The sequence below is a fragment of the Lolium rigidum genome, chromosome 7 (genome assembly GCF_022539505.1).
Source record: "Lolium rigidum isolate FL_2022 chromosome 7, APGP_CSIRO_Lrig_0.1, whole genome shotgun sequence".
In the NCBI taxonomy this organism is placed as follows: Eukaryota; Viridiplantae; Streptophyta; class Magnoliopsida; order Poales; family Poaceae; genus Lolium; species Lolium rigidum.
Genome location: NC_061514.1, coordinates 296,624,848 through 296,696,936, shown reverse-complemented (window position 1 = coordinate 296,696,936; position 72,089 = coordinate 296,624,848). Strand labels below are relative to the sequence as shown.

At 44.6% G+C, this 72,089-nt stretch overlaps 3 protein-coding genes across 3 annotated transcripts; all 3 read left to right on the top strand.

The window, feature by feature from the left end:
• Positions 1–17,231: 17,231 nt before the first annotated feature.
• Positions 17,232–34,831, top strand: LOC124673030 (disease resistance protein RGA5-like). The gene is made up of 3 exons (XM_047209164.1): positions 17,232–18,086; positions 20,790–22,783; positions 34,674–34,831. Exons 1-3 carry the CDS (start codon positions 17,257–17,259, stop codon positions 34,829–34,831), a joined length of 2,982 nt encoding a protein of 993 aa, XP_047065120.1. The 5' UTR covers positions 17,232–17,256.
• Positions 34,832–41,731: 6,900 nt separating this feature from the next.
• LOC124673028 lies at positions 41,732–60,229 on the top strand. The gene is made up of 22 exons (XM_047209163.1): positions 41,732–42,567; positions 43,752–43,867; positions 44,909–45,117; positions 47,403–47,522; positions 48,612–48,740; positions 48,860–48,985; positions 50,247–50,302; positions 50,385–50,484; positions 51,097–51,214; positions 51,306–51,515; positions 51,821–52,145; positions 52,880–52,973; positions 54,605–54,713; positions 54,807–55,075; positions 55,592–55,719; positions 56,885–57,119; positions 57,512–57,700; positions 58,299–58,582; positions 58,660–58,867; positions 58,964–59,203; positions 59,457–59,539; positions 59,622–60,229. The coding sequence occupies exons 1-22, from the start codon at positions 41,732–41,734 to the stop codon at positions 59,779–59,781; spliced, it is 4,344 nt and encodes a 1,447-aa protein (XP_047065119.1). The 3' UTR covers positions 59,782–60,229.
• Positions 60,230–62,275: 2,046 nt separating this feature from the next.
• On the top strand, positions 62,276–66,547 carry LOC124679153 (probable amidase At4g34880). Its single transcript, XM_047214963.1, has 5 exons — positions 62,276–62,800; positions 62,899–63,113; positions 65,532–65,771; positions 65,910–66,108; positions 66,191–66,547. Exons 1-5 carry the CDS (start codon positions 62,276–62,278, stop codon positions 66,545–66,547), a joined length of 1,536 nt encoding a protein of 511 aa, XP_047070919.1.
• Positions 66,548–72,089: the final 5,542 nt, after the last annotated feature.

Below are 72,089 nucleotides of genomic sequence, written 5' to 3'. Positions count from 1 at the left end.
AGATCATTCTGAAACGTGACACGTCTTGATCCAGCCGTGATTTCCCAAGGTAATACGGCCTCCTGTCCATAGACAAGCTGGTACGGCGAAGTCTTTATAGCTCCATGGCACGACATGCGGTAGGCCCATAATGCTTCTGATAACTTCTCATGCCAATCCCTAGGGTTCTCGTCAATCTTTCTCTTGATCGGCTTGATTAAGCTCGATTGGACGCTTCGGCTTGCCCATTAGCTCGAGCATAGTACGGAGATGATCGGATCAGTTTAATCCCCATGTCATCGCGAATTTCCTGAATTCTTTAGAAACAAAGACCGAACCTCCATCGGTCGTGATGGTTTGGGGAATCCCAAACCTATGGATCACGTGTTCTTTCACAAACTGAATCACATCTTCTGATTTCACCTTCTTCATAGGGACGGCTTCCACCCACTTAGTGAAATAGTCTGTGATGGCCAAGATCCATTCATGTTTTTTACTCGACGCGGGATGGATTTTGCCGATCATATCCATGCCCCACCCTCGGAACGGCCAAGGCTTGATGATAGGGTTCATTACTGATGCTGGTACCATCTGAATCTTCCCAAACATCTGGCATACTTGGCACCCCTTGTAGTAATTGAAGCAGTCTTCAAGCATGGTGGGCCAATAAAACCCTGAGCGCCTGACTAACCACTTCATCTTGTGAGCCGACTGATGAGTTCCACAGGCGCCTTCGTGCACTTCATGTAAGAGCCGATTAGACTCAGTTGGTCCCAGGCACTTGAGTAGTAACCCTTCCAACGTCCTGTAGAACATATCGTCTCCTATGAGGACGTATTTCATGGCTTTGTATCTTATCCGTTTAGGTGCCCCCCGAGCCGAATCTTTTAAGTAATTTAAGATCTCGGCTCTCCAATCATCCTGTTCCAGGAATTGCACCTGGACTTCCGATCCTTCAGGTATATCTATGTAGCCGGACGCCATTTGTGCGAGATTGTTGGCCTCGGTGTTCTGGGCTCTTGGGACCCAATTAAAGTTGATGTACCGAAACTGTGTCATCAACTCACGGCATTCCATCCAATATGGGAAAAGCGATTCACTCTCGCACTTGTATTCATCCGTGAGTTGGTTAATCACCAACTTGGAGTCTCCAAAAGCTCTCATTGCTCTCGCTCCGGCTTCTAATAGCAATTCCATCCCCTTACGTACTTGCCTCATATTACTGCCACGTTGTTAGTGCAAGGGGTAGATAATCTGATGGAGAAAGAGTACTCTGCCCCCGAGGCGACACGAGCAGAATGCCGATGCCACAACCATCGTCGCAAGCCGATCCATCGAAGAACATAGCCCATGCACGTATGGATAGTGCTGCTATATTGGTACTGATTCGCTCAGCTATAAGATCGGCCAACGCTTGCCCTTTGACTGCTTTCGCAGGCTGGTACCGGAGGTCAAACTCCGACAACGCAAACATCCACTTACCCAGTCGGCCCTTCAACACAGGGGCCGACAGCATGTGCTTGACAACGTCTGACTTGCAAATGACGAAGATTTCTGCCGTCAAAAGGATGTGATGCAGCTTGGTGCAGGTAAAGAACAGGCAGAGGCACAGTTTCTCGACCTCAGGATACCTCGTTTCCGCGTCTAACATCCTTCTGCTGAGGTAAAAAACGACCTTTTCAACGCCCTCGTAGAGTTGCACCACCACCGAGGCGATGGACGTGTCAGCTACTGACAAGTAGATGTAGAACGGCCTGTCTTGCTGGGGCGGAACTAGCACAGGCGGCGTCGTCAGATACCGTTTAATTTCATCAAACGCCTGCTGCTGTTCTGCCCCCAGTGAAACTCGTCATCAGACTTAGTCTTCACCAACGCCATGAACGGCTCTATCCGTCCTGACAGGTTAGAGATGAATCGGCGGACGAAGTTGATCTTGCCGATAAGACGCTGGAGTTCCTTCTTCGTGGTGGGCGGCTGCATCCTGCATGGTACGCACTGCCTCCTGACTTTTCAGGCTGATCTCAATTCCTCGCTCATGAACCATAAATCCTAGGAACTGACCGGCCGTCACACCAAAGGCGCACTTCTTTGGGTTCATTCTCAGTCCGAACTTCCGAGTTCGGTCTAGGACGCGTCGCAGATCTCCCGAGTGTCCCTCCATGGAGACGGACTTGACTACCACGTCATCGATGTAGATTTCCACTAACTTGCCGATCAGATCGTGAAATATATAATTCATGGCTCTTTGATATGTTGCACCAGCATTCTTCAACCCGAAGGTCATGACCACATATTCAAACAAGCCCAATGCCCCTGGTACTCTGAATGCAGTCTTGTGTATATCTTCTGGAGCCATGAAGATCTGATTATAGCCGGCGTTGCCATCCATGAAGCTTAAAACCTTGTGGCCGGCAGCTGCATTGATCAATGTCTCCGCCACAGGCATTGGATACTCATCTTTTGGAGTGGCTCTGTTAAGATCTCGGAAATCGATAGCCACACGCCACCGGCCGTCCTTCTTTTCTACAGGAACGATACTGGAAATCCATTCAGCATACCTGCACGGCCTGATGAACCCGGCGGCCAACATCTTCTCGATCTCTTTCTTGACCTCTTCCAGGATTTCGGCCTTCATCTGACGAGCTCGTTGTTGGAACGGCCGAAATCCTTTCTTAAGGGGGAGCCGATGTTCAATGATGCTCCTGTCTAAACCAGGCATTTCTGTGTAGTCCCATGCAAAGCAGTCCGGGTATTCTTTCAATAGAGCAATCATTTGACTCCTGAGTTGTGGGTCTAACTTCCTGCTGATAAAAGTTGGCCGAGGCTTGTCCCCAGGGCCGATATCGACTTCCTCTAGCTCGTCAGCCGAGGTGAACCCGTACCCCAGCTTTCCGTCACCTGTGAGGTCGACGCCAAATACCGGGAAAGCCGGTGGTGCGGATAAAACGGTCCGATCGCTAGAATCGGCCTCCATCTTGATCATCACCAGGACCTTGTGGCAGTGTCGGAGCCGGTTGCGTGGATCGGCTCCCTCTTCACTCTCGCTATGAGAGCAGCTGCCCTCATTGCTACCCCTACCAGGGCGGTACCCAAGTTCTACCATGTTGATGCTGATGTCATGGGAGCGGGTTCTGTGGAACGAGCCGATGAGTTCGGCTTCGAGGGTTGCCTCGATCTCGTCATGTTTCTTCTTGAGCTCATCAGGCAGATCCTCGTACTTGACCGGAGTGCTTTCCGCCATCTCGGATGCAGACGGCGATGTGGTGGATGTCGAAGGTTGTCCCACCGGGCGTGCCGAGAATGTGTTGACGTCGAAACCCCCCGGCGGGCGGAGACGGGCAACACGGTAGAGCCGGGAACAACTAGGGCTGCGGCTGGCCCCGGTCCCTCGGAGCGACGGCCCGCAAAGCCTCCCGGTCACACGTCCGATGCTATCGCAAGGGCGTGCCACCTGACCTATACCTGGTCGGGAAGGTGTGGATGATGCCTCGCTTAGTTTCTGCATGGCATACACGTAAACATTAAATACGAGCCTCGATCGGCTCTCGAGTTATCCTGTGAATCGGCTCAAAGAGCCGATCCACCCATGATTCGAACAAGGTGTCCGAATATATGGTGGTCCTGCTTGATCAAGATAAAGCTAATGAGATCTACGACGATTTAGGGTTTTCACCGCATAATCGGATCATCCTACTCACGATTGGGCCTCGCGCTCGCGCACGGTGACCGTAAGCCGATCCTAGACAGGGCCTAAAAACCAACACGAGGTTGATCCCCGGAACATCCTTTCTAGGGCTAGCAAACGTCACCCTACACGCCGCTGGATCCTCCAACCCTTTGTAGGGCCTAACTATTGCGGATGTTAAACTAATCCTTGATGAACAAGGAGCAACCGTAACGGATCAGATCTACTAAACTATGATCAAGCGGGGTGCCGCCCTACACATGAGATAGGTGTAAGGGCGGCTAGATGTGCAAGGGTTGCATAACGAAAGCATGTAATTCGAAGAACAATGCTAACCCTAACACATCTAAGATAACTACGTTGCTCGCCATCAAAAAGGCTTCAGCACGAGCAACGCATGAACAACGTGGGCAAGCTTGTGCTGCCTATATCGCAAGATGCGATCTAGGCAGCATGGTGCTTACTCGGAGAAACCCTCGAGACGAAGGAGTTGGCGATGCGCCGAGATTTGTTTGTGTTGAACGTTGGTTGTTGTTTATTCCATAAACCCTAGATACATATTTATAGTCCAGCGGACTTTCTAACGTGGGAGATCCCCACCGTATACGAGACAAACTCTAACTTTTAATCTAGATACAATCTACTGAAATTAAAGATACACGGGCAATCTAGCCCAAATTCTCCGTGCAAGGCCGCTTCACATATTCCTCCCATATATATTCTTTAAATCCATCTTGATCGCAACCCACCTCTGACTTGGTCAAATTCCGGTGATAACAGATGTGAACGTCGGCTTTGTTAGGAGCGCAATGGATTTTTCCCAGTGCATCAGCCGACGCATCCCATTGCCCATACATCGTGTCGGAGCCGGTCGCGCGGAACGGCTTCTTCCTTGTCTTCGCTGTGAGAGCAGTTGTCCTCATCTCCGTCCTTACCAGGGTGGTGCCCGAATCCTATCATGTTGACGTCGAACGAGAATCTTGGCTGGCATTCTCCCGGGTGGGTGAACTTCACCATGTTAACGACGGGTGCCGATGAGTTCGGCACTTCTGGTGCTGCCAACGCGAACGGCAGCGGTGGACGGGAGTGGAGTGGCATCTCTCCTTGGTACGTCCCCAGAGCCGGTACTGACGGAGATTACCGATGGCCCATGATTTCCTGGATCACGCGAAGAGCGACACGCTCCAAAGTGTTCACCAGGCTCTCAGAATGGCGGTGCAGCGAATGAGCCACCATGAAGTTGATCTCCTGACGCAGCGACCTGGTGCGTTCTTCGGACGGGGTGGACAGGTCCACTCCATCGAGCGCGCCTTCAGGTGAGAACCCTTTCCACCCGATGCCATGGGAGCGGGTTACGTGGAAAGAGCCGATGAGGTCGGCTTCGAGGACTGCCTTGATCTCGTCGTGCTTCTTCTTGAGCTCGTCAGTCAGGTCCTCATACTTGACCGGAGTGCTTTCCGCCATCTCGGATGTAGATGGCGATGCGGTGGATGTCGAAGATGGTCCCATCGGGCGTGCCAGAATGTGTTGCGGTCAGAAACCCACCGTCGAGCAACGACTGGCAACACCGTAGAGCCGGGAACAACTAGGGCTGCGGCTGGCCCCAGTCCCTCAGAGCGACGGCCCGCAAAGCCTTTCTGGTCACACGCCCGATGCTGTCGCAAGGGCGTGCCACCTGACCTATACCTGGTCAGGAAGGTGTTGGATGATGCCTCGCTTAGTTTCCTGCATGGCACACACGTAAACGTTAAATACGAGCCTCGATCGGCTCTCGGGTTATCTCGTGAATCGGCTCAAAGAGCCGATCCACCCATGATTCGTACAAGGTGTCCGAATATATGGTGGTCCTGCTTGATCAAGATAAAGCTAATGTGATCTACGACGATTTAGGGTTTTCACCGCATAATCGGATCATCCTACTCACGATTGGGCCTCGCGCTCGTGTACGGTGATCGTAAGCCGATCCTAGACAGGGCCTAAAAACCAACACGAGGTTGATCCTCGGAACATCCTGTCTAGGGCTAGCAAACTACACCCTACACGCCGCTGGATCCTCCAACCCTTTGTAAGGCCTAACTATTGCGGATATTAAACTAATCCTTGAGGAACAAGGAGCAACCGTAACGGATCGGATCTACTAAACCATGATCAAGCGGGGTGCCGCCCCTACACCTAAGATAGGTGTAAGGGCGGCTAGATGCGTAAGGGTTGCACTACGACAGCATATGATACTAAGAACAATGCTAACCCTAACACATCTAAGATAACTACGTTGCTCGCCATCAAAAGGCTTCAGCACGAGCAACGCATGAACAACGGGGATAGGCTTCTGCTGCCTAGATCGCAAGATGCGATCTAGGCAGCATGGTGCTTACCGGAGAAACCCTCGAGACGAAGGAGTTGGCGATGCGCCGAGATTTGTTGTGTTGAACGTTGGTTGTTGTTTATTCCATAAACCCTAGATACATATTTATAGTCCAGGGGACTTTCTAATGTGGGCGTGCACCTAACCGTGCACGGGTAAAACTCTAACTTCTAATTTAAGATACGATCTAATATAATACAGATACACGGGCAACTTAGCCCAACTTGGTATAAAAGGCCGATTCATGTACTTCTTCCATGTATATTCTTCAAATCCATCTTCAATCGCGGCCCACCTCTGATCTGGTCAAATTCTGGTGATAACAATTATGATATAAAATAGTGATGCAAATTGGACGTATCACCAACGTGGAACCTGCACAACACAACCAAAGTACTTTGCCCCAACGAAATAGTGAGGTTGTCAATCTCACCGGCTTGCTGTAACAAAGGATTAGATGTATAGTGTGGATGATGATTGTTTGCAGAAAACAGTAAAACAAGTATTGCAGTAGATTGTATTCGATGTAAAGAATGGACCGGGGTCCACAGTTCACTAGAGGTGTCTCTCCCATAAGATAAATAGCATGTTGGGTGAACAAATTACAGTCGGGCAATTGACAAATAGAGAGGGCATGACCATGCACATACATGATATGATGAGTATAGTGAGATTTAATTGGGCATTACGACAAAGTAAATAGACCGCTATCAAGCATGCATCTATGCCTAAAAAGTCCACCTTCAGGTTATCATCCGAACCCCTTCCAGTATTAAGTTGTAAACAACAGACAATTGCATTAAGTATGGTGCGTAATGTAATCAATAACTACATCCTTAGACATAGCATCAATGTTTTATCCCTAGTGGCAACAAGCACATCCACAACCTTAGAACTTTCTGTCACTGTCCCAGATTTAATGGAGGCATGAACCCACTATCGAGCATAAATACTCCCTCTTGGAGTTAAGAGAAAAAACTTGGCCAGAGCCTCTACTAATAACAGAGAGCATGCAAGATCATAAACAACACATAGGTAATAGATTGATAATCAACATAACATAGTATTCTCTATCCATCGGATCCCGACAAACACAACATATAGAATTACAGATAGATGATCTTGATCATGTTAGGCAGCTCACAAGATCCGACAATGAAGCACATGAGGAGAAGACAACCATCTAGCTACTGCTATAGACCCATAGTCCAGGGGTGAATTACTCACTCATCACTCCGGAGGCGACCATGGCGGTGAAGAGTCCTCCGGGAGATGATTCCCCTCTCCGGCAGGGTGCCGGAGGCGATCTCCAGAATCCCCCGAGATGGGATTGGCGGCGGCGGCGTCTCTGGAAGGTTTTCCGTATCGTGGCTCTCGGTACTGGGGGTTTCACGACGAAGGATTTAAGTAGGCGGAAGGGCAACGCGGGGGGCCACACGAGGGCCCCACACGCCAGGGCCGCGCGGCCAGCTCCTGGGCCGCGCCACCCTGCTGTGTCGGCGCCTCGTGGCCCCACTTCCTTTCCCCCTCGGTCTTCTGGAAGCTTCGTGCAAAAATAGGACCCTGGGCGTTGATTTCGTCCAATTCCGAGAATATTTTCTTAATAGGATTTCTGAAACCAAAAACAGCAGAAAACAGCAACTGGCTCTTCGGCATCTCGTTAATAGGTTAGTGCCGTAAAATGCATAAATACGACATATAATGTGTATAAAACATGTAGATATCATCAATAATGTGGCATGGAACATAAGAAATTATCGATACGTCGGAGACGTATCAGCATCCCCAAGCTTAGTTCTCGCTCGTCCCGAGCAGGTAAACGATAACAAAGATAATTTCTGAAGTGACATGCCATCATAACCTTGATCATACTATTGTAAGCATATGTTATGAATGCAGCGATCAAAACAATGGTAATGACATGAGTAAACAACTGAATCATAAAGCAAAGACTTTTCATGAATAGTACTTCAAGACAAGCATCAATAAGTCTTGCATAAGAGTTAACTCATAAAGCAATAAATCAAAGTAAAGGTATTGAAGCAACACAAAAGAAGATTAAGTTTCAGCGGTTGCTTTCAACTTATAACATGTATATCTCATGGATATTGTCAATGTAAAGTAGTATAACAAGTGCAATATGCAAGTATGTAGGAATCAATGCACAGTTCACACAAGTGTTTGCTTCTTAAGGTGGAGAGAAATAGGTGAACTGACTCAACATAAAAGTAAAAGAAAGGTCCTTCAAAGAGGAAAGCATCGATTGCTATATTTGTGCTAGAGCTTTGGTTTTGAAAACATGAAACAATTTTGTCAACGGTAGTAATAAAGCATATGTATCATGTAAATTATATCTTACAAGTTGCAAGCCTCATGCATAGTATACTAATAGTGCCCGCACCTTGTCCTAATTAGCTCGGATCACCAGGATTATCATCGCAATACACATGTTTTAACCAAGTGTCACAAAGGGGTACCTCTATGCCGCCTGTACAAAGGTCTAAGGAGAAAGCTCGCATTTGGATTTCTCGCTTTTGATTATTCTCAACTTAGACATCCATACCGGGACAACATAGACAACAGATAATGGACTCCTCTTTAATGCATAAGCATGTAGCAACAATTAATGTTCTCATATGAGATTGAGGATATATGTCCAAAACTGAAACTTCCACCATGATTCTTGGCTTTAGTTAGCGGCTCAATGTTCTTCTCTAACAATATGCATGCTCTAACCATTTAAATGAGTGGTAAATCTCCCTTACTTCAGACAAGACGGACATGCATAGCAACTCACATGATATTCAACAAAGAGTAGTTGATGGCGTCCCCAGGAACATGGTTATCGCACAACAAGCAACTTAATAAGAGATAAAGTGCATAAGTACATATTCAATACCACAATGGTTTTTAAGGCTATTTTGTCCCATGAGCTATATATTGCAAAGGAGAATGATGGAAATTTAAAGATAGCACTCAATCAATTTACTTTGGAATGGCGGAGAAATACCATGTAGTAGGTAGGTATGGTGGACACAAATGGCATAGTGGTTGGCTCAAAGATTTTGGATGCATGAGAAGTATTCCCTCTCGATACAAGGTTTAGGCTAGCAAGGTTATTTGAAACAAACACAAGGATGAACCGGTGCAGCAAAACTCACATAAAATACATATTGTAAACATTATAAGACTCTACACCGTCTTCCTTGTTGTTCAAAACTCAATACTAGAAATTATCTAGACTTAGAGAGACCAAATATGCAAACCAAATTTTAGCAAGCTCTATGTATTTCTTCATTAATGGGTGCAAAGTATATGATGCAAGAGCTTAAACATGAGCACAACAATTTCCAAGTATCAAATTATTCAAGACATTTTTAGAATTACTACATGTAGCATTTCCCAATTCCAACCATATAACAATTTAACGAAGAAGATTCAACCTTCGCCATGAATACTATGAGTAAGCCTAAGGACATATTTGTCCATATGCAACAGAGGAGCGTGTCTCTCTCCCACACAATGAATGCTAGGATCCATTTTATTCAAACAAAAACAACAACAAAAACAAACCGACGCTCCAAGCAAAGTACATAAGATGTGATGGAATAAAAATATAGTTTCAGGGGAGGAACTCGATAATGTTGTCGATGAAGAAGGGGATGCCTTGGGCATCCCCAAGCTTAGACGCTTGAGTCTTCTTAATATATGCAGGGTGAACCACCGGGGCATCCCCAAGCTTAGAGCTTTCACTCTCCTTGATCATATTGCATCATCTCCCTCTCTTGATCCTTGAAAACTTCCTCCACACCAAACTCGAAACAACTCATTAGAGGGTTATTGCAAAATAAAAATTTATATGTTCAGAGGTGACATAATCATTCTTAATACTTCTGGACATTGCATAAAGCTACTGGACATTAATGGATCAAAGAAATTCATCCAACATAGGAAAAGAGGCAATGCGAAATAAAAGGCAGAATCTGTCAAAACAGAACAGTTCGTAAAGACGAATTTTAAAATGGCACCATACTTGCTCAAATGAAAATGCCCAAATTGAATGAAAGTTGCGTACATATCTGAGGATCACGCACGTAAATTGGCATATTTTTCTGAGCTACCTACAGAGAGGCAGGTCGAAATTCGTGACAGCAAAGAAATCTGTTTCTCGCGCAGTAATCCAAATCTAGTATGAACCTTACTATCAAAGACTTTACTTGGCACAACAATGCATAAAACTAAGATAAGGAGAGGTTGCTACAGTAGTAAACAACTTCCAAGATTCAAATATAAAATAAAAGTACTATAGTAAAAACATGGGTTGTCTCCCATAAGCGCTTTTCTTTAACGCCTTTCAGCTAGGCGCAGAAAGTGTATATCAAGTGTTGTCAAGAGATGAAGTATCAATATCATAACCAGGGGTGTTGGGAGTTTTCTCAACCATGCATTGTATATTATCTATGTAAGTTTCAGAGGCTCCCTTTTCATTAGTCTTAGGCTTGCTATTCTCATCAAACAAATTTTCAGGAACAAGCCAAGCATAATTATTTTCTAGTGCCTCGCACATTCCTAAGAGTTTGCACGGTATTGAGGTTTTAATATCCCCCTCATAATTAACTTGATTAGTATACTTTTGTCTATCTTTTTCCATTTTTTCAAGGGTACTGGCAAAATTGGTATAAGAGCCTAGCATATTATATTTAGTGAAGACTTGTTACTCCCCCAAATTCTTTAAGAAGGGTTTCTAATACAAAATCTTTCTTTTCCCCTTCTTCCATATCACCAAGCGTGAGAAACATGTGTTGGATTATAGGATTAAGATTAACAAATTTAGTTTCCAACATGTGAACTAAAGAGGCAACAACAATTTCATAAGTAGGAGCAAGTTCTACCAAGTGTCTATCTTCAAAATCTTCAGTTGTACTAACATGAGTGAAAAAAATTTCTATATTATTTTTCCCAATTATAGACCCACGTCCTACCGGTATGTCTTTTAGAGTGTACTTAGGAGGAAACATGATGAAATAAGTAAAGCAAATGCAAGTAACTAATTTTTTTGTGGTTTTGATATAGGGTGCAAGACAGTAAATAAAGTAAAACTAGCAACTAATTTTTTTGTGTTTTGATATAATGCAGCAAACAAAGTAGTAAATAAAGTAAAGCAAGACAAAAACAAAGTAAAGAGATTGGATTGTGGAGACTCCCCTTGCAGCGTGTCTTGATCTCCCCGGCAACGGCGCCAGAAAAAGAGCTTGATGGCGTGTAACTCACACGTTCGTTGGGAACCCCAAGAGGAAAGTAGGATGCGCACAGCAGCAAGTTTTCCCTCAGAAAGAAACCAAGGTTTATCGAACCAGGAGGAGCCAAGAAGCACGTTGAAGGTTGATGGCGGCGGGATGTAGTGCGGCGCAACACCAGGGATTCCGGCGCCAACGTGGAACCTGCACAACACAACCAAAGTACTTTGCCCCAACGAAACAGCTGAGGTTGTCAATCTCACCGGCTTGCTGTAACAAAGGATTAGATGTATAGTGTGGATGATGATTGTTTGCAGAAAACAGTAAAACAAGTATTGCAGTAGATTGTATTCGATGTAAAGAATGGACCGGGGTCCACAGTTCACTAGAGGTGTCTCTCCCATAAGATAAATAGCATGTTGGGTGAACAAATTACAGTCGGGCAATTGACAAATAGAGAGGGCATGACCATGCACATACATGATATGATGAGTATAGTGAGATTTAATTGGGCATTACGACAAAGTACATAGACCGCTATCCAAGCATGCATCTATGCCTAAAAAGTCCACCTTCGAGGTTATCATCCGAACCCCTTCCAGTATTAAGTTGTAAACAATAGACAATTGCATTAAGTATGGTGCGTAATGTAATCAATAACTACATCCTTAGACATAGCATCAATGTTTTATCCCTAGTGGCAACAGCACATCCACAACCTTAGAACTTTCTGTCACTGTCCCAGATTTAATGGAGGCATGAACCCACTATCGAGCATAAATACTCCCTCTTGGAGTTAAGAGCAAAAACTTGGCCAGAGCCTCTACTAATAACGGAGAGCATGCAAGATCATAAACAACACATAGGTAATAGATTGATAATCAACATAACATAGTATTCTCTATCCATCGGATCCCGACAAACACAACATATAGAATTACGGATAGATGATCTTGATCATGTTAGGCAGCTCACAAGATCCGACAATGAAGCACATGAGGAGAAGACAACCATCTAGCTACTGCTATGGAACCATAGTCCAGGGGTGAACTACTCACTCATCACTCTGGAGGCGACCATGGCGGTGAAGAGTCCTCCGGGAGATGATTCCCCTCTCCGGCAGGGTGCCGGAGGCGATCTCCAGAATCCCCCGAGATGGGATTGGCGGCGGCGGCGTCTCTGGAAGGTTTTCCGTATCGTGGCTCTCGGTACTGGGGGTTTCGCGACGAAGGCTTTAAGTAGGCGGAAGGGCAACGCGGGGGGCCACACGAGGGCCCCACACGCCAGGGCCGCGCGGCCAGCTCCTGGGCCGCGCCGCCCTGCTGTGGCGGCGCCTCGTGGCCCCACTTCCTTTCCCCCTCGGTCTTCTGGAAGCTTCGTGCAAAAATAGGACCCTGGGTATTGATTTCGTCCAATTCCGAGAATATTTCCTTACTAGGATTTCTGAAACCAAAAACAGCAGAAAACAGCAACTGGCTCTTCGGCATCTCATTAATAGGTTAGTGCCTGAAAATGCATAAATACGACATATAATGTGTATAAAACATGTAGATATCATCAATAATGTGGCATGGAACATAAGAAATTATCGATACATCGGAGACGTATCACAAGGTCTTCGACGAGACGCATTGCCGTCGGGACTACCACGTCGATATCACCAACGAGGACGACGACTGAAGAGTGTTGTTTCTTCGCAGCGAATATATGCACGAAGATCTATGGTTGTTCTTCCTTGGAAGAACCAACAGGGGCACCCTCACCAGCTGGATTTTTCAGTTTGGGTGACTGGGTGTGCCCTCGAGTTTTTTTCTTGGCAGCGAACACACCAAACCTTCGATGCCCGGCCTAATTAGGTTTAGTTTTTTTTACAATGTTTTATATTTATGTCAACCATGGTTCAAACTATGTATTAGTTTGTGAAAAACCATGTTCCAAACTATATCTTCATGTAAACCGCATTCCAAATTATGTATTAGTTTGTGGAATATTTCTTCTCTTTATTAAATAAAAATGCAAAAAAACAAAAAACGAGTATTTTAATGTTTTTTTAAGCATATAGTATTTTAATGTTTGGGGGCAGCGTTTGGGGGACGCGGCTGGGGAGCGACGTCCCCAAACGCGGCACTAACGAAACACGTCCCCCAAACGCTCAATCCGGCGCCGTTTGGGGTACGGTTTGGGGGACGCGACTAGAGATGCTCTTACATTTCATGTTCAGAGAGGCTGACATCGGTTACCCATCAGTCAGCATCGTCCCTCAACGTTAACAAGGTAAAATTAAATAGGAGGGATCAAAAAAATGCAAGTGGATGTAATATCACGGGTACTTTTTTTTTTTGAATATATCTCACGTTTTTTGTACATATAGGCTGGCACATCGGGGATACATCGGCCACCAGCTTTCCTCAACATTTATAAGGTAAAATTAAATGGAAGGGGTCGAAAAAGGTAAGTAGCCCGCAATATCAGGGTAAAAATATATCACACGTGTCTTGTACACGAAGGCTAACATCAGGAACCAAACAACGTCATTGAGCGTTAACAAGGTAAAATTAAACGGAAGGGATCGAAAAAAGAAAAGTTAGCTCGCAATATCACGAGTAAAAGGTAATCTAGATATCTCATGTTTCTTGCTCAGAGAAGCTGACATAAGGGACCCATCAGACAAAGCCCTAAATAGCCTCATTGTGGAACGTCAACAAGATAGAAATATAGGCCGAAGATATCTCAAGTTCCTTGATACAACTTTAGAAGAGAGTTGTTAGAAGCAAATAATGTTCAGCGGTAAAATGATATACATGCCAAGAACCGTCTTGTTTACACCAAAGTAAGATATTGTTTTATGCTTGTCTTGCAACACTAGCGTGATTTATGGGTTATGTTGACAACTCTGATGGCCTATAAATGATCTACCATAAGAAAAATCTCGGATTTTGTCTATTGAGTTGGTTGACGTCTGTAACATCAATGGTATAACAATTAATATTTTGGCTTTGTCAAGTTACATAATCGACGTTTATTCTAGGTGACAGTGTGGATATGATCAGGAGTGTGTTTCGCTATTCAGGGAGTACCGGTGAAGTCATTCACCCTAATGCTTTGTATGATTTTATCGTAATAACTACAATGAAATGTTTGTCATCAGAGGTCCCGGTTGGACAACTGATCCATAGAGTATGCCGTGGGCTGCCAATGGTGTTACTTGACGCATCACTCATACGAGTTTGTGTATCTATATTACTGCATATGACACATGTGTGCTTAATCTTATCCTTGTATCCCATTTGAGTATTGCACAACCGCAGGTGAAGCCGAAGCTCTGGCCTATCTCCATCCATGGACAAACAACAAAAAGATAATGTTTGGTCTGGTAAACAACAAACTAAACAAAGTCTCAAACTATTTTCAAGTGATCGTACACCAAAATCATTCTTCACAACAAAAAGATAAACCTAGGTCCCTAAGTAAAATACGACAATACTATAACCTATAATCCAGATTGAAGGTATCACTAGCGGCATGTTACACCATGTATGCTACATCGTCGGTAATGCATTTATCAGCGGCATGACCAGACAAGATCACGGCGCTGATAATATCCGTCAAACGGATATCTTCTCATGACCACTCATTTTCACTCTCCTAACCACCCCTGGTTTGCTTCCACTTCGATCGGCCAAGCGCCATCGCTGAACTGCCGCGCATCGTTCTATCACGTGTGAACCCCATGCCATCTGTGACGATGCCCTTCCCAGCCGGTCGAGATGCCCCGTCGTTCGCTCACCCCTGTGCCACTACGCAAGGCCCCGTCCACGTCTCCGGCCCTCGGCGAGTCCCCTAAATCAGCACCACCACGCGGATACGTTGACGGCGTGGTTTCAAAGACGAAAAAGTAGCGGGGCAGACAATGTTGCTTGTAACTGATGAATTGTTCAGTGATATTGGTGAATTGTGATGGATTGATGAATTGTGACAATCTCCAAAATTTTCTTGCAATTTATGATTGTGTATATGCATGTGTGTGTTGTGTGGTGCTGGCGACCATAGCCAAGGCGACCTTGTGTGATTGCACGCGAGCCATTCGTGGGTTGTGTTTCATTTTGCAAATGAGTGTCAATCTTTTGGCGTGAACTTATGATGATTTTATTTATGAATTACATATATTTATGATGCTCGATACAATTTTTGTATGTTGATAGATGAAGCAATGGTACACCGTGAGAAGAGGAAAGGTTCCTGGAGTCTATGACTCATGGGAAAAGTATGAGGAACAAGTGATGGGGTACAGCAACAAGTTTAAAGGGTTTAAGACTAGATAGGAGGCAATATTACTTGGAGTCTTTAAGGCCAGGGGAGGAAAAAACATGAAGTTTGCAATGCTTCTCCGACTAGGTGTAATAGAAGCAACAATGAAGTTCGCAATAATCCAGCACATATCGGGTCTAGTAGACCGAAGGACTTCACCATCTTGATCCAATTCATCATGATTGTGTTTTTATTCTTCTTCATCCATATTAGCTGACGGCTTTCCTCGTATCTTTAGATTAGATGGAACAATTAGTATTAGAAGTCTTAATGCTTTTATTTGATGTATTTCTTGTAATAGAACACTAATTAAATTGTTTTCTGCTCAAATTAGCTATTTTAAGATGCATAGTTTCAAGTTGAGAGAATGAACTTGTATTAGAAATTTAAAAATGCTGGGACGAAACCGAAATTCACTGCCACTATTGCAGTGACCGACACGTTTGTTTTTACCCTGCAAACTATAGTAGAGGTATTTCCCAAAGATGTAACTAGCGTATGTGCCACCGGTAATAAGTATCGGCAGCATGGCAACTACGCATGCCTCAAGTATTTCCATTACCGGCGGTGTGGTATCTAGCTAGCATGCCGCCGATAACAAGTACTAGCAGCAACATACCAGCGACATGTCAATTACATGTCGTTAATAAGGCTGATTTTGCAACGCTGCCGACAACATTACCCATCATAAGACGCTAGTTTCGGACATGAATTCGGTGCATCTGTCCCACCAGTGTGCTCTCCTTTTGAAAAATTAAAAATTTGTAATTTTGAGTTTCAAAAAATCTAAAATTTATTTTAGGAACATATATATATGGTGTGTATATCCGTGCAAAGTTTCGGTAGAAAACTCGTAATGTTTTGGCCCTTGAAAAAAAACAAATTTATGAAAAAAATACACGTATATAGTGGCTATATGCTGTCAAAAAATTGTCTTTTTGTATCTCCCAAAATAGAACATATGTTTAAATGAAACTTTAGGCTTGAAATCTCTATTTATATTTTTTTTCCTAGATTTTTTGAGACCGAGAAGTACTATTTTCAATTTTTTCAAAAAGCGAGCTCACTTGTGGTCAAGAGCACCGATGGGTTTTCGGTGAAGTTTCTTCCTAATTTCTCTACCTTCCTCTCGTAGCCGCAACGAACTAGGAAATTACTACCTACGTGCAATGACCTCTTAAAATCTGTATGCACGGTAACTGTTGGCCGGTTGAGCTGCAAGCTGAATAAATCACAGAGGGTGAGAGGGGTAGCTAGAAAAAGTCACAACAATTCCAACTTGCGTCTTACGATTTGACGAAAATTGCAAAACAAATTAGTACTACTTCACTGTAATAGAGGAAGTATATGATTGTATTAATTAGCTTGTAGACTCATGTTAGTACTATGAGTGTTGCACGAAGAGCCAACCCCCATGTGTTAAGCCGGCCTTGATCTATATGCATGTGATTGCACGAATCAACGCACGTCATACCATGTGTATTCAACGCCTTGATCATAGTACTATATGTAGGTAATGAGAGCACGTTACTGCATGCCCTGGCCGACGACTTTGAGATGCATGATTGTCAACTTGCTAGTCCGGCCGGCAGAATTCTATTAAAGAGCAGCCCTTGGGCACTCCAACGAACAGCAAATCAACCAAGCTAGCAACCAACTAAAATATTCCACAAGCAATAGCCATGGATCTGGCAACGGGTGCCATGGGCACCCTTCTCCCGAAGCTTGCCGAGCTCCTCAACGAGGAGTACAAGCTGCAGAAGGGGGTCAAGGAAGGCGTCAAGTCCCTTGAGAAGGAGATGCAGAGCATGCACGCTGCCCTCCGCAAGGTGGCCAGGGTGCCGCGGGACCAGCTCGACGAGCAGGTCAAACTCTGGGCAGGGGAGGTGAGGGAGCTCTCCTTCGACATGGAGGACGTCGTCGACAAGTTCCTGGTGCGTGTCGATGATGGCACCGAGCCCGCCACCAAGTCAAACAAGCTCAAGAGGCTCACGGAGAAGATGGCCGGCTTGTTCACTAAGGGGAAGGCTCGCCATGAGATCGCCGACGCCATCAAGGAGATCAATAAGCAAGTCCAAGAGGTTGCTAGCAGGCGTGATAGGTACAACATCAACAATATTGTCGATAAGCCTGCACCTGTGATGACCATCGATCCTCGCCTTCAGGCTCTGTACACAGAAGTGACTGAGCTTGTGGGTATTGCTGGAAGAAGAGATCAAGAGGTAATGAAGTTGCTCATGGACGACGGAGATGGCATGTCAACGAAAAAGCTGAAGACTGTCTCTGTTGTCGGATTCGGAGGACTGGGCAAGACCACTCTTGTCAAAACGGTGTTTGACAAGATCAAGGGAGATTATGCTTCAAGTGCTTTCGTAACCGTCGGTCGAAATGCCGACGCCAAGAAGGTTTTCATGGACATCCTTCTTGATCTTGACAAGTACGGAAGTCAGCCCACCGGATTGGATGAAAGGCAGCTCATTGACAAACTCCGGAAGCGTCTCGAGAACAAAAGGTAAGCCCATGTCAAACTGTCACTAACTTATTGATGACATTTCAGTTTATAAATAGATAAATCTAAATCTAGGACAACTAATATGAAACGGAGTAAGTAGTTTAATAATGAGTAAATTGCGAAGTTATGAAAAAAGTGAAGGTTTTACTGTAACCTTCATTTTATACCTCCATGTAGCGACCATGTGATGACTTTTAGAAATTCCATAATTTTCCGTTTTAAAATTTGGATAGATTTGACCTCATTTATTATTTATACCAAACTGAAAAGGCAGAATCCACTTGTTTGGACGAAGGGCCAGGTAACTTGGCATCTAAGTATAACTACGTCAGTTTTGCTTGATAAGGGATGCTAACTATACCATATACCATACTGCTCTTACAACATCTGAGTCTAAATCGTCACAGATGTAAATTTAGGTTTCTATTCATTCCATATACCATACTGCTCTTACAACATCTGAGTCTAAATCCTCACGGATGCAAATTTAAGTCCTCAAGAAAGAAAAAACAGAATCCAGTTGTTCTGGTACTCATGCAATTTATCTTGAGGACTGGAGTTTAATCTTAACAAAAAATTAAAAAATTCTAATATTGATGCTTAATGGTTGTGTGCATTCCTAGTTGGTGCAGACCTAGGGTAGTGAAATTCTCCCCATCTTATTTATCAACGGAAAACACATCTCCCTCCTCTCATCCCAGTCATCCCCTCCCTCCTCCTGGGTTGCCAGCATAGAGGCTGCTCTGGAGGGCAACAACCCCGGCACAAGACATCCCTCCTCAGGCTCAGATGGAATCTAGGTATAACTACGTCAGTTTCGAACCCCTATGCCTGGCTTTTTTTTCATCTCTCACAAGATTTATCCGGATGGAGCGGAAAACCGGTTTAACGCTTAAACCTGGCTCAGACGACAGTTTCGGACTACGTAGGCACAGACGGTACAATCCGCTGGCTCTAGTTCTGGGTTTTTTTTTCACACAACCCCACAAGGAGACCGTGGTTGCCTCGCGGGAGAGGAGGGGCGGCCACCCTCATAGAAAATTTTAGCTTGACCTTTTCCAAAAGTAGGACATATTGAGGGCCAAAAATTTGAGAAAACAAAAATTAATCAACGTTTCTCAAAAACATCGGCAACTCATTCCCTGAAAAAAGAAACAAAAAAATATGCATCTCCAAAATGGTTCACAAGCAACACATACAACAATATGTCTGGCGATCATTCATCATCTTTATATACCTATAGGCGCAGGGATACGATAATTAATACTCCCTTTGAGACGTAGATAGAGTGAGTGGGGGTTCAGCGGGGGGGGGGGGGTAGGTGGAGTAGAGTGAGTAGAGAGGTCAGCGGAAAAGGGAAAAAGCTAGAGAAAAGGGGGAGATGAGAGAAGTGATGGCATATATTAAGAGGAGAAAGAAAATGAGAAGGAAGAAGCAAAGTGGGAATGCACATGGTAGTTTCAATCTGCCACCACATTAGTGGTGTGTCATTCTAATAAACACAGGACTGGTACATAGGCTCCACAGGTGCACCCACAGGCGGCCCCATTGATGATACTGGTGGCGTTGAACATTTGGAAGACACGCCAGCTAACTCACACTATTGGTGGCGTGTAGAAATGTTGTCACGCCACCTGTATGTAGGCCTAGAAGGGACTTCTTGAGCGGCCCTACCGAGTACCGATGCTATTGGTGGTGTTACACATCATGTAGAAGAGCGACATGCCACCGGTATGTGGGGCCCATAAGTGGGCCTGAATTAGAAATATTGGTGGCACGTCCTACCTAGTATTCCACGCCACTGATGCAAGAATACTGGTGGCGTGGCCATATATAGACACACCGATAATATTTTCCGCCGGGGTGTGCAGCTGGGTCTACATACCATTTCCATTGCGCTTATGAATACACTACACAAGTACTGAAATACTGTGTACTGAAATACTGGTTGTGTTGACTGAAATCAAACACCACAACTTATACCAGTGATGCGGCAATATTTAGAAACACTATCAACGTAATGCCATTTGTAAGCCTTTTCCTACCAGTGTAAGGATTTTTGTATTCAAATAATTTCATAGAAATTTCGAGGATGTAAAGCATAAGTTTATTTTTTCTATGTAGGTCATTAGATATGTAGAATCAAATATTATTTATGATTCCTAAATATTTCTTATTGGTCTATTTGGAGGAAATGTTCCATCCACAATGACCTCTTGGTTTGTTTCTATTTTCATGTGGTTTCAAATGCTCTTGCTTCAGATCCTGTAGTTTTCCAATCCTATCAGAGGGGAAATGACACTCAATTTTTTTCCCTATTCAAATGCGTTTGTATTGTTTAGAAAAAATATAAAAAAACTGAAACTCAATTTTTGACAATGTGTTGGTGTGGATTAATGAATAAATGGTCAGAATCTTCTACTGTACTTTGGTGTTGCATGCCTTATCTCTCAATCTCCCTGATCGATCTTACCACCATTGCATGGTTAGAAAACGTGTACCTTTTGCATTAAAGGCATATGCTTTGCGGAATCGTATGGATCCATAGAAAATGTTTGCTTAAAACATTTTGATAGAAATATGATCTCTAATGCATCAATTTATCTGTACTTTTTCCTATGCGTCTTAGTTATTCTTAGTTTTTTCATGTTAAGCTTATCATGCATGTGTACACGCATTGTGTTAATTTCATAATTTGAATAGGTACCTCATTGTGATTGATGATATATGGGATAAAGAATTGTGGACCATTATCAACTTGGCATTCTGTAGCAGTAACAACTTTGGCGATCGGCTAATCACAACAACTCGTATAGTGAGTGTAGCTAAATTATGCAGCTCATCTACCCATGATTCAGTTTATCAAATGACACCTCTTAGTGATGATGATTCCAAAAGGCTCTTCTATAAAAGGATATTTTCCCACGAGAGTGAATGTCCCCATGAATTTGAAAAAGTGTCCATAGATATATTGAAGAAATGTGGAGGAGTGCCATTAGCAATAATTACTCTAGCAAGTCTTTTGGCTAGTGATGGGAAGGTAAAACCAGAGGACGAATGGCATGTTTTGCTTGAGTCCATCGGTCGTGGACTTAAAGAAGACCCCAATGTAGAACAAATGTTGAAGATACTATCCTTTAGCTATTATGATCTGCCTTCTCATCTGAAAACATGTTTATTATATCTAAGCATGTTTCCAGAGGACTGCAAAATCAGAAAAGATCAGTTGATATGGATGTGGATTGCCGAGAGTTTTATCCAACCTGGAAAAGAAAAAATTAGTCTCTTTGAGATGGGAGAAACTTATTTCAACGAGCTCGTGAACAGAAATATGATCCAGCCGGTATACTTTGAGTTCGCGGTAGGCCAGGTAGATGCTTGCCGTGTGCATGATATGGTTCTCGATTTAATTTCTTCCTTGTCAAGGGAGGAAAACTTTGTTACTATATTGAATGGTACTGCTGACAGCATGTATTCTGAGCGGAAATATCGCAGGATGTCCCTCCAATATGCTAGTAAAGAAGAGCTTCAAACCACACCTCCCAAATCTGTGAGTGTATTACAAGTGAGGTCCGTTGCTGCATTTGAACCTGCTATTGATCTAATGCCACCATTCTCGAGCTTTGGTGTTTTACGTGTCTTGGACTTGACTGGATGTAATCTTGGAGATCACGGTAATCTTCACCTTCGGGAGCTGGGAAGTTTACTTCACCTGAGGTACCTAGGTCTAGCTAAAACAGGAATTTCTGAACTCCCGGAAGAAATTGGAAAGTTGCAGTTTTTGCAGGTGCTAGATCTGAGAGTATATAATATAGAAGGGCTTCCATGCAGTCTTATTAAGCTTGGAAAATTGATGTGCCTACTACTTCTTCCACATAATTGCAAGAAGTTTCCAGATGGGTTGGGAAACCTGTCATCGCTGGAAGTGCTGAGTAAGATCCATGGTGACTCTGTAAGCACCGTGAATGAGCTCGGCCGCATGGTAAATTTGAGGAACCTTGATATTGAGTTTGATAATGTTACTTTGGACTTGGAGGAAGCTTTTGTGGAGTCACTAGGTAAACTGTCCAACATCCAGAGTATACAAATTGGCACTGTTCATTATAATCCTATATCAATGCATATGTTGGGCGAACGTTGGGTGCCCGCTCGAAGTCTCCGTGAATTTTCCACAGGAGGATACATCAAATTCTCAACACTGCCAGCATGGATAAAAAATAATCCCTCACGTATGTCGCACCTTTCCAAGTTAAACATCCGTGTCGGGGATTTGAAGCAGGAGGAGCTGGAATCACTTGGAAGTTTACCGTCTCTTGATGAGCTCATCTTATGTACCCACCACCCAAGGCTGCTAGTCATCCGTGCTAATGGGTTCCGCCAGCTATTACACTTCAAAGTTTTTTCCGAGACGCCCAGCCACATTGTGTTCCAACCAGAAGCTATGCCGAAGGTTCAGATGGTTGATATCTATATCAGTTTGCGGGTCGCCAAAGATGAAGCAGCTGCTAACGGTGGTGATTGGTTTGATGTGCGCATGGGGAATCTGTCATCCCTCAGGGATGTGAAAGTCAAAGTCACAAGTTCTGGAGTGACGGTCGGGGAGGGCAAGCAAGCGGAGGCTGCGCTGGAGAACTCACTCCGTGCCCATCCTAACCGGCCCATCATTTTTGTCTCCATGCGTCCGCCCATACCACAAGGTACGTTTCTAAAAATCTTCGCTGCTAATTTCCTTGCTTTTCAACGATTTTATGCATGCATATATTCATATACACATTACTGATTGACCTTTTTCTCTTTCCTTCTTCTGAAGACGTTCAAGATGACAACGTCTACATGTTGACTGCCAAAACCCACCGGCGGGCAGCGGCCTTGTCAACACTGTAGAGCCGGGGGGAGCCTAGAGCTGCGGCTGGCTGAGACCCCTCCGAGCGACGGCCCGCAATGCTCTTCCTGGTCACACGCGGCGTTGCGAAGTGCAAGGGCGTGCCACCCGACCTATACCCGGTCGTGAAGGTGATGAGATTGCCTCGCTTAGTTTCCTGCAGGGCATACATGTAAACGTTAAATACGAGCCTCGATCGGCTCTCGAGTTATCCCGTGAATCGGCTCAAAGAGCCGATCCACCCATGATCCGTACGGGGTGTACGAATACTTGGTGGTCCTGCTTGATCAAGATGAAGCTAATGAGATCTACGACGATTTAGGGTTTTCACCACATAATCGGATCATCCTACTCCAGGTTGGGCCGGATGGCCACGCACGGTGCTCGTAAGCCGATCCTAAACAAGGCCAAAAAACCAACATGAAGTTGATCCTAGGAACATCCCGTTTAGGACTTGCGAACGCCACCCTACGTGCCACAGGATCCTCCCCCTTTGTAAGGCCAAACTATTGCAGATATTAAACTAATCCTTGTAGAACAAGGAGCAATCGTAACGGATCAGATCTACTAAATAATGATCAAGCGGGGTGCCGCCCCCACACCTGAGATAGGCGTGAGGACGGCTAGATATGCAAGGGTTGCACTACGTAAGCATGCTTAAACGAAGAACAATGCTAACCCTAACACATCTAATGATAACTACGTTGCTCGCCATCAAAAGCGCTTCGATACGAGCAACGCATGAACAACGTGGGGCTTGTGCTGCCTAGATCGCAAGATGCGATCTAGGCAGCATGTCGCTTACCCGATAGAAACCCTCGAGACGAAGGAGTTGGCGATGCGCCGAGATTGGTTTGTTTTTGGGGTTGAACGTGAGTTGTTGTTTATTCCATAAACCCTAGGTACATATTTATAGTCCAGCGGACTTTCTAATGTGGGCGTGCACCAAACCGTGCACGAGATAAAATCTAACTTCTAAACCGGTATACAATCTATTATATTAAGATACACGGGCTAACTAGCCCAAATTCTCCGTGCCAGGCCGCTTCATACTTCTTCCATATGTAATCTCCCAAGCCCATCTCGATCGCGGCCCACCTCCTGATTTAGCCAAAATCTGGTGATAACACATGCCCCCCTGGTTTTGGTAATGATAATTTCAAAACCACTCTGTTTTTTTTCCAGAGGGGTCGTGTCACAGCAGAACGGAACTGTCGCAGCACGCCTTATCATGACGACTTGCCTTCCCAACTTCTCTGCACGATTTGACAGTTTTGGCACCATGTCCTCGAGAACTGCTCGGGAATTAAAACCCCCACCTCCTTTTATTTAGCCACAACGAACAGTTCTCTTCTTTACCCCTTCCGCAGTAGTGCTCCAAAAAACCCTCCCCCGCAACCATGTCCTCTTCCTCTTCCTCTTCTTCTTCGTCGGATCCTTCCCACGTGTCTTCTCCCATCCGAGAGTCGACGCCCTCGTGGGGTACACAAGCGGCGTATGACATCCTTGCCCCGACGAAGTGGGACAAAGAGGACCATGACTCCTCCGTCTGGTCCGAGGATGATAAATCCCAAACCGACGGGGAGAGCGACCTCCGCTTCCTTGCTGACGAAGAAGTAGTGGAGGAGAGCGAAGACGACCGTCTCTCTTGGGCGGACTTCACCACCTCCGAGGAGGTGAAGGAAGAGGGAGAGGAGGAGGAGGATGAAGACAGCTCCTCCGACGAGCCGCCGGCCAAACGCCGCCACCTCTGGCCCGGGAACTTCAGCAACGTCGACAGTGACGACGACGCCGACGAAGAGGACGAAGACGACGAGGGTCCTATCGGCGGCCGCTGGAGCAGCGACGACGAGCCGGCGGGGAGTAGCACCGGCGGTGGCGACGACGGTGACGACGACGACGACGAGGGCAGCGAGCGGCCCCTAGATAGGGTCTTAGCATAGGACTAGCGATAGCGGACGGGGCAATGTATCCCCCTGGTCTTCTCTTTTGAGGGCAATCAGCTCTTCTCTCGTAAGAAATCTGGCTCATCAATGAAGAAATTCCCCAACTCGATTTTGCCGATTCCATTTATGATAATTTAGCCGATTGTCTCCCCTCCCGATTCTCGCCGATTGCCACACTAGACCATGCCCAACAAGCCGATGGCACCGCACCAGCCTCCCACACTAGATTTCGAGATAGATCCATCTAGACCCAAACTCCTTGCCACACAAGTCCAAGCCTTATTCGCGCGAATCCACAGATCTCATTCAAGATGACATGTTGGACCTAGCGGCAAAACTCCTGAAATAATGTCAGGTCTCCTCTTCTTTATTCTCTCCGAATTCTGCTCGTTCAGCTCCGACAGCTTCCCTCTACAATAAACACCGTCTTTTGAGCCGACACGAAGAGCGGGCCCATTTTGACAGAGTTGGTTAGACCTCGAGGGCGAGCTGCCCCCCGAGCCTTAGCCACGGCGAGGGTAAAGGATGGATCATCATCATTGAGATTTCGGGGCGGGCCCAACCCTGTCCAAAAGAGTTATCCCGCAGGGCCACCAGCCGATCACCTCCCTTCCGTTGAGGGTCCATACAGCCGATCCGAGCAAGCTATGATAAATTTGCAACATAGGCACCGTTCCTCGGGTAACTTGCGGTGCAGAGTTCGGCCGATCCCAACGAGATCGGCTCCCCGAGCGGAGACCTTCAAAGTGAGCTGCCCCCGGGCCTTCAAGGTGAGAATAGCGACGAGCTGATTACGTCAATCATCCTTGGTTTCTAACTCACAACGCCGTATCAACCGATTTAGAACAAATCGGCTCCTTTAGAATGAGGGAATTCCGGGACGAGCCGCCCTCCCCGAGCTTCTTTAGTCCAAACCTTGCGCCTTGCCGATCGGATCAGCTCATCATCTTCGGCAGGCTGAAGCAACTTCCGGTGAGAACGTTTTCGTGTTTCGACGTTCTCCGGACTCTTGGAGGGAACTACCCCTCTCGCTCTTAAGTTGATGCCTGCTGCATCGGCTATGCCTGAAATTTTTCGAACCTTTTTTTTTTTTTATTTTTCCGGCCGACTTGTATATCGGCCCCCCATGTTCCAATACCCATCAACAGAAGATGAAATGGTTCTGTTGCACACCCTCATATTTTATATACCTGGGTGCCCCCCCAGCCGATTCTCGTCAAGAGAATTGATGGTATCGGCTCGTTGGATAACATGTTGAACCCGGGCGGAATGGTGGGTGAGGATATTCCCGGCCGATCATCGGAATCGGCCTCCACGTTGTTTGCTCGGTGAAGGTCTTGTAATGCTCCTTCACGGATCCTTGGGGCCGATCACAAGGATCAGCCTCGCCGACTTGCACATTGCTTGGCTTACACTACATGGTCGAGGCCGGTGGATAAAACTAGCTTAACCCTTCCCTTCGTCACATCGATGCGCTCGCAGTCGTCTAATTTGATGCCCGAAAGGGGTTCTTGGCCTCGTCGCTTCCCATGCGTTCATGCCGGCCGTTGAAACTTCGGCCGAGTCGTCGGCTTGGACGACCTCTACCTCATCCCCATCCCACCGTATTATGCATTGGTGCATCGTGGAGGGAATGCAGCGGTTGGCGTGGATCCAATCTCTTCCTAGCAAAACAAGCATAACCGCTCGTGCTATCAACGATAAAGAACGCCGTGGGGATGGTTTTTCTTCCTACGGTCGGATCCACATTCAGAACTCCTTGTGCTTCGGATGCTTGGCCGTTGAAGTCGCTCAACGTTACGTTGGTCTTGATCGGATCCGAACTCGAGCGTCCCGGCCCGACGTAGCATAGAATACGGCATGATGTTAATCGCCGCTCCGGTGTCCACCAAGCATCCCGTTTACAGGCCTCCCATCAATATACCCTCGTAAGTACGGGGCCTTCGGATGCTCGTAGCTCCTGTCTCGTGGCTTCTCAAAGATAACCGGCCGTGGGCCGCGATCAAGTTGTGCCACGGAGGTCTCGTCTAACCCCGGGGCATTGAACTCCGAAGGGAGGATAAACACCATATTTGTGCCAGCCGATGTTTCATCATCGGCTTTTCTTCGTTCGGGCGCCACTCTTTTCTTCGTGGCCGACCTTCCTCGTCCAAGGTTCGCAGAATTTTGGCGGCCGGACCGGGCCGTGCCCTCCTTAGCGTGCGCAGATATAATCTTTCGGCTTCTTTCAACCCTTGCGGACGCTGGACTCTTTGCTTCGGGAATGGCTGAGCCCATCGTGGTACCATCCGGATCGACGATATTTGTATTCTTCACTATCGTCCTCTAGCTCCTCGAGATCTTCCATCTGAGGGGACTCGGCACGCTTGTCCCGATGCGGGAAAGGCCCTAGCCGGCTGAACGCAGACACGTTAGCGGCACCCTTCTTTCTTTGTTTGCATTCGGGCGGTCCTCGATTGTTGGCAATCGGCTCATCCCTGAGTCCCAGCAATGTTTGAAAAACGGGCAGTCCCAGTGCTTATCCATGTCACTCCGTCCCCTTGGCCTCCCTTCGGCGTGACGGCCGTACCTTTTGTTGCTTCTACCATGTTGGCGGTACCTTCCGACCTCGGCATCAGACCGGACATTCCTCTCATCGTCGGCGTCGTAGCGCCGACGTCGGTCTTGGTGTTGCTCGTATTTGCTGAGAGGGTGCTTGGAGTGTGGGCGTTGATACCGCATGCTTTTTATTCCCTCCCTTGCCAGGTACCGCATGTCCTCGCCTCGGGGTTGGCCGCGCGGATCGGCCCCTTTTCATCCTTGCCACGGGAGTGGCTGCTTTCTGTTTCCCCTTTGTCATGGCGGCTTGCAGATCCTGCCACATTGACACCAAAGGAACACTTTGTCCGATCTATGGGGTGGCTGAGATCCACCGTGTCGACGCCGGGCCCCGGCGTGGGTTCCTACCAAGCCCGATACCGTGCGGCCGGGTCTTCTCGGCGGAGCCGATGAGTTCGGCTCCAAGGGTTGCCTTGATCCCGTCATGTTCCCTTCTCGAGCTCCTTGGGTAGATCCCCATGCTTCAGCAGACTTGGTGCGCTCCTCCAACGGGGTGGAGAGATCCCTCTCCTCAAGCGCGCCTTCGGGCGTGGAGCCCCTCCCCCGACGCCATGGGAGTGGGTTCGGTGGGAGGAGCCGAAGAGTGCGGCTTCGAGGATGGCTTTGATCTCGTCGCATGTGACCGGCGTGCCGTCCGCCATCTCGTATGTAGATGGCGATGTGGTTGATGTAGACGATCGTCCCACCGGGCGTGCCGAAATGTGTTGACCGCCAAAACCCACCGGCGGGCAGCGGCCTTGTCAACACCGTAGAGCCGGGGGAGCCTAGAGCTGCGGCTGGCCGAGACCCCTCCGAGCGACGGCCCGCAATGCTCTTCTCGGTCACACGCGGCGTTGCGAAGTGCAAGGGCGTGCCACCCGACCTATACCTCGGTCGTGAAGGTGATGAGATTGCCTCGCTTAGTTTCTCGCAGGGCATACATGTAAACGTTAAATACGAGCCTCGATCGGCTCTCGAGTTATCCCGTGAATCGGCTCAAAGAGCCGATCCACCCATGATCCGTACGGGGTGTACGAATACTTGGTGGTCCCGCTTGATCAAGATGAAGCTAATGAGATCTACGACGATTTAGGGTTTTCACCACATAATCGGATCATCCTACTCCGAGGTTGGGCCGGATGGCCACGCACGGTGCTCGTAAGCCGATCCTAAACAAGGCCAAAAAACCAACATGAAGTTGATCCTAGGAACATCCCGTTTAGGACTTGCGAACGCCACCCTACGTGCCACAGGATCCTCCCCCTTTGTAAGGCCGGACTATTGCAGATATTAAACTAATCCTTGTAGAACAAGGAGCAATCGTAACGGATCAGATCTACTAAATAATGATCAAGCGGGGTGCCGCCCCCACACCTGAGATAGGCGTGAGGACGGCTAGATATGCAAGGGTTGCACTACGTAAGCATGCTTAAACGAAGAACAATGCTAACCCTAACACATCTAATGATAACTACGTTGCTCGCCATCAAAAGCGCTTCAAGTACGAGCAACGCATGAACAACGTGGGGCTTGTGCTGCCTAGATCGCAAGATGCGATCTAGGCAGCATGTCGCTTACCCGATAGAAACCCTCGAGACGAAGGAGTTGGCGATGCGCCGAGATTGGTTTGTTTTTGGGGTTGAACGTGAGTTGTTGTTTATTCCATAAACCCTAGGTACATATTTATAGTCCAGCGGACTTTCTAATGTGGGCGTGCACCAAACCGTGCACGAGATAAAATCTAACTTCTAAACCGGTATACAATCTATTATATTAAGATACACGGGCTAACTAGCCCAAATTCTCCGTGCCAGGCCGCTTCATACTTCTTCCATATGTAATCTCCCAAGCCCATCTCGATCGCGGCCCACCTCCTGATTTAGCCAAAATCTGGTGATAACACTACATCGTATAGGAATTAAAAAAAAACCTGTGAGTTCATACATTTCTCCCATTTACAGGTTTCAAACACAATATGTATATATATATATATATATATATATATATATATATATACACGTTCTGTATTTTCTTCTCTTCTTATTCATGTAGCCTTGCTATTTCCCTTTTTTGTGACACATTATTCTCCAGGCTGTCATTGCTTACTGGAGACGCACATCAGCAGAGCACGTGTATTTCGCCAGCTGCAACATTTATCAGAACTTGTTACTTGTTGAGATTATGTCTCGGCTTGAACCCAAAAAAAAAAACGAAAAAGAAACAATTGTTTGTGTGTATGATCTTTAGTTACTCATGAATCTAGACTTCCTTTTCATTTTTTTTAAAAAAACTAATAGTATGGTCTCTTATTTTGCTTAATATTTTTCAAAAATTAATCCAAAAAAAGTTCGTTCATGTAGTTTCTAGTCTACCAGTGTGCTATTTCAAGAAAAAAAGAAAAAATAGGTGTTGTTTGGATTCTATGGTATTACTAGCTCTACATATTTAGGTGGGATTACTGTTTTTATTTGAGTTAGGTAGTTGGGTGGATTTTCTGGGGTATGTGGTAGGTGGGGGAACTCCGCCTATGATATTAATGTTAAGTTCACACTTGATATTTTTGCATAGCCGGTCCCAAGCCCGGAAAAAGGAGGAGGGTCCAGCCAATAACCATAACTAGTAATCGTGCACGTGCAATGCATGTCTAAAAAATGTAGCACATATATCTTTATGTTGCATTTAGCTCTGAGTGACAATGTAGTAGGCTTCATGGCCGACGGTGTAATATGCCCACGAAATAACTGATCTAATCACATGACATCAAGTATAATTCGCAAAAAAAAAGTTAGTTGCAAAGAAAGTACAGTTCAACACGAGTATGAATGTTGTACTTACAATCCTTTGAAGTTTCAGTTTCTTATGCCCTCTTCATTCATTTTCAAGCCGACTAAAATAACAAATAATATTATCTGCCACGTTAGTTTTAAGTGACTTAAATATTTGTCGTTGGTTGAACATTGTCGCTTGGGCTTGCCTCCATTTTTATTTGATCTGTTGGGCTGTATCGTGGGTTTCTTGTAAAACACAATACTAATATTGTGTCGTAAAGTGCATGTGTACCCATTTGCATGAACGCTCTCGCTCCTTTTCTTATGTAATCAATCTCAACGAGCTTTCATTGAGGGTAGGCGTATAAGTAAAAATATAATTACTGCTAAGAAATTACTCATTCTTTCCCTCTTTTCTCTTGAAAAAATCAAGCTTTCATATTTAAAATAGATCTTGCAAAAGCTTTTGATAGAATGGAGTGGAATATCATTGTTATTGATCTTACTCATAAAGTGCTACGCGGTCATTTTATAAATTTAATCCATGCATGTGATTCCTCGCGATTTTTTTCGGTTATTATTAATGGCTAGCCTTTTGCAAACTTTCGCGGCGATAGGGGTATCAGACAGAGGTGTCCCTTATCCTCTTATCTGTTTGTTCTTGCAATAAATGAATTTTCTATAGCGCTTCAAGAAGCTATGTCCACTAATTCTTTTGCATGCATAACCCTAACGAAAAATTGTCCCTCTATCCATTCTTTTTTTTTGTGGACAAGCTACAACGCATGAAGCAACTTGCATGAAGAACATTTTGCATAAATTTTGTATGCATTCAGGTCAAACACCGAAATGGAAAAAATGTGGAATTATTTGGAGAAAAAATGTCCCATTTTAACCATCCATGCAGTCAAGCAGATATTTTTAATGCCAAATATTGACAACAACTTTGTCCATCTTGGCCACCCTCTTATTTTACCTGGCAAGGATAAAACTGCAGCATAAAATTTTTTGTTTGAAAAATTCAAATCCAAACTTGGTACATACAAAGCAGATAAGTTATCATGTGCAGAAAGATTGGAACTCGTCATGTATGTTTTACTATATGTCCAATATCCTTTTTACCAAAAAAATTTAATTTTTGCTAAGCTCATTGATATCATTCACAATTTCTGGTAGAATGGTATTAGTGTGAGGAAACAAATTCAGTAAGTTTGTGTTCAAGATCTTGGAAGGACATTTGTGGGTCTAAGAATAAAGGAAGGATAGTCATTCAAAATCTTGAAGCCATGAACCAAGCTCTTATTCTTATGGAAGCTTGGAGAATCTCTGATCAACCAAATGAGTTTCTCCATATTTTAAAATCCAAATATTTTCCAGAATCAATCCATTTGGTGCCCAAAACCAAATGTTCCAAAATCAGCTTTTTGGTCTCCATCATTAAGATCCTACCCATTCCTAAAGATCATTCCTTCTTTGCGATCAGTCAAGGCCAAATACCAATTCGGAGTAGTCCATGGTGTCAAGGATGGGTTCACATTGCTCTCATCATCCGACAAGCAAACTTTGTTAGAATACACCTGAAATTATTTGGAACCGTGAACTCATAATCCATGTGATGCTCTCATAATCCATGTGAGACACCTCTGGCTTCCCAGTCAACAAGTTTGGAACCATAAACTTATTGACATGGTCTTTCAGCAACCGTTGACGAATACAATCAAGCAAACTCCAATCATACAGTCTACCGAGCAACAACATTCTATCCTAGAAATTAACTCAACCAGGTAAATGTAACACTAAAAGCACATATTGTGCTTGTCTTCAAAAATTGCAGGAGCTCGGAAAACCGATGTCAATACAATTTCAACCTGCTACTATTTAACTCTTCAACCATATTTGGAAGAACAAGCAAATAACACCGAGAGTTCAAACTTTTTGGGTGGACATTTTTTAGGAGAGCTATGCCAACAGGAGCTCGGGCATGTAAGGACTATAATCACATAGCAAGCTTTATGCTAGATGTGGGGTCGAAGAAAATGTATACATTTATTTTTTACATGCCCTTTCTCTAGAGCGGCTTATTTGTTCAACGTTAACGCAGCTTGTTTTTTTTCTGAAAATTTGGTAGTTAATATCAATTCATTCACAAAAACCATTATGAATTTTTTAAGTATGAACCATCCCCGTCCCCTGCCAAGTATTTCAACGTTTATGTTGTGCATTTGAAAATCTTGGAACGATAATCTATTTGGCAAGAAACGAGGAATGCCTTATCAAATTCACCGATGGCTCAAGCGACCAGACATAATTTAGAGTTGGTCGATGCAATTGATTTTGCTTCTTTAGAGGTCAAGCCTACTATCTCGTCTTCACAGGGCAAATAACAACTGTCTGAAGCCAGTCTGCCCCAACCAAGAGCGACTATCAAATATGAAATATGATATGCTGATAAAGGAATCCGAAATTTTCTCTGATGTAGCCTAGAAAACAAAACAAAAATCCAGGTCTCCAGGCAGCTGTCGTGACTGGTATTGGTATTTGCTGTCAATTGCAAGAACATGGAAATTCCTCGGTGGTCGTCGGTACTCTAAGCTGAAGCTACAACACTCCATCTTGCGGCAAATGTCGCCAATGTCCTCAACTTACATGAGGTGACTTTTCTAACAAATAATCTCCTTGGCTACTGCTGCAGCTTCAACATATGCATGCTGGTTGCAGATTCCTTGGAAGATAACAATACATTGCAAATTATATCCAGATGACACATACTCTCCATCCAACAATTTTTCATATCAAAAGGGGTCTTCATGGAGTTACACACAACTGCCCACATTAGGAGATTAGACAAGATGTGTATAGCTCTATCTTCACAACAATTATATGCTGGCTATTTTGATAACTCGGGCTAAAGAGGAGGGTCAAGTTGGAAGCCTTATTCCACACTTAGTCGACGGAGGGGTATCTTTTTTGCAGTACGCTGACGATACTATCTTATTTATGGAACATGATTTAGCTAAGGCTGTTAATATGAAACTCATTCTTTGTATCTTTGAACAATTATCTGGTCTTAAAATTAATTTCCATAAAAGTGAGTTGTTTTGTTTTGGTAAAGCTACACAATTGGAACATCAATATAAAAATATCTTTGTGTGTACATCTGGGACTTTACCTTTCCGATATCTAGGGATTCCTATTCATTACCGGCGACTTCGCAATTCTGAATGGAATCCGATGGAGAATCGTTTTGCCTCAAAGTTAGGATGCTGGAAGGGCAAGATGTTGTCTTATGGGGATCGCCTGGTGCTTGTAAATTCTGTACTTACAAGCTTACCAATGTTTATGCTATCATTTCTAGAAATTCCTAAAGGCGTGCGTAAGAGACTTGATTATTATCGTTCCCGCTTTTTTGGCAAGAGGAGGATGATAAGAAGAAATATAGATTATCTAGATGGAATATAGTATGTAGACCTAAGGATCAAGGGGGTTTGGGAATTGAGGTGCTTGAACTGAAAAACCTGTGCCTATTAAGTAAATGGCTTTTTAAATTGTTACATGAAGAAGGGATGTGGCAACAACTACTTCATAATAAGTATATCAAAAACAAAACATTGGCTCAGGTAGAGGTTAAACCTACAGATTCACCGTTTTGGAAGGGACTTATGCGGGTTAAGCTAGAGTTTTTTAAGAGAGGGAGGTTCAAGGTTGGTAATGGGACGACGGTACGGTTTTGGGAGGATACTTGGCTTGGCGACTACCCTCTAGCTGTACAATATCCGTCGTTATATAATATTGTCCAACGGAAGAATGAGTTGGTTTCTACGGTATTGGCACACCCACCGCTGAATATTGGTTTTAGAAGAACTCTCAATGTGTATAAATACAATTTATGGTTACACTTATGCCAGCGGCTTATGTCTATTAACTTATCTTATGAACCTAACATTTTTGTTTGGAACCTAAATGAATCTGGTTTATTTTCTGTTAAATCCATGTACCTTGATCTTATGAATGGTCATACTAGATTTTTGCGGAAATATCTTTGGAAGATTAAGGTTCCTCTAGAAATTAAGATTTTTATGTGGTTTCTAAGTAATAGAGTGTTGCTCACTAAGGATAATTTGGCGAAGAGAAAATTGACAGGTAGTCAACAATGTTGTTTTTGCAACACTAATGAAACTGTTGACCATCTGTTTCTTCATTGTCCTTTTGCAAAAATTGTGTGGCGCATGATATTTTTTACATATAATATTCCACCCCTTCCAATATAACTAATATGTTTGGTAATTGGCTAAATGGAGTGAATAAGAAGGATAAACTGTATATTCGAATGGGTGTTTCGGCAATTTGTTGGTCGATTTGGACTAGTCGGAATGATATTATCTTTAATAAACAAAAGGGAACAAATTTTTTGCAGGTTATTCTTCGTGCGGCGCATTGGTTACAACAATGGGCATACTTGCTCCCGGCGGACCAGCGGAATACCATGGTTACTGGATGCAGCCGGCTCCTGGAGGTCACTCAGGACTGCTATTTCCGAGCTACTCGGATGGCGACACATTAGCAGAATTCTAGATGGATAGTTCTTTGTCTACCATTCATCTATTTTTGTTCCGTTTCGATACCTTTTTAGATTGCTTGGTCTGCGAGACTATCTTTATGTAATAAGTACTTGACGTTGATGTTTTATTTAATAAATGGCTGTGTGCATCGATTGATGCAGAGGCCGGGGCTATGCTCCCATATCTAAAAAAAAAAGCTCTATCTTCACTAGTATGTTATAAATTTCTTTGTTCTCCCATTGCAACCGCACGGGTATTTAGATAGTACAAACAATGTCACATGATGTGCAAGTATGTTAAATTTATTGTGTAATACCGAGAAATGGGATAATAATGTACAAGAAGTATTTTGTTCCCCGTTTGCCATGCTTCATGCCATATCCTGTACGTAAAAGAGCTGCTACTCCATACAAAAAATATCAAGAGAGAGCTCACAGGAGTCGATCCTATAGTTAGTTAGTTAGTTATTAGGTAATGGATCGAACAGAATGGCGATCGGACTACGGACGGAGTATTTGCCGTTGCGGGAGACCCACCGCAGGCTTCCCTCCGCCGTGCCATTGGCGGCGGCATCGGCACCTCTCGTCAACTTCACGGTGAACTCACTCCTCCGTACCATAACCCCGAAGCCCAGCACGTTCGGCACCACCTCGACGGCGACGCCCATGGGTGCGACAACCTCCGCCGTGTACACCGACAAAGGGTCCCCGATGTTGGTCACCGTGCGCCTCACGACCACCGACGGCGCGGCCGGCGTGAGCGTCACCATGATCGAAGGGTAGTTGAGGTCCTTGCCCTCGATCTTCCCCGCCGTGGCGCAGCTCACGTTCATCATCGGCTGCGCGATGATGTCCTTGACGAAGTTCTCCTCGTACCCAAGCCCGCACACGTAGGGGATGTAGTCCGCCGGCGCGAGGTCGTACACGAGGCCCGGGTCCAGCGCGCGCGCCGGGTTCACCAGCCCGGCGCCCATGGCGAAGCAGTTCGGCCGGCCCGTTGTCTCGTCCACGATCGGCGTGCCGTCCGGGTGCGTCACGTCCGCCGTCGTCATCAGCGCCGACTTGATCGCCGACGGCGACCACTCCGGCCGCGCCTTCTTCAGCATGGCCACGATCCCGGACAGGTGCGGCGTGGACATGGACGTGCCGCTGTGCATCCCGAATGTCCTCGTGGGAGTCGCCGCGCTGGCATTGCTCCCCGCGCCGGAGACGGAGGCGACGATGTTGGTGCCGGGCCCGGTGATGTCCGGCTTGAGCACGCCGACGCTGGACATGTTGCAGGGCCCTCTCGAGGAGTACTCGGCGATGGCCGGCAGGGAGGAGCGGTTGAGCTGGGCGCCGAGGAAGGTGAGGCTGGCGGTGGGGCTGGCCGTGGAGTTTATGTACGCCATGATGACCTGCCCGTCGGCGTGCGGGACCCGCGACGCGGCGATGGTGAGGCTGTCCACCGGCGTGGTGGCGGCGCCCCGCTTCAGGCTGGACCAGCTGACCATCCCGGCGCCGCCGGCCTTCTCGACCATGTCGGCGCGCGTGATCGGGTCCTCGCTGCGGTCGCACGCCACGATCTTCCCGCGGACGTCGACGCCGTTCAGCGCGCCGTCGGCGAACATCCCGGAGACGAAGACGAGGGGCCTGTTCTCCACGGGGTTGTACTGGTTCAGGTTCTCCCCGTCGAGCACCACCCCGTTGCCGAGCTGGATCCTGGAGACGATTCGCCGGCCCATGGTGCTGGCGGCGACGGTGAGCTGCCACGGCGCGCAGTTGGTGACGCTGCGCTCGAGCGGGCCGGCGTTGCCGGCGCTGGTGCTGAAGAAAACGCCGGACATGACGGCGGAGAGGCTGCCGACCGCGATGAGGTCCTTGTAGAAGGGCTTCTGCGTGTCGTCGCTAGCGGAGATGGAGATGACGTCGACGCCGTCCTGGAACGCGACCTTTTCCGTGACGGTGAGGATCTCCGTGGCCGAGCAGGTGTCGCCGACGCACACCTCGTAGAACGCCAGGTGCGCGCGTGGCGCCATGCCGGACGCCACCGCGCCGGGTGCGTCGGCCGGCGACAGCTTCACGTCCCTCACGAACGCGCCCACGGCAGTGCCGGATGTGTGTGTGCCGTGGGACTGCGGGCCCCTGGACCGCCCGCCGATGAGCTTCTTGTTGCAGGGCGCGCCCCCGAAGTGGCACCCGCCGCGCCACTTGGCGGGCGGCGGCGCCATGCCGTCGTCGAGGAAGGACACGTGCCGCGGGTCGATACCGTTATCGAGGATCCCCACGATGACGCCCTCCCCCATGCTACCGCCGACGCTCCACGCGCCCGTCCCCGGCGGAGACACCCGGAGCAGCTCGGGCGTGTACGTGGTCATGAGGCGGTAGGTTGCGTCGGGGAGCGCCTCGACGCACCAGGGAAGCTTGGCGAGCTCGGCGACCTCGGCGTTTGTGAGGCGGGCCGCGAAGCCGCTGACGACGTGCTGGAAGGAGAAGACGAGCCGCGGGCGGGCGGCGGAGAGCGCGTCGACGAGGAGCGAGTCGGCCGTGGTGTTGAGGATGGAGGCCAGCAGCGAGGCGTGCCACTCGAGCAGCTTGTCGCCGTTCTCCTTGGGCCCGTTGGTGCGGCACACGATCACCAGGTACGTCTTCAGGGAGCCGGAGGGCGCGTCGTCGACCTCGGCCGCCGCCGCGGGAGCCGTGGAGACATGGGGAGGCGCACTAACGAGGGGAGCGAGCAGGTCGTCGGCTCCGTCGGCCGCGGTGGCGGCGAACAGAATGAGGACGGCGGCGAGGACGATGGCGTGCATGGTGCCGGCCGGCGGTCGGAAGCTTGGCGGTCGATGTGGTGGCGCCCCGTTGGTTTTAATGACGACCGGCGGCCATGCACCCACGCGACCGATGGAGGCGAAGCACGAGCTATGTTTAGAGGGAGAGTTAATTAACGTGCGGCCTAATTTTGGTAGCTCCCTGGCCCAGCCCAGTACCATCGTGCAGGGCTCATAGCTAGCCGTGCATCTGAGCTCTATGAACACCCACCAAGCTAGTTTTTTTTTCTTGCACTAACTAGTTTGAATCTATATTCTTTGGGTATCCTAGAATGCAAACACCCACTTCTCTTCTTCTTGATAGGGCATGAAACATATTTCATGCCGTATCTAATAATATTGAAGATGTTTTCTTTTGTTACAAGATTAAGCAAACCTAAGAAATAGTGATTTGGGACAAAACAAATAGGACTTTCTTGGAGGGAAGAAATACTTTCAACCTGCAAGAGGAATAATGTTTGTAGTCGTCGCTAGATGGTCTAATCATCAATTTATTTTTTATTACTTTTGTGCTATTTGTACTACTATGGATAATTATCAATATACCTATGGATATTTCGCAAAAAAATCAATCTTCATTATTCGGATATGCACATCAAAATATGATGTGTAGTGCAACGACCACTCAAGTCCGGCAAGAAATACATCAAAGCCTTCAATACGACGCCTCGAATATTTTTATTTTCCTTTAACAATGTCACTAATCAATAGGGTTTCTTTTTTCCTTTCTGCATTCTTACATTCTTTTGCTTTAGAATCGTTTGGCATGACCAATATTATTTGTGCAATCAAATGCATGTTTTCTTTTGAGAATTGCAATCAAATGCATGCTGGACGTGGTGCATAGGTCTTTTCTTTTGCCAAAGTTGTTAGGGTTTGTGCATGTAATTTTTTTGGCCTACACATACAACCCAAGATCTATCTATGGATATGCAAGAACGAGTTAGATCTAGATATGAAGTCACTAAGTAGTTTGCGTAAGGCTCATTGAAGATTCTGAACGCGGCGATCCCAGCAGCTAGGCTTATACCTCCCAGCCGCGAGGACATATCTCCTACTTGCTCCTTAGAGGGAGTAGTCCACCTCTAGACTATGGGTTTGTGGCAGTAGCTTGATCTATTTCTCCCATGTGCTAACATTGATTTAATACCATATTAGCTGCCCAACATGATTATGGTTATCTATGTAATTCTTGTGTGGTGGATCTTTTTTTTTAAAAAAACTTTATGTGGTGGATGTTTATTCTGTGAGTTGATTGAGATTGGAATTCTATTATGTGTAAGATGTATGGTATTAAATGTGTAGTGACATATTAATATGTATGAGAGGGCGTGCATGGGGGACCGTGTGTACTAGTTGGAGTAACATGGTGGTGGTGATTGCATAATGATAACAAATTCGAGATCCATACCTTTCTTTTGTTACCTCGCTAGGGATTAAGTGAATGCATGTGTTATAATTATCTAGTGATGGCTGAGATAATCTTGTTTGCTCAAGATAGCACATTTTTTATTCAAACATCATGTTAAAGTACCAAATGCCATACTCTATTTACTCTTAATTCTAGATTGCATGGAGTTTTTTCCTTTCTAGAGGAGCATAAGAGAGATGTGTTGCATCATCTCTAAAATAGAACGTGATGCTCATATGAATGCTTATCATACACATAATGAAGTTTCATCAATATTATATTGCTCGCCTTACACCTTATGAGAGAATAGTCAAGTGAACCCATGAATCCCGGTCCATTTTTATTATAAGAAGCAAGTTTCCAATACTTTTATCACCTTTTATATTTTCTACATTGAAATACAAAAACACTTTTACTATTAGTGAACACAAACAAAAACCCAAAAAGACATGTATCTTATTGCTTTTTTACTTTCTTGTCTAGTCATAGATTGTTTTACTTTATTTACAAGTTTATTTCAGTTTAGTTAATACGAAACCTTATGTTTGACAACCATACAGTGGAGTTGGGGACACAAGGGAAAGACTGTGTTTTTTAGGTTTATTGAAAAGGAGAAGCAAAAGATATCTCTCTGCCAATTCCGCGAGAGTTCGATATAAACCATCGAGTTATTCTTGTGGGGAAAAAGACGCTTGCTACAACACTCTCCACTCGAAGTTTCATTGGTATACACGGAGTTCTTGCCATCAAACATACACAAATCCAATGTAGTTTTGAGAGGCCCAACGATGAAAACGCATTGCAATTCAGACAGACGGTTAAGAGTTGTGACTTTTGTGATTTTTCTTAGCGTGAAGTTTAATGCGTTTGTGTTGTGCATGTACTGAAACTTTTTATTTTGGGGTGAGTGTTTTGCTGTACTAATGAGCATCTGGTGCTTCCTAGCCAACGTTTACTTGTTGCTGATTTTCAACCAAATGAAAAGAACTATTTTTTATATATTGAACTGATTATTGTTCATACAAATATAAGATGGTCTCATCCACGTATACCCTAATGGAGTAGGTTCTAGGCCGGTCCTACCATTCTATCTAACAAGTGTGGATTAGCATAATGTCATGGGTTAACTAACTTCATTGACCAAATTGTTTTTCATCATCACAACTACTTATTTTTCAATTAAAAGAAGCTAAACACTTTTTTTTTAACTTTCTCTTTCCTTCCACGTTAATATTTTTTGTTACGTGTCACTCTTAAGATATCACTATTGCGCTTGTCCTTAAAGATCCATAATTAGCGGAAAAACGATAGATAAGATAGTTGACCCGCTCCCGCGTGAAGTAACTAGTTATCAAAAATGATTATTAGGAAGTTATCAAGGTATCGAGCTAACACGGTGATTACATTGTTACCAAGGTGTTGTGTAACTAGTCACCAATAATACATAATGATGGAAACAAGATGCTGATAGTGTTGACTGAGATATATGGGCTCAACCCCAAACGTGCACCCCGCATATTCCAACAGCTCACAATTAAGGGGAACATAGACACAATGGTCATATCGACGTCTAAGAACATAGATGAAGCGTGAGGAAATAAAAATAATGTTAAAAAAGAGGCAAAAAAGAATACACGGCCGCACTTACATCAAAACCCTAATAGAAGCAGAAAAAGTTTGGATAAATGAGTTATGACTACTAGGTTGCTTCCACGAAACTTGAATGGTAAAGGAGGAAATCCCACACCGTTGTTCTCCTCGTCCGGGCGTATCTTTTGTATCCTTGTGGAGCCATGGGTTTGGCGCTTGCTAGACTATTTCAGCCAACTACGACATCGAGAATACAATATCGCATGTGTATATCCCACTATTTTTTAGAAGATAATATGCTGTCACCTGGATTAGGTCTACAATACCTAAGGAGCATGATTGTCTCGCCGTGCCACCCTGTCCACCTTCGTCCGAGGCCCCATCTCTCTACATCTCTCCCGCCATCGACCGGAGGCACATCCTCCCTTCTCACGACAGAGTAAGGGGAGTCAGCAAACCCTCGCCCATTTGCGGAAGTCGAAGAGGAGATAAATTACTTTTTATCTCTCTAAATATTCAACAGAGGGATCAAAAACACATCCCTAATTTTTTTCCGTACTAGAAAAAGCATGTCTCACTCACACATTACCATTTACAAGCTGATTATGTTTCAAAATCGCAGATAAACTCAAGGAGAGGGAGATGAAGAAGAGGAAGAGGGGGAGCAGGAGAGGTGAAAATGACGGCGTGGTACCCGGTTGAATAAACTACTGCACAGTAACTGTCAGTGTGGACTAATTTCGCTTTGCTTACGACCCGCCCGCCCGCACGCCCGACAAATCAGTACAGCTGGCCTTTCTCTCTCCTCCGCGTACTCCAGTCACCGCCGCCGCCGCCGCCTCGCCGAGCACCACACTCCGCTTCGTCGCCATCTCCCCCTCCCTCCCCGTCCTCGTGCGCGCGCTCGCTCGCCCTAGGGTTTATAGATCCCACCTCTCGCACTCCCCAATCCAGATCCATCTTCGCCCACAGCCGCCGCCGCCACCCGTGCCAATCGGAGCCGCTAACTGCTCGCCCGCTCCGGTGCTCGGACCACTTCTCCCCCGTAGAAACCGCGTCGCTGAACCATGATTCTGGTCCGGCAGTGATCGGCGGCGGCCGTGACGATGCCGACGGGGCGCCTTGCCTGCTGGGCCGTGCTGCTCACGGCGGCGGGCCTGTTTGCCCGCGGCCTCCCCGCGTCGGCGGCGCCGCGGCCCGAGGACCGCTTCGGTGGGCAGGCCCCTTCCGAGCTTGGCGTCTACGGCGCCTCCAGCGGGGATGCGGAGGCGGTGCTGCACGGGGACGACCTCCCCTGCGGGAGCCCCTCGGCGACCACCCACACCTGCGCCGACCTGAACGGCACGGGGTCCCTCGACGCGACCTGCTCCCTCACCACCACCACCACCCTCTCCGCCCCCGCCTGCCTCTACGGCGCCGGGAGCGTCTCCATCGGCCCGGGCGTCACCATCGCCTGCCCACTCCCCGGCTGCTCCCTCGCGTTCAACGTCTCGGGCAGCATCGCCGTGGGCGCGCGCGCGCAGGTGGTGGCGGGCACGGTCAGCCTCTACGCCAGCAACGTCTCGCTGGGGGCCGGCTCGGCCGTCAACACCACGGGCCTCGCAGGGGAGCCCCCGCCGCAGACGTCCGGGACGCCGCACAGCCTCGAGGGGGCCGGCGGCGGGCACGGCGGCCGCGGCGCGTCCTGCAAGGTCTCCAATGACACCAACTGGGGAGGGGATGTGTACGCGTGGGTCTACTTGGATAGCCCGTGGAGCTACGGGAGCAAGGGGGGCAGCTTCTCGGCCGATGAGGACCTCGGAGGGGACGGTGGGGGGCGTGTCCTGCTCAGGGCCAGCGAGATTCTCAGTGTGGATGGAGATGTGCTTGCTGAAGGAGGGGTCGGTGGTCTCAGAGGGGGTGGCGGCTCCGGCGGGAGCATTATGGTCCAAGCTTACAAGCTGTAAGATCTTCATCTCGAGTCGTTTCAAATTTATTACTAGTATACCTGTTTTCAATGCGATTTATGTTACCAATGTGAAATCATTGGATACAAGGATCCCAGTCCTCTTTGATATTCTGCTAGTATGTTATTTCCTCGCATTATTCCATGGAAATTAGCCACTACGGACGATTACTATGTAGATAAATAAATGTACATACAATCTGTGTAAATATGCTCATGACTTGATTATTCCCCGTGCACGTAAGATGTCATGCTAGATAAGAAACTTTTTAGATAATAATTTCATTAGTTTCCATGCCATTCTGCTTCATAAGACACTGGGTGGATCTGCATTATTCAGGATCAAGTTGAAAACCCTTATTTCATGGAAAATAGAGAATAGCAGATAAGGATCAAGAGTTTATGTGACTTACTCTGGTTGTACCGTGGTGCTACAATTTGAGTGCGATTGCTGGGTTGAGTTGCAAATCAGTGACTTGCTGTTCGGTACATTGCCATTCATCATGCTACCCTATACACAAATTATCTTTCTCAAGAAAATACTCTTCAAGGATCCATTTATGAGCTGTGACATGGCTACGTGTTGTCAGATTTACGATGCTCTAGTGCGACACCAATGGTGCAGTCTGTACATAGCCTGTTATGATCCTTAATAGTTTAGCTTCCCAACAGTACGTCCAAATCTTTGCAGAACCCAAATCCCATTGAAATCCAACCGACATTATCGCTGATCCAAGATTTGATATCAGTCCTGTTATTATTTATAATAACCTACTTCTGATGTTGACCAACTCTGTACACATCTGCTCCTATCTGCATACGTCACCTTCTACATGCATGGTAGCTGCCTGAAGCCTCCACCATGCTCCTTCCTTCACCTCCTTCCACCTCCAGCCATGTGAACATGCACATAAGCTTACCAAAGGTGTCGCTGATGTTGCTCAGCGCAACAAACTTGCTGTGGCTTTCTAATTGATTTGATAGACCTAGGTATTTGATTATTGAGGATCACCTGATTAGTTACTATTTTATTATCATATGCAAATATTAATTTTTGTAAGATCAGAAAACATTTTCCCCATAAGATTATTACTAAATCAAAGTAGCAATCTTCATACTTGCATTGTATGCTTTCTGTGGCGACCTTGAGATACAATGTTCCTTGTTGTATAACATTCTAGATATGGAAATGGTACAATAAGTGCTTCTGGTGGTAATGGATGGGGCGGAGGCGGTGGTGGGAGGATATCTCTAGAATCTTACAGCATTCAACAAGATTTGGAAATTATAGTTCATGGTGAGTATTTTCTTGATGTGGCAAGTTATTGCACACAAAGTGCAATATATATTTATTTCTGGTTACTGTTGAATACTGTGTGGTGTCATGTATTGGTTCTCTGGCTAGTTGGTAACTGTACAAAATGCGTTAAGGGTGTGACATGCAGGTTTAAACGCATGTAGAGATAGCTTAATTAATGCACTATGTTGACTTAGTTGATGTGCAAAAACACTTTGGACTTTTCATTGCTCGTGAGTTGTGAGGTTTTTATATGTTTAGATATTGCATGATGGTCTTAAAGCTAATAGCCATAGTATGCATTGTACCTGTTTGGATGTTAAACTTATGAAGCCTTGTTATGGACTGTCTTGCGTAAAGTACCACTCTGCTCTTGTTTGCAAACATCATTTTTTTTTATATCTCACTGGTTTCTCTGGATCGAACAACTGCTAAATATCAATAACAAAATTATCGAGAGCAAGATATCAATTAATATTGAGCATCAGAACCTCAGAGATGTTGCCTGTTATATTGAAGTATGTGCATTTATGTCACAATATGTGTATTACCACATGTTCTGTGGTATAGCAATTAGTGTGAAAAAGGCACACACAAAAAGTTAGACAAAAAGACAGAAAATCGGATATTGGGACTCATAAACCTCTTCTGCAAGTGAACAGATAATTAGCCCTGGTCATTGTAACTTGTAAGCTGGCAAATCTTAGAGAACCCTAGTTTTAAATCAGCTAAAATGTTGCTCGCCCTTTATTTGCCTAAATTTTAGCTAGACATTTTTTAATGGTTCAATTAGACATTCCATACAAATATTAATCTAAATCTGGATTGTCCTACATCGTCAAATTCACCAGTTTAGGTCTTTCTGTGGCTGTGTACCTCGATTTATACTATCACTATTATGTCTCTTATCCATCCAGAGTGTTGAATATTGACGCATTTGTTTCTGGTATATACATGCGCTTTTTAGCTTCAGAACTTCTTAGTAACGCAATCCATTCCTCTTTTGTTGTATTCCAATGGCAAACTTTTCATATCCATCAGGTGGACAGAGTTTTGGGTGCCCTGAGAATGCAGGTGCAGCAGGTACAATATATGATACATCATTGGAGACTCTAAAGGTCAGCAATGGAAACTTCACCACGCACACGGAAACTCCATTACTGGGTTTCTCAGTGACCAAACTTTGGTCGAATGTGCTTGTGGAGAGCAATGCAAAGGTGTTGGTTCCCTTGCTGTGGTCCAGAGTACAGGTTTGAATACTATGACCCACCCACTAGCATCACGTTCATGATTTCTTCATTAATCAATAATTTCTATGCCTTCGTGCGACTAATTTCTGAGGTTATCTTGTGTTGTATATGTATATTTTTGGGCAAAGATACTGTACCTGTATAACCACAACCACTATTCCACTTTTCTTAATATTTCTTCTTTTAGTATTTGATTCTACACCACACTAAGGACCTGTTTGGAAGTCTTCCACTCCGTGGAAATTCACGGAGCTCGTAGAGCTGGACTTTAGCGACTCCCTACAAATGAACGGTAGCTCCGTCCGCTCCGGAAGTGCTGTGTAGGAGCGGAGGACTTCTGAACAGGTCCTAATTTGCAGTTTCTTCTGTAAATATATTTTCAATAATAACTATTCGCAAATATTGACACGGCAAATTGGTATATGATGTGTTAATAATGGCACTAAGGGTACTAGGACCCCTCACACATTGTTAAGAAGGCAATACTGCTTTATTCGCTAGGCGAAATAAATCAATGAGGTTTAATTCTCACAGGGGTCGAATCTAGGTTGGCAAGGAGACACCACCTCCCTACACCCTGGGCTATTGTCTAGTATTTCAAATTTATATCTTATTGTTCTCAACAAGCTAATGTGACTGTAAAGTGGTGTTAGATATTTGGACTAGGTTTTGACATGAGCTGTTGAAGAGTAGCACTTCTTGAACTTCCTTGTCATGTCCCTATGTTCTCAGTCACACTTATAGGATTTGACCATCAAAGGGTCCAAACAATGTGGTCAAGTGACATCCGGTGATGAATATGCTAAATATGGAGGTGATCGGTTATAGGAGATTTTCCCGCGCATGTTGCCAGCTTGCTACTAGAGTTTCTCGTTGCGCTGCCCGCCCTGTGCCCGTGCCTTGCAATCGCATCATCGTTGAGAGTAGTGTCTCAGACTCTCTTAGCTCATGTGAAAACAATGTGGGCAAGTGACATCCGGTGATGAATATGTTAAATATGGAGGTGATCTGTTATAGGAGATTTTCCCGCGCATGTTGCCAGCTTGTTACTAGAGTTTCTCGTTGCGCTGCCCGCCCTGTGCCCGTGCCTTGCAATCGCGTCATCGTTGAGAGTAGTATCTCAGACTCTCTTAGCTTGACTTGGCTAGCTTGGCTGCCTGGTGCCCTAGTATTTCTTATATGGAATGAACCGAAAACCCACCAACACAACTTAGCCACTCTATTTACTTACCTTCAGGTCAATTAAAATCCCAGTACTCGGTCAACTTATTATCTGAGCTAGCGCTTTGCAATGCTACTGCTGCACCATGGGTTCCTTGCGACGAAGAAAAGTTTGGCGGTGCTCGTTGTACCAGCATGGGAGCCTGGGAGGGTACAAAGCCCCTGCTGGCTTATTATAGTATTCTTAAAAATCATACGAACAAAGAAAGCCTATTTTAGGAGTCCGCCATATCAAGGGAAAGGGAGATCAGGCTTGGCCTTCGCTTTGCTTATTCATCTTTCTTTCTTTGCTTTTGAATGACTTGATGGGTCTGGATAATAACAAGAAGAGTCAAGGTAGCGAAAGTTGCTATACTCTAGTAGCTGGAGTGGCATGAATGGCCGAGATTCGAGCGGGATATTCATCACACACCCCAACAAGTTCAGACGATGGTTTACAGGGTGTTGAGTCACTATCTTCCTAAAACACAATCCACACGAGCATGGTATGCAGACAACCAATCCATACCAGCATCCAAATATAGAAAGTCTAAAACTATTAGATCCAACTTCATTTCCTGATCTGCTCTCGTAATAACACAGTCCTTTAATACTAGCTTTGTAAGCAAGGAATCTCCCATTGGAGTAGCTACTAAAAGACTTACATGTTCCCCTAGCTCCATCACTGTCAGTCTGTCCCGCACTGGCATGCAATAGAGTGTCAACACTCACTGTTTGTAACATTGATTCCCACATTTCTTGTAAATCTAAGTTTTGGCTAAATTGTTTAATTTATTTGTTGGTCATAACATTTCTATTAACATGGGACACTAAATAATTCGTAGTAGGATATATATTCTTTGTGGACCTGAGCAAGCAATGAAGTCTATGCATATCATACATGTTCAAATTTTTCATTGCGCTCCTTTCGAAATCTGTTTCAATGGGATTCCATGCCCTTTATATCTGTTGTGCTTTCCTTCTCTTTACCTGCTGATTGTTGTTATTTGACACCTTCCTATTTCTATCTCCATTTGCATTATTATATTAACTATTTTTATTTTCTCCTATTTTCTATTTATCAGGTGACTGGGCAAATAAGGCTACTTAGTAACGGTAGCATCTGCTTTGGGTTATCTGACAATCCAATATCAGAGTTTGAGCTGGTTGCGGAAGAGCTTCTAATGAGTGACTCTGTTATAAAGGTATGCCTTATTGTATACATATCTTTTGTTGATGGTCATAAATAATTATTCATATGCATCACATAGTAATCAGTTCATCTATAGCAAATTATGTATTTGTGTGCTGAAGGTCTCTCCTTGGCTTTGAAATGATCGAGAGTTTTCCTTAGGCACCAACTTAAAGGATGGGTTGGTGCACTATAAATTATTTCAAAGAAGAGTCTTACTATGTTTAATTGTTTATAGAATTCAAGGCTTCCAAGGCAATTGTGCACCAGTATTTCTTAAAAAAAATCACTAATTTGTTTGCGAGGAATTATGACAAAATAAAGTGCATGTATATTTTTTTTTGGAGCAACGGGCATGAGTACGTCGGTGGGGAGTGCTTTAATGCCTGCAAATTTCAGTGCCCTATGACACAACTAGGAATTTTCATCTGTAAATTTCACCCACCGAGCTGCACCATGCTGTATGTAGTAAATATGTTGAGTATTAAGCTGATGTGATTACCCTCTTGAATATCTAATCTTCCGCCCAGGTGAGTTTGATATTGCTCTACCAACTGTGTGCAACAACTACATTACCAGCTGCTCAACTACGTGATATATTTGCTCCAAACTTGAGGCCTTAATCTGTCAGACATGAAAATTAACAATATTCCAACATGTGATCTGCCATGGCTTCTTTACATGGCTCTGAAACATGCAGGAGAAGTATTGGGGAACTGTCATGCGTCCAACACTTGTAGACATGAAAGCGTTATATTCAACTGAAAGATGAGAACCAACTTCTTGATGGGGTGGTGTTGTGGGGGCAATGACTCCACCCTCCGGGGTTCAGATCCTGGTGCTCACATTTAAACACGCTTAGGTGTGTGTTCAGTAGGAATTTAGTGAAATTCGCCGAATTATGCCTGGTTTCCGTTATTCAGCATGTGATTAGAGGATGGGCTCGTTTGTGTGTGCGCGTGTGGTGCACGCGCGTGTCTTGTAATTGCAAACAGGATTCAGTAGGAAGACACTGATGTACTAAATGTACTGTATGGTTACTTCATTATAATATCCTTTATGATCATGTTATGCAAGCCCTGACTTGCTCCTGTTATTGAAGGTGTATGGTGCTTTCAGAATGTACGTGAAGGTGCTCTTAATGTGGGATTCAAAGATTCAGATAGATGGTGGGGCTAAGGATGTTGTTCTTACATCTATGCTTGAGGCAAGAAACCTTGTTGTACTCAAGGTATGTTTGTTTGAGAAACTTACTGGCAAAATGTTCTTTTTGTGTTTGTTTGAAAGACTTACTGGCAAAAAGTTCTTTTCGTAGTACTGCAAGTTCAGTTTTCTATGTTGTTCTGACAGCATGGATCAGTGATATCTTCAAATGCTGCTCTGGGAGTCTATGGACAAGGTCTTCTTAACTTGAGTGGTCCTGGAGATGAAATCAAAGCGCGGCAACTGTTTCTATCTTTGTTTTACAACATTGAAGTAAGATTATAATATAAACACTACCTATTCAGTTTTTGTGCAATGAAGTACTGGTACTTATGTAAATACTATACCCTTCCCCAGTTCCCCCTCCCTGGTTTAGTATTGCCTTCTCCAGGCAGAAACATGGTATAATATATACAACATTATGTAGGACACTTCACTTATCTGTATTCTCCAATTTGAAATTTTTTGAAGGTCATATAACTTGTATAATGAATACTTGTTTTTGCGAAGATTGTATAATGAATACTTGACTGTACTGCACGCGGCTCAGCAATAGAGTGGAGGATCTGATGATCTGTTTATGACTTGATTTAGTTTTTTTTAAACTTAGTTGGAACTTAGTTAAGCCCTGTTTGTTTGAATGTAAGCTTGAGCTTCTCACTTGTATAGTCTTTTGAACTTGGGCCCTCTCGAGGATTTGGGGAGTTTACAACAAACTTGATACGAAAGGAATTTTTGGACTTCTAGTATGTAAGCCTTGAAACCTGATTTATGGAAGAAACCTAAGCTGGCCCCACCACGACACAAACCCATAAAATGGTCAATGCTTGCCTTGTTGAGCTTCATGGCCAGAATCAAGACCAGAGTTCTCAAACCCAAGTAACTTGAAAACACCGAGGTCCGAGGATCTGTTGTCCATGCTAGTGGGAAGAGAATTGTAACATGTGAAGGCCTGGAATTGTCTCCTTGCTGGAGACAAAGTTTATTTGTTTGTAGCTTCTGATTGTGGCCTCCTTGCTGGTGACAATGTTTATTTGTATGACAGTCTGCATAATTTCATATACAAAGCACTGCAACTATTTCACCATGGAAACAAAAGCAGTGATACTATTTTATAGGTTCGCATTCCTAATTACTGCCTATGCCATTTATAGGAAGAGTGTTGGTTGGTTAATGACGTTATGTTCTTTTTTAGGGTATCTTCTGTTCTTATTATTCATGCTGCTTGTCAGCTTTCAGCATTATAGATATCTTGGGAAGCACTGTCGTTTCCTAGTGTTTGCGTACCTTGTTTGAACCACTTGCATAGTTGTATTGATCTCCTGATCCAATTATTATTTGGGATGCTCTGGAAACAAGTAAATCCACTTTCCGTGGTTCTTTCTTAATCCTGTGCAACTGCATTTCTTGTTTTTCCTTTTGCCTTGCTTAGTGTTCAGCTGGTCCATATTATCAGCCGAACTAACATGTGTGCTTTAACATTTATTCTGCGTGTTGCAACTTGTGATGACAACTTCTCTTGATGTATGAGCAGGTCGGTCCTGGCTCCCTTGTCCAGGCTCCTATAGATGAGGATGTTCAAAGCACCTTGTGAGTTCTGATGTTTCAATGTAAATTAATGATCTTTAGTTGCTTCTAAGCAATGCTGTGGATTGACATCTTTTGATATCAGGGATGCACTTTCGGTCTGTGAAAGTAAAACATGCCCTACTGAGTTAATCGCACCCCCTGATGATTGCCATGTTAACAGCTCCTTGTCCTTTACAATCCAAGTAAGAATTGTTTGCTGTGACATTCTCTTCTGATGGAAACTCCAAATTTTCACTATCTTGTAGATCTTCTATATAAGAAAGAGCTTTTGGCAAGGAAGCATGACGACACCTTTTAGTTACGTTTGTGCCTTTGCATAATCATTCCTAGATGTGTCTGAAAGCTTTGCCTGTTGAAATGTGTTGTATACCATATTACCACGTCAAATTTGATACATGCACTCCAACCTTCACTATCATTCAGTAGAGATTGCATTGCACTGCATTTTTTTTTATGCAACACTGACTCGACCGCCAGAATGCAAAACATGCAGATCTGTAAACCTGTATGGTTTCATAGATTATACCTAACCCAGGTCAACAAACATATCAAATGGATAGACAAGAGGAAACCACCTCTTGTTAGTAACATGGTGAGGGTGGTAAACAATACACCTTCATGTTACCACAGACCCAAGAAATATTCCATCCTGCAAACAGAAATAACACTATGTTTATACTTTTTTCATAGCTGTGTTTGTGGTTTTATTTTTTATTTTTTTGGATCTGGCTATATTGCAGTTTCGAGTACAAGTTTTGTTGTAGCTTTCCTTGTAAGATATTCACGTTTTGCAGATTTGCCGTGTTGAAGACATAACTGTTGGTGGCATAGTCAGGGGGAGTATAATTCACATTCATCGAGCAAGAACCGTGACTGTTACAAATGATGGTGCAATAAGTGCCTCAGAGTTAGGTGATTCAGTGTTTCGTTTTGTGATCAGTAAAGAACTGGAATATCTTTTATCAATGTTGTAACTCTGTTCACTCAGCGGATCCTCTTATAGGTTGTATGGAAGGAATTGGTAGAGGAACATTCCTTAAGTATGGAGCTGGTGGTGGTGCTGGTCATGGAGGCCAGGGTGGTGTAGGGATTTACAATGGAATGATAAGTGAAGGAGGTCAACAATATGGCAATTCCTATCTTCCATGTGAGCTAGGAAGTGGTAGCGGTTCTGTTGAGTCAGCTGACCACAGTACTGGCGGGGGATTAATAGGTCTGTACTATTTTATGTGGTCTTGACGTTGATCCACTATGAGATTTATACCATGCTGAAGATAGGCCTGTATATGGGTTTCCTTTTGTTTTTCTTGAAGCTCGTTAATAGCATTATACGAGTTAAGTGTCAGCATATTTTTATTCCGTGCTTGACATGCATAGCGCTGCACAATGGAAGCATATTCTACCAACTCTGACTTAGCAAACCTTTCTTTTTCAGTTTTCTTCTGGAAATAAGTATGTTTACTTTGTGAAGCTTTTGATACAACTTTTCTTTTCAATTCTGTCAATTTCCTTATGCAGTCATTGGGTCCACGAAATGGCCACTTGCAAGATTGTCAATATATGGATCTGTGAGCTCTAATGGTGAAAGCAATAGAGGCATAACTGGAGAATCCAATGGGACCTTTAAAGGTGGCATTGGTGGTGGTTCTGGAGGAACAATCCTTTTTTTTCTTCAATGGCTTCTGGTAGAGAAAAATTCAGCATTGTCAGCATCTGGTGGCGAAGGAGGCATACATGGCGGAGGTGGCGGTGGCGGTGGCAGGATACACTTTCACTGGTCAAATATTGCTACTGGAGATGAATTTGTTCAGATTGCTTCTATCAATGGTACAATTGAATCAAGGTATGCAATCATGTACTCCCTCTGTTCACAATATAAGACGTTTTAGACATTTCAAAGTGAGCTAGATACACATCATAATGAGTGATTCTGCACACTAAAAATAGACTAGATACATATCAAAATAGATAAATCTTCTAAACTCATGTTCAAAGAAACTTTCATGATTTCTGCATGGTCCATCTGGAAGGAACGCAATGCCTTCTTTTCCAGGGAATTACGCCGGACACTAGCTCTTGGAAGGCTAGATTTTGCACTGCCTTTGGGCTTCTAGTTCATAGAACCAAAGAGGAACTACATAGTTTCATAAACTCCTTGATCACATCTCTATAGCTCTTCCACACACAATGGAATTATGTACTAAGCTGGTGTTTATATGAAATATAGAAAGCAGTAGGGGCCTTCCCTACTGTCCAAAGGTTAAAAAAAAGATAAATCTACAAAAAACTAAAACATCTTATATTAGTGAACGGAGGGAGTAGTAAAAGCCAATGACAATTACAGACGAGGTTGCGTCTTTGTACATATACTTCTCTCTCTAAAGCATGGTTAAAAAAGCGCGCCTATAGATAGAAGTATATGTACAACCAAGCATGAAATGCAATGACTACTATCTGTGTGACCTACACGGGATAAATCTATAGCATTTATTTTTCATGGAACTTCATTTTTGCACTGCCTTGAGCCTTGATTTGTTTAGTTAAGTGCTAACCTCCAATTGCTGTTCTATTCTGTAGTGGAGGAACTGGTAATGACGATGGGCATTTTGGAGAAAATGGAACAGTAACAGGAAAGGAGTGCCCGGTAGGACTATATGGAACCTTTTGTGATGTAAGAGCACTAAACTCACCATGTTCATCCAGCTTTCATAGATAAAACTTCTGAGCTGTTGGCTGGTATTGGTAACTTGAGCCTTGATTTGTTTAGTTAAGTGCTATCTAGTATTCATCTTGATGCATATATTAGTTTATTTTACCTGTTTTTTTTTCTAGTGCATGTGAAGTCTTTGCATCTATTTCCGTTAAATAGTATAGTGAACTCAAGAATATTTTCATCAAAGGGAAAAGAAAAAGAAGAGGTAGGGCCGTATGGTGTAGGGTGGACACTGGACAGAACATTTCAGCCCCAGGACGCAGCACAAAACTAAGTCTATCTCCCAAAGTCGTTCAATCTTCTTTCTAGAAAGCCGTAAAAGCTTTGTAAATCTTTTCATTAAGAAAAAAGGGTAAGGTTTTTAGTGACAAGAACATCTGAAGGCTAATTTAGCTGTGTTGAGCAACATTACTGCAAAGCAAGCCAAAGGAAGAACTTGCACCCGAGACATGCATTGGCTTCCCATGGGGATTTGTGACACCAAAGGACAGTTCACCCAGTGAAGGGTTTGTAGGTACCAGGTAGATTGTGCCGAGTAGAGGGAGCTGCTATATCCTTATACTAATTGATCAGTGAGACACACAGGTAACTTTTGTGGCCCAGGCATTTATTTCCAGTTCCAGTTCTGGTCTTAATAATCCGTTCAGTTCACCAAATTGGACTGTCCACGAAGATAGGAGGTTAAGATGCTTATACTGCCTCTGTTTTTTACTACCCTGCGTTCTGGGTTTAGTCGAAGTAAAACTTTATAAAGTTTGACCAAAATATCTGAAAAAATATCGACATCTATAATACCAAATGCATATAATATGAAAAATATATTCTATGATTATTCAAATAATATTCATTTTACATTTTAAATGTTGATATATTTTCATATATATTGATTCAACTTTATAAAGTTCGACTTAACCTAGAACACATGATAATTATAAACGGAGTGAGTATGTTATTGTTCATTATCTTTAGCAGTATTAAATGGCCAACTGTTCATTGATCAAAAGTAAACAATCCATAAGCAATAGTTTACATGGCATGTTAGAAAAAACAGTTGGACATGTGTCTGGTTATTCTCCCTGTTTATCTTAAGTTTATGATATGTGGTACGGAGTAGCTGGACCACCCTCACTTGCACTGTTACACATGCTCTGTACTGGACTTTGAAGGATTGAAGTGTCTTAAGATTTTTGTCTGTACTTATAAACTAATATGAGTACATAGTTTTGACATGGTGAATACTGTGCAACCAAATAATCCTCTGCCCTGCCTCTAGTATAGGTCACTGAGGGACCCACGCGGTTAACATTTTTAAATTTTTGACCATTAATTGCAAAGTACTTCCAAAATAAGAAAAACCTCAAGTCAATTTTTTTTCGAGAAAAAGCGAACAAGTCTCCTAAGAGGTGTTAAAACAAAAGGAGTTTCCTAGTGTACATCCCAGCTTGTCGGCAACACGGCTCTCAGGCCAAGTGCTCCAGCCTGTGCCCACAAGGCGGCTTCCTCCTTCAAATGCATTATGCTGTCTAACACTATCAAATGACATTTCATTAGTTCGTTCGAAACTATTGACTGACTATAACTATTTCCAGGAATGCCCAGTTGGCACATATAAAAATGTTGTTGGGTCCAACTCATCTCTCTGTGCCCCTTGTTCTTTGAATGGTCTTCCAAACCGTGCTGACTTCATATATGTAAGAGGTAGGTCTCTGGACTTGCGTTGTCTTTCTGAAATTATGTTCAATCTTCTCCACTTTGCATGGAAGAAACTAAGCACTAACTTTGACTTGCTAGGTGGTGTTACCCAGCCATCCTGCCCGTATAAGTGCATATCTGCTAAGTACAAGATGCCAAATTGTTACACACCACTTGAGGAACTAGTATATACTTTTGGGGGTCCTTGGTCTTTTGCAATTTTCCTATTCTTTACAATTATTCTTTTGGCAATCATCTTAACTGCTCTAAGAGTTAAGATTTGCGAGAGTGACATCACGTACCGGTCAACAAATGCAATCCACAATGATGCATATGCTTCTTCACCATTTTTGCTTTCACTGGCTGAGGTATATAGTCCATTTCATACATTATAATCTTTTTTTTTGAACAGATACATTATAATCTTATGTAGTCATCTAGGGCAACTGTAAAGAATACTAGATCTAGGACATTGAGCAAATTAGTCACATGCACTTGCACACTTACTAAACATGTCTTTCTAAAAAAAGAAGATTGAAATAATTATATGTGCTTTATGTGACCATCATTGTATCATCCTGGTGTCTTTACAATCGATGAAATCACAGAAACTTGACTTCTAACGCAGAATAACTGTTGAGAAGGAAGGGATAATTTCCTGGTTCCATCGTGAGAATATTATTCACTGTATTACTACTGTCTTCCTCAACATACACAAACATCAGTTTTAATAGATCAAAGGCCAAAGGCTTATTATGTGATTTGACGAACAACTGTAAAAGAGTTGAGGACAATTAACTCTATAAATGATAAATTACTTGGACATTAGTAGTACAATTTGTTGAGGAATCTTGCTTTTTTTGTTTGTTTGTGCTGATAAATAGGTACCTGGGGCCAGCAGGGCAGAAGAAACACAAAGCCATGTACACAGAATATACTTCATGGGGCCTAACACATTCCGAGAACCGTGGCATCTTCCTTACTCACCTCCTGACGCTATAATTGGAATTGTGTAAGGCTTTTCACCTTATGATTCTATGATACTCACTTTGTTCCAATGAATAAGGCATATATATTTAGTCACAAGTTAACATCTCCAAGTTTGACCAATGTTAGGTATAAAAATATGAACATTTACGATAACAAATCAGTATCAATAGATTCACCCAAGATATATTTTCATGATGTATTACTTAATATTGTAGATGTTCACATTTTCTTCTATATATTTGGTTAAATTTAGTAAGCATTGACATTGGAACGGAGGTAGGTAGTAACATAATCACTGATACGTCTGCTTTCATTCATCACAAAAGCTATTAGATTTTAGAGCGTAAAAATATATCATCAGTTCTAAATTTTTCGACATGTCACTGATGTTCTACCAGAAAAGATTGCACGTGTTGTTTGTTAACCCATTTTGTGTAACCCTTCCTCTAACTTACTGTTAATTCTTTAAATTGGAGCTTGGATGTCCCTGTAGCTTGGGTCCTAGTATCAATAGGTACACAGCTGCTACATTTTTTTAATAAAACCAAAAAAGCGGCTTCAGTGTAAAAATGGTTTATGTTAAAATCAAGACTCAAAGAACACTTTAGGGTCTAGCTTCGAATGATGGAATTTGCTGAAAACATTTGAACTGTTGTGTTCTAAATGGGAGCTTTAATTGAGATCCAAAGAACCCATTAGGGCCTTGCTCAATTGATATTTTCTGGGAATAGTTCAACTATTGTGATCTATTAATGGGAGGTACTACTTACCTGAATTGTGTTACAGTATATGCGGATTTCCCACCTTTTCATCAGTTCAGGCTTTTGGTTCTACTGGTTGGTGCATGAAACTTAACATGGTATCGGAACAGAGGATTGGGTTCAAGTCTCGGCTTTTGAAATTTAATAAGAAATTGCTTTTGCCCTCTTTCCGTCCACGAGGCCTCATAGAGTCACATGTGAGAGGGGGTGTTACATTGTATGTGGATTGCCCACCTTCTTTCCATCAGTTCGGGCTTTTGGTTATACTGGTTGGTGCATGAAACTTAGCAAATTGATCTTGCTGAAATATTGTTACTTATTTAATGGCGCATATGTCGCGAGAGAACAATGGTCAATGTTCCCGTGTATACTTCAATTATACATGTAACTCCTCACTGTAGGTGACAATACTGTCCTTTTACGCAGGTATGAAGATGCTTTTAACCGTTTTATCGATGAAATCAACTTGGTTGCAGCCTTTGAGTGGTGGGAAGGTTCCGTCCATAGTATTCTTTCAGTACTTGCATATCCTTGTGCCTGGTCTTGGAAACAATGGCGCAGAAGAAAGAAAAGTCATCGTCTTCAAGAATATGTTAAATCTGAATACGATCATTCATGTCTCCGCTCTTGCAGATCACGTGCTCTATATAAAGGCTTGAAGGTCAGTAACAGAATTTAGTCATGCCATTCAGTATTAAAACCAGCCATAATGATGTAAATGTTTATAAAATCAGAACTGGCTGGATGAAGCAGCATTGTTCAGTTCAGATAGGAAGTAAGTCGAGCTCAGCTGAGTTTCAGTATAATGGTAATACTAGAAATGTATCTTAATTTGTACCCAAACGTTACGAAATAGACCTGTAATTGGTGTTCAGAGATAGATTATTTCAGTTCATTAAAATACTCTTAGCACCTGATCGGAATGATAATGATCCTTGGTTCTTTAACCTGAAATTTGACTAGCAGCTTGTGAGGAATTGAGGGAAATTGGTTAATTATCGTTTGTTGCAGACCAATAGGTCCATTACACACCTAATTGGTTGAATTTAACAGGTTGGTTCTACACCAGACTTGATGGTTGCTTACATTGATTTCTTTCTGGGAGGTGATGAGAAACGACTTGACGTAACATCCACAATCCAAAAGAGGTTTCCCATGTGTTTAATTTTTGGTGGTGACGGGAGCTATATGTCCCCATACTACCTACACAGCGATGCATTGCTGTCGAATCTTCTTGGCCAGGTAATTTATTTACAACTTAATGGTGATGCCCAGGACATCTCAGTTTTGTCCCTTATGGATATGTTCCAGGTTTTCCGATCATGTTACTACTTACTACTACATCAGGAATAGGTAGTAGTCACATGTTTTCCAATTATGTTACTGCTTCATGAGGATATGCTTCAAGTTTTCCAATTATGTCACACGTTGTCCAAGTGAAAAATGTGCGAGTCGTTGATCAGGATATGGTTTTTGGCTGAAGTAATGCATATTATCGTTTAAATCTTTGTATAATTTGCCCCGAGGTTAGTGTACTTTTGACAATTTGCCGTAGTTGATATGCATCAACTCAGGCAAATTATCACATTAGCTATATGCCCCGAGGTTAGTGTACTTTCTAGGTACGGATGTGTCTACACACTAAAAACATGTCTAGATACAATCGTATCTAGACAAACTTGAGCAGCATTTTTTTTTTCAACGGAGGGAGTATTTGGTTTTGGCATTATATTCTAGTGTTTTTGAGCCTCAGGTGCTTATTATCATTTTATTTGTTATATATGATTATGAAATGCATTTCTTGTGTTAAACACTCCTAGTGTCTCTCTTATTTTGCCAGTACATATCTACTGCGATCTGGAACAGATTAGTTGCTGGCTTAAATGCTCAACTGAGGACAGTAAAGAAAGGCAGCATCCGGTCAACTTTGGAACCGGTCATTTCTTGGATTAATAGTCATGGGAATCCCCAACTTGAGCGACATGGTGTTCGAGTTGAGCTAGGGTGGTTTCAGACCACTGCTTCTGGTTATTACCAGCTAGGTATTGTTGTAGCGGTGAATGAACACTTCTATAAGAGCCAACACCATCATGAGCATGCCCCAGACTCTGGTGACCGTTCAAGGTAAACCAACTACAATAGCATGTCTTGGAAAAAATATTCCGATGCTGTGTAAAATAACTTTAATTTTAATTCTGCAGGAAAAAAATTGCAGTTCCAGTACAGAAATCCAAGCAGGCAAATCAGGAGCAGCCTTGCACAAGCTATGCTGTTTCAAGAAAGCGGTTGTCAGGCGGAGTGAATGGTGTGGTCATAAACGAAGAAACACTCAAGTCTCTGGACTGTAAAAGAGATTATCTCTTCCCTTTCTCGCTGCTGTTGCAAAATTGCAGGCCTATTGACTATGCGGTAAGTAACCACTGGACCGTTTCTATAATAAGCACATAGTTGGTCATGCCGTTACATGCCAATCACCTTAACAGTGGCCTTGCTTTGACATTTCAGGAAGCATTGCAGCTGCTTATCTGTATATTACTTGTTGGTGATTTTTCCATCACATTGCTTATGCTCGTACAATACTACTGGATATCCGTCGGGGCTTTCCTTGCTGTATTGCTTATTCCACCCCTTGCTTTGCTTTCTCCTTTCCTCGCTGGTCTGAATGCGCTTTTCAGTCGAGGACCAAAAAGATCTTCCGTGACCCGTATTTTTACACTTTGGAATATTACTTCTGTCATAAACATTGTAAGTCTTTTTTTTCCTTGAGCTCTTATATATCTTATTTCCTGAACAAAAAATATGTACTCCCTCCAGTTCAAAATAATTGCCCAAAAATGGATGTATATACATCCATTTTTGGGCAATTATTTCGAACCGTAGGGAGTATGTTATTTGTATTGCTATTGTTTTGAACTCCGTTGCAAGAGTTAATATCTATGTATCCATATAGAGATGATGTAACAGGCTCATCAGAGATGTATGTCTTATTTCGTTGCAGATTGTAGCAATCATCTGTGGTGCGTTGTACTCTGGGCTAACTTCTTTGGCGTCATCTTCAGCTCATGCATCAAGCACCAGAAGGTCAGATTCCTTATGTAATTGTGGTGATAGAATTTCAATCGAATTCCAGTACTGATCTGTTTGTTTTTTCGCGCGTCTGCAGCTTCAAAGTTAGGGATGACGATGAATGGTGGATACTACCCATCGTCCTGTTTCTTGTCAAGGCACTCCAGGCGGGACTGGTCAATTGGCATGTAGCAAATCTGGAGATCCAGGATTATTCCTTATTCAGCCCTGACCCGGATAGATTCTGGACAATGTAGTACCCGGTTGTGAGAGTGGCAGGTTCTCAACCACATGATGCTGACAAGCTGTCGTTTTGGGAGCTTTCTGGCATGGTGTAGATATGTCTGAAAAGTGGAATTTTGTTAGTCGGCGGTATCATGTACATTATCAACCGTTAGGATAGGGTTTGTGTTCTTGCGTGAACTAGATTTCTGTAGTTTCTAGGTTTAGTTTCGGCTAGGGATGAGTGGTGTACAGCAAGAAAACAGTGAAGTCAAGTAGCGAGATTGGCGCTGGAATGTTGTACATTTTGTAAGTAATAAGTAGTAATAGTGAACTCATCGGTTCATGTTTAGTATTTGTTTGGTGTGTTAGTTTATTTCTACCAGCGGGCTGTAAATGAGTTGTACAAATACATTACAACCAGCGCTAGGATGTGATAGTAATCCTGCTGAAACATCTTACAAGAACTTGGTGCACCCCTCATGCTTGGATCTGATAGTAATCCTGATGAAACATCTTAGAAGAACTTGGCGCAACAAATTGGCCCGCCCAACTCAGGAGAATTAATCCTATGTACTAATGAAATTTGGTGCAATAATAGCATATTTTAGGCTAGCTCTGCAGCTACCGTCATGGGTTGATGTCCCATTGGGTCACTTGGGCTGGATGTCCCCTTGGGCGTCCATCTTGCTTGGTTTGGATGTCCCTTTGGATGCCTATTTTGCCGCCCTTAAGTGGTTGATGCAGCGTTACCTAGGGATGAGAGGTTATGCCCGGTTGCACCTCGGCGGGCAGGGGCTCCTCCCATGGTGAGTGACTACATTGTTCATCAAGAGTCAAGGTGGAATGTTGAGAGAATTGAAGAATTCTTCTTGCCGATGGATTCTGAGATAATTCTGAATATCCCAAACCTGCTTCATCGCGTACAACAGAGGAAGGGAGGGACTGGTCTAAGATGTGGAAGATAGACGTCTCGTCAAAGGTTAAATTTTTCCTGTGGAGGTTCCCGAAACTGTCCCTATCTACAGGGGATCTACGACACCAAAGGAACATGGAGGTGACACCGGCTTGCTCAATCTGCGGTCTGGCTGATTCCTGGAGGCATTCCATGTTCGAATGCAATTTGGCGCGCTGTGTCTGGGCTCTGTCAGCGGAGGATATTGTCGAGCACATCTCTTTGTCGGCTGAAATTGTTGCGTGACAATGGCTTTTCTTCATGATGGAGTCTATGAAGGGGGCAGACTTTACTCGTATGATTGTCACCATGTGGGCAATATGGCATGCTCGGTGGAAAGCCATTCACGAGGAGGTTTTTCAAAGCCCAATGGCAACAAACTTGTTTGTCAATCACTTTCTATCCGACCTAAAGATTAGCTATGAAGTTGGTCGAGAGGGGCAAGCGAGAGGAGGGAAACCGGTAGCTGCTCCACCGGGGAAGTGGATACCTCCTCCTTCAAACTGCACCAAGATCAACGTGGACACGGCTGTTGCTAAACTGACAATGAAGGGAGCAGTTGGCGTCGTATGCCGATCAGGTGCAGGTGTCTTTCCTGGGCGCATCGGGCAATCGTTTTCGATGGAATTAATCATCCTGGATCCCCAGAAGCGCTAGCTTGCAGAGAGGCGTTGGACATTGCTGATGATCTGCTGCCATATTTGTGTGGCTTCGGACTGTCTAGAAGTGGTCCAGGGGTTATATGGCGATCGAGAACCTGGGCGTCTTCAGGAGCATTCTGACAGAGATAAAGATTAGAGCTCGACAAAGAGAGGGCACCTCTTTCAAGCATGAGAAGAGGGGGTCAAATGTAGAAGCTCACCGCCTGGCAAGATATGCAACGTCTTTGCCAGCCGGAAGACACGTTTGGTTCTTGGAACCACTATCATTTCTACTTGAATAAAGGCATGTGAGCTCTCAAAAAAAAGGTGGTTGATGCAGCACCCTCTCTTTTGCATTCATTATAATATGTTGAATATATTTTGTAATCTGAAATGAACAAATGACTAAAACCACAAAGTACTTTTTAACATTATAATGAAATAAAATGAATTTGTTAAAACATAATTAAAATGGTCCACCATAATGCTAGGTTAAGACAAGTGGATGAAAATGGGGTAGGAAGGATAAACTTGTTGCCGATTCCCATATGTCAAACGGAACTTATAATGACCACCTCTGTTTGTATTATCCGTTGGCAAGATATGAGATGCAGTTTGTATAATTTTGCCAATTGGAGTGCATCACGTGATACCCATGACGATGGGTGGTGTCTCGCTAGCAAAACCACCATTGTTTATCACAGCACAGCTTCTCATAAGTATGGCTTATTTAATCTCTATAAGTTGTTCATATCGATAGGCCTAATTTTTACCGTGTCAAGCATAACCAATTAATAAAAATACTATTCTTGTAGAAATGGTGTTCTGCTTGATGCCGACCAATTAATAAAAAAATACTATAAGTAGAGTGAGCAGCCTGAGTTGAGCTGACCACAGACCACAGCTCAGTGGACACAGACTACACATTCGACGATGCTACGTCTGGTGCTGGCGCTGGCCGCCGCCCTCGTGCTGCTCGCCACCGGCGCTAATGGCTTCCGGATCGAGGAGGCGAGCCTGGCAACCATCCAGCAGGGCTTCACAAACGGCAGCCTCACATCGGTGCAGCTCGTCCGGTTCTACCTCGATCGCATCCGGGGCCTGAACCCGCTCCTCCACGCCGTCATCGAGGTCAACCCGGACGCGCTCCTCCACGCCGCGCGGGCCGACGCCGAGCGCCGGCGCTCCTCCGGCCGATACCTGGCCGCCGGCGCCGGCGGGATCCTCCACGGCGTGCCCATCCTGCTCAAGGACAACATCGGCACCCGCGACGCGCTCAACACGACGGCTGGCTCGTTCGCACTGCTGGGCTCCGTGCCGCCGAGGGACGCCGGCGTGGTTTCCCGCCTCAGGCGCGCCGGCGCCGTGGTTGTGGGCAAGGCGAACATGGAGGAGTGGGCCAACTTCCGCAGCCTCCCCGGCACCGACGGCTGGAGCGCCCGCGGCGGCCAGGCCAGGGTATGGTGATCTCCCTAGCTTGTTCTAGCTCCAATCAATGGCGATCTGGAGAAACCAGAGAATGAATGAATTGGATTGATCTCGTGGCTTTGGTGCAGAACCCGTACGTGCTGACGGCGAGCCCGTGTGGGTCCAGCACCGGGTCGTCCATCGCGGCGGCGGCAAGCATGGCGGCGGTGACGCTGGGGACGGAGACCGACGGCTCCATAATTTGCCCAGCGTCGCTGAACTCGGTGGTCGGGATCAAGCCGACGGTGGGGTTGACCAGCCGGGCCGGGGTCGTCCCCATCTCACCTAGGCAAGACACTATTGGGTAAGTAAATATAAATAGTCTCTACTAGAAACTAAATTTGGTAGATAGTTGATGACCCCAAGGGCTCAAAAAATATACTCCCTCCGACGTCCACACATATATAGTGGATACCTAAGTTTTAGCCTAAGTTAAACTTTTAAAATTTTGACCAATTTTATACTAGATAAATGTAGCAACATATATGATATCAAATCAAAATATTATAAAACTACATTTCACAACAAATATAGTGTCATGTTTTGGGTGGTGTTTTATATTTTATATGTACTAGTGGTTGGAGTGCCCAGCTGGTTAGTCTTAGGGGGTGCCCCCACTCAATTATAAAAATAAAATAGTTCAACATCCCGCACCGTTTCAAAAGTGGAAAAGTCTAGCTTCCCAAATGTCATCATCCCGCACCACTTTTCTTTCACGCAGACAAAGAATGTCTTCATGCTCCATCTCAACTACTACATTGGTAGACTGCAAAATTCAGACCGAACGAAACTGAAAGTAAATGCATCCGCTACCTCCTTTTTCTGTAAAAAAATGGCACCGGTGAATTTTAAAAAAAATATAAATTAAATCAAGATGTGAGGGAACCTACTTTTGCTACATCAAGCTAGATCTGTGGGAACCTACTATGTTCAAGTTCTTGGATGTAGAAAAAGGGAAAAAAATGCATTCGCCATTGCTGCCATCATCTGGATGTAATAAAAGATTGAAAAGTACATTGGGCTGTAAAAAAGTACAACCAGAACTGGACGACACCTGCCATTGTTAGATGGTTGATATACTGGATGTAGAACTGAAGGAACCATGGAGCCGCGGGAGTTGGGGGCGAGCCTAGGCGAGGAAGGGTGCGGTGGAGGCGAGGCCCTTACCGGCAGTGCACCTTGGACACGGGCCCTATAGCGCCCCTATGGTGGCGAAGCCCCTCCCATCGGCTAGAATTATACTTATTTGTGGATGGATGGACTAATAAAGAATAGAGTTCAAATCGGTCGGGCTTCTTTTTTTTTGCAAGGAATTTAGAGAGATTTATTCAAACATAGGCATTGTGGAAAGAAACACAATAGACATTATACATGCGTAGTTGTACTTGAAAGACATGAATAATTACTCATTAAGGATGGTCGCAGTGGGTAGTATCATAGTATCATGAAATGATTTTCACTCATTGCCAGGTGTGCATATGTTGCATGGTGCATTCGGACTTTGTTGAATAAAATAATAAAGAATACCATATGCATATATCATTGCAGAGGATGGGACATGTTCTCCATTTCAAAAAAAGAACTAGTAGTATAATGCATATGATACCCATGTATGGTAGTTAATATTAGCTTTAGAATGCATGATATCATAAAGTAGCATCATAGCCATATTATATTTATTGATCTCTAGAACCTGAATGCAAAAATGTGTTCAAGATCTATTCGACATTAACTTCTCCCGTAATATACGTTATGATACCGTATCCACCTATGGTACTCTAATTCTTTCTCTGCTTCTTAATTAGCTGCAACATCGACAGTTTTGTGGGGCCAGAGTGCTAAGATATAGTATGGCTAGCCTAAATCTTTATTGCACAAAATGAATATTATATATGAGTCCTTGCCAAAAGCCATGCATTACTTAATCAGTTTAATCATTGAAGTTGTGATTTTTACTACCTTTCTACTCCATCCGTTCACAATTATTTTGTGTTCTAAGTTTAGTCAAATTCAAAATTTAAATTTTGACCAAACATTTACGAAAAATATCAACATCTACAATGTAAATCTATTATGTTCTAGTTTTTGTAAAGTATACATCCATATTATATGTAGTTGGTATTAAGGATATTGGTATTTTTTCTTTGCAAAATTTGACTTTGACTAAACCTAAAAGGTGAAGTAAATTAAAATGGATGGAGTATTTCAATTTCACCCTTTATTGAAAATAATAATATTTACATCTATTATGTACTTCCCCTGTTTTAAAACATAAAGCGTCACGCACACGCACACGCACACACACATGAAATGAAAGAACATTGCGAGACAAATACAAAAATACATTTAAAACATTCACAACCTGTATAATTTGGTATATACTAGTGTTTCAAATCGTGCATTAGAAGACCATGCAAATTAAATCAAGCCTTCATTTTGGCACGGAGGGAATATATCTCTCTCTCCATATTAGTGGAAATGTCGAGCTAGATGTCGTCCACATTGGTTGACTCAGTCTACATGGACCAAAATTTTATTTTCAAATGAGATCTTGCCACTAATATTGCAATTTTGGTGAGTATGTTCTTTTCCTCTCTTCTAAGGTTTCCAAAAAAAGATGTGGAAAATATATCATGGATCTAGGTTATAATCAATCAATAGATACAATCATTTGTGAACATCGCAAAGAAATTGAACCTCGATAATTATTTTAAAACCGCAGGCCAATTTGTCGTACCGTTACGGATGCGGTCCACGTGTTGGACGCCATTGTGGGCTATGACGCCCTAGATGCGGCAGCCACGGTTGCAGCTTCCAAGTACATCCCTCATGGTGGATATGCACAGTTCTTGAAGAAAGGTGGCCTGCAGGGGAAGAGGATAGGGGTTCCCAACGGCTTCTTCAACTACGCAAACGGGACAGTGCAACACACGGTTTACCAACAACATTTTTATAGAATGTGGTACAGTTGACATTTTCCTCTTCGATAAAATGCTCAATGCTCGCACAATTGCCAATTTTGTTAAAAATTGGAACGGCCAGTAGGTCGTGTGTGATATGATATCACATAACTTGCATTTTGTTTATTTTTTTCTTGCAGGTTGCAAGGAGCAACCGTGATAGAGAACCTCGAAATAGAAAATCTTAGTGTCATACTGGATTCTCTTAACAACGGCGAACAGATTGCGTTACCGGCAGAGTTCAAGTTAAGCCTGAACTCCTATCTGTCGGACTTGTCAAATTCTCCGGTCAGATCGCTTGCGGAGGTCATAGACTTCAACAATGCACATCCCGTCGAGGTCAGCTCAAACTTTCAGACTCAGATTCCATATTTTGCATTATAAACAATAGACGATACTTACATGTCTGCCTGCTTAACAGGAGAAGCTGAAGGAGATCGGGCAGCTCATCTTCCTGGCAGCCGAGAACACGACCGGTATCGGTGCCATGGAGAAAGCGGCGATCAGCCGGTTGAACAAGCTCTCCGCCGACGGGCTGGAGAAACTGATGAAGGAGCACGAGCTGGACGCCGTCGTGACACCTGACAGCGCATTGTCCCCTGTGCTCGCCATCGGCGGGATGCCAGCGATCACCGTGCCGGCCGGGTACAGCAATTCAGGGGTGCCGTTCGGTCTGTCCTTCGGTGGGTTGAGAGGGTACGAGCCAAGGCTGATCGAAATGGCGTATTGTTTTGAGCAGATTACAAATGTCAGGAAGGCTCCCACGTTCTTGCCATAGAACAGCCAAGGCAGAAATGAAGTAGCATCTTTTTTTTTTCATGTACGTGTGGTGCAATCATTTTCGCAAATTGATCGAGAAACATTTAGATGCTTTTGGAGTTCAGCCTTCCTACGTTCCTCCTCGGTCCCTCTTCGGATTCTCCCGAAGTGGCAAGAACTAGCACTTTTCATCTTGTTCTCTTGTTTACTACACTGGTACATATCGGGCTTTTTAAGGACCCTGTGACACATGAAAGACCCTTTCCGTGTGATGTGTGACTGAATGTTGACCACAGAAAAAACGTACCGTTTGCTGGCCCGCCACCAGCCCGCTCCAGTGAGAAGATAGCACACAGTCACCAAAGAGAAACCATGCGCTATAACGCAAACTGTTGGTTCTGCGGTGGTCATGTGCGTACCATTTACCTTTGCAAACTTGTTCTTTCAGTCAAACCGTGTGTGATTTTTTCATATTTCTTTTGCCTTTCCCGCAAATTTTTCCCGGCGTTTAGCTGCCTTCCCACCACCGCCGGCTCGTCTATAAATTCAGCGAGGGCCGCCGCTTATACCTGCAAAAATGGCTGAAAATACTAGAGGAACAATGGGTCACCGGCGTAGGTATGTGTCCAGTTACCAAGCACTGCAGACGCTCAGAGCAAGGATGGAGGCGGCGCTGGCGGCTCTGCTTCCGCCTCTCCGCCAGGAAGTAACCAAGCAGTGCAGACGCTCAGAGCGAGGATGGAGACAGCGCTGGCAGCTCCGCTTTCCGCCTCTCCTCCTGGTTTTTCATGGGCCGTACCTATCGTCCTCATGCCCGGTGAAGGCGCGCTACCGGTGTCCGACCCTAGTGTCGAGTCATCGTTGGAGGACGAAGAGTCACTGTAGGTCTTGATCTTGATCGCACCATCGAACCGTGAAGAATGCCATGTGCGTTTCGTGGATGTCTATGAGGCTCTACCCGATTAGCGCTCCCGGGCATACATGCTATACCGTGCGAGGAAAAAATGCCCAGGAAGCCCCCCCCCCAAACAAAATTCGTATGTGAAAGTGTTTACCGCACACGGTTAGTAAGAACAAACGGTGTGTTCCTAGCCAATTGGCATACGACGAAATTAGACATCACACATGGCTTTGTTACAACAAAACCGTGTGCTCTATGTGACATGGCTATGCCTAAGGGGCAAGTCGCATAGATGCCCCTGGTTCATGGTTGAACTCGAAGGCCCATGGAATCGAAACTTTGGAGGCCCAAGAAGACGAAGATGCGCGGGTTAAGGAAGTAGAGTTATTGTAGGAAAACTTGTAACAATATAAGGAAAGGCCCAGTGCGGCCTGATAGTTTTGTACTTGTACGACACGGAAAAGCCTCGGCTTCACCTCCTATATAAGGGTGAAGCTGAGGAAGAAATAAGGATCGAATCATTGCAAACCCTAGCCACCGTGTTTTCTCTAGTTGGATGCCTTTGTTCGTCTGACCACCTTCGAGTTCTACTTGCCCTCTATTTTCCACGAAACCCTAAGTCTACAATCTGTAGGCATTAACAAGTCGATACCTCATCAATTGGTGCCGTCTGTGGGAATTGGAGGTAGCAAGGTCTTGATCTTGATGGCATCGTCATCATCATCATCGGCAGCAAGCAACGCGATGGAAGGAGGCAAACGGATCCAATCTGGTCTTGTCGATTTTGTTCCTCGCCCTCCCGCCCGTTTGCATGCATATGCCAACCTGGAAGAAGCAATGGAGATGACGTTCGGGAGTTTCCGCTTCCTCGTCGGGAAAGAAGGGTCACACCGCTTTTTGGCACCAATTTTTTCAGGACCGTCTGCGGCCGAGCCTGATTCCTCGGGATCGTCAACATCATCCGTTGAGTCAGGCGACGAGGAGGTTTCGCCACCATGCATCACCAAGCCCGCTGATAGCGGAAAACTCGCTGATCTATTCGGCGGGATGACTTTCGGGTCGGTCGTGGAAACCGATCTGCTCCAAGATAGTGACTCCGGCAACTTCACCAACTTCGACTTCACCAACAACACCAGCTTCACCGCTAGCAGGGAGGTCTTCGCCGATCTGTACGACGGTGTCACCTATCCTATGCATAATGCGCGGGTTCTAAGCCTAGCATCACGCGGCAAGAACTCGATGATTCAAGATCCCGAGCTCGATGATAGCGCAAACTCGACACACCATCAGATCTGTGTGCTTACAGCGTCGGGTCGTGAAGTAGAGGAAGATGAGCAATCTGAGGCTTTCGACCCATTAGGTAACCCCTATGTCGATCCCGCAGATCTCACAAAAGGAACAGGAAGTAAATACGTGGGAGCTCAACCACGGGAACGGGTGCAGCTTTCTCAGAATGCATGGGACAGAGCCGCAAGAGCCATAAACGGTACAGAGCCGATGACAACACAAGCATCGGCAGAGGAGCTAACATCATATCAGTACAAACTTAGTCAAGCAAGACGCGAGTTACAAAAGATGCAAGAGAAACTTGATGCAAGGAAAGCTGCGGCGGACGCGTCTAGCGAACGCAGAGCCAACCTGGACGCGCACTCAGGGAACTCAGCAAACAACCACAGAGACCATCATGGAAGAGCGCGTTCTCGGATGGCAGGAATACCCGAAGCAGAGCGAGGCGAACATTTGGTCCAAGATCTCGACATGTCCTTCATGTCGATAGATTCGAGAGGGCATATAACACCCAAGATGCCAGAAGCAGCTTACATGGCAACACATGCATACCTGATGGCAACCAGGCCACCTCAGGGCGATCCGCGAGCATCTTTGTATCAAACTGCTATGGCATGAATTGAAGTTATGGAAGCAGCAATTGCTGGTAGAGAAGTCATCCAACAACCCGCAAGATCTCCACGCCGTAACAGTCCAAGACAAAATAGTCCTCGACGAGCAGTGCCGGCGACCCGAGATATCCAGAGAGAGGGCGAGGCGAGAAACAATGCGGCTCAGGAGCGAGTCGATAGAGCACGAGAAGAAAGAGGTCGTGAAAATAGAGGCTGAGAAAATCGCCAAGCAACAGAGGATAATGAAGAGGAACTGTGCGAACTCCCTTGATTTACCCGTAGGGTTCGCAAGACTCAAGTGCCTTCTAGTTTCAAATTACCCGACAGCTACAAAAAGTTCGACATGCTCCAAGACCCAGAGGACTGGTTGGTGGACTACCTGGAAACAGTAACGCTAATGGGCGGCACAAAAGCAACGGCGATGCAAAGCATTCAGGTCCACCTTAGTGGAGCCGCAAGATCATGGATGAGAAAATTGTCAGATGGATCGATAGACAGCTGGGAAGCCTTCAAGAGGTTGTTCGTGCAGAACTTCAAGTCCACATGCAAAAAGCTGGCATCGATTGAGCAACTGAGAACTTGCACGCAAAAATCAGGCGAATCAATGCGAGCATACATCCAGCGGTGGAGTCTCACAAAAAACTCAGCCGAGCATGTGTCTGATGAGAGAGCGATTGATGCGTTTATCAGAGGCATCCGCAGAAGAGACTTGGTGGAAGAGCTGGGCAGAGCAAACCCGAGAACAGTTGTGGAACTCATGGAAATAGCAAACAAGTGGGCCGATGGCGAAGATGCTGTCCAGAACAAGCGGCCTCGATCACCCGAAGAAGATCGTAACAGAAACAACAACCAATACAGGCGACGATTCCGCAACTTTGCGGAATACGACGGTCCCAGCCAAGTTTCGGCTAGCTTCCGTAGAAACAATAGCAATAATTACCAAGACGATTATCGCAGAAGCAGCGAGCATCGGAGTGACAATAGGGATGCACCATGTTCTAGCAGACAGAGCAACTGCCCCAGATATCCAAGAGCGTATAATATGTCACCCGAGGAAATCTTGAATGGACATTGCCAGATGCATTTTATATAGACCCCGAAGGAAAAAAGAGCATCGGGTCACCTCCAAAAGGACTGCCGAACGTTTCAATCTTTGCGAAGGATCGCGGAGAACACGCAGGCTGAGGTAGTTAGTAGAGGATACGTGCAAGGACCAAGAAATGAGGTGCACGTACCATTGCCGCTGCCACCACCCGCAATCACCAACGGAAACCAGCAGAATCAGTTGCAGATTACGGGTCCTTCAAACTCTAACAATGGTTTTATACAGTCAAAGGGAGCGGTAACAATGATACAGAAAGGCAGGTCATCAAATAGGTCGCAAACACTGATCACTCAGCAGGTAAACATGCCAGTGTTGGCACCACCACCAACTATCGAGTACCTTTATGTGTCGAGTCAGCCAATAGGATTCAGCAGAGAAGACCATCCACCCCAGGTGCCTCGGCCAGGACACTCAGCACTGGTGTTACCAGCAGTTATCGAAGGATATGATGTTTCTCAAGTGTTCATAGATGGAGGAACCAACCTAAACCTAATCTATGCAGATACATTGAGAAAAATGAACATTTCGCTGACTAATCAGCTACCGACGGACACGCGTTTCTGATACGTTGCAAACGTATCTATAATTTTTGATGCTCCATGTTTGTTTTACACCAATTTTTATACGTTTTGTTTACACTTCGTGGCACTTTTATGCATTTTCTGTGACTAACCTATTGACAAGATGCCACAGTGCCAGTTCCTGTTTTCTGCTATTTTTGTATTTCAGAAAAGTTGTACAGGAAATATTCTCGGAATTGGATGAAACAAAATCCAAAGTTCCTATTTTACTGTAATGAAGACGGAGTCCAGGGGAGAGACGGAGCCGAGCCAGGAGGTGGCCATACCACCCCTAGGCGCGGCCCAGCCCCTGGCCGCGCCTAGGTATAGTGTGGGCCCCTCGGGCGCCCACCGACCTCGCCCTTCCGCCTATAAATTCATCTGATCGGGAAAAACCTAAATACCCGAGCCTCCATCCACGAAAAGTTCCGTCACTGCCGCCATCGTCGACCCTACCTCGGGAGGGTTCTGAAGCTCTTCGCGGCACCCAGCCGGAGAGGGAGATCATCACCGGAGGCCTCTACATCGCCATGCCCGCCTCCGAAGTGATGCGTGAGTAGTTCATCTCTAGACTACGGGTCCATAGCAGTAGCTAGATGGTTGTCTTCTCCACTTTATGCTTCATGTTTAGATCTTGTGAGCTGCCTATCATGATCAAGATCATCTTTATGTAATGCTACATGTTGTGTTTGCTGGGATCCGATGAATATTGAATACTATGGTTGAGATTGATTATATACTTGTCATATGTTATTTGTGATCTTGCATGCTCTCCGTTGCTAGTAGATGCTCTGGCCAAGTATATGCTTGTGACTCCAAGAGCGAGTATTTATGCTCGATAGTGGGTTCATGCCTCTCGTAATCTGGGAGAGTGACAATAACTTCTAATGCTGTTGATGTGCTGTTGCTACTAGGGAGAAAACAATAATGATTTATCCAAGGATAATTCTATTGTTTACTTTACACACTTTACTTAATGCAATAATCTGTTGCTTGCAACTTAATACTGAAAGGGGTGCGGATGCTAACCGGAAGGTGAATTATTAGTCATAGACGCAGTTGGATTACGGTCTATGTTACTTGTTGTAGTGCCAAAT

Coding starts and splice junctions, on each gene's coding strand:
- LOC124673030 (XM_047209164.1), top strand. CDS start 17,257: ATGGATCTGGCAACGGGTGCCATGGGCACCCTTCTCCCGAAGCTTGCC. Junction 18,087..20,789: donor AAGCGTCTCGAGAACAAAAG/GTAAGCCCATGT, acceptor TAATTTGAATAG/GTACCTCATTGTGATTGATG. Junction 22,784..34,673: donor GCGTCCGCCCATACCACAAG/GTACGTTTCTAA, acceptor AATTTTTTGCAG/GTTATTCTTCGTGCGGCGCA.
- LOC124673028 (XM_047209163.1), top strand. CDS start 41,732: ATGCCGACGGGGCGCCTTGCCTGCTGGGCCGTGCTGCTCACGGCGGCG. Junction 43,868..44,908: donor TTTGGAAATTATAGTTCATG/GTGAGTATTTTC, acceptor CATATCCATCAG/GTGGACAGAGTTTTGGGTGC. Junction 52,146..52,879: donor AATGGTACAATTGAATCAAG/GTATGCAATCAT, acceptor TCTATTCTGTAG/TGGAGGAACTGGTAATGACG.
- LOC124679153 (XM_047214963.1), top strand. CDS start 62,276: ATGCTACGTCTGGTGCTGGCGCTGGCCGCCGCCCTCGTGCTGCTCGCC. Junction 62,801..62,898: donor CCCGCGGCGGCCAGGCCAGG/GTATGGTGATCT, acceptor GCTTTGGTGCAG/AACCCGTACGTGCTGACGGC. Junction 63,114..65,531: donor CCTAGGCAAGACACTATTGG/GTAAGTAAATAT, acceptor TTAAAACCGCAG/GCCAATTTGTCGTACCGTTA.